This window comes from Nelumbo lutea, chromosome 1 (genome assembly GCF_056320005.1).
Source record: "Nelumbo lutea isolate HS-2025 chromosome 1, American lotus-T2T, whole genome shotgun sequence".
Lineage (NCBI taxonomy): Eukaryota > Viridiplantae > Streptophyta > Magnoliopsida > Proteales > Nelumbonaceae > Nelumbo > Nelumbo lutea.
The window spans coordinates 219,291,999-219,364,087 of record NC_142684.1 but is presented as its reverse complement, the minus strand read 5'-3'; the positions used below and the strand labels follow the sequence as shown (position 1 = coordinate 219,364,087).

The following is a 72,089-nucleotide window of genomic DNA, read 5'->3' as shown; positions in this document are numbered from 1 at the left end:
CAATATGTCACACTCACAAGGCCTGATATAGCATTCTCCATCAACCAAGCATGCCAATTCCTTCAATTTCCCACCGAGTTCTTTTTTTTTTTTTTTTTTGCAGTTTAAGCGAACATTGAGATATTTGAAGGGTACCACCTCTGTTGGGCTTCATTTGTGCCCAGGCCCACTCCAACTGACTACCCACTGCGATGCCAACTGGGCTGGCTGCTCAATGGGTCACCCTTCCACCAATGACTACTGTATATTTCTTGGCTCCAACCCCATTTCCTGGTGTGCCAAAAAGCAACCCATTGTTTCTTGTTCATCCACAGAATTTGAATACAAGTGTCTCGCTCATACCACGGCTGAACTGGCCTGGCTATGTTCTTTAGTCAAGGAACTCTGCATTCCAATTCTTTCAGCTCCTCAAGTAAGGTGTGATAACATCTCTTCCATGGCCCTCACCCTCAACCCTGTCTTCCATGGGCGCACCAAGCACGTCGATGTCGAATACCATTATGTACGTGAACAGGTGTTAAAACATCTCTATCCTCCCAGCATCTCCGAACCCTGCTTACCAAGCTGAACGTTGGTTCCCCACCGTCCAACTTGAGGGGGGTGATAGTGACACCATTAAGCCCATAATGCATGTGAGCCCATGCAATCCTCTATTACGTAATGCTCACCACCGCACAATCCAGAATAGATACAACTCTTGTATTCTATCCACCCCTGACTCTCCGAACATGATAACTCTCATCCAATCTGTAACTAACTCAGTCTTTTATAAATAGCATTACATGATAAACCCAAATTAAGGTTGATCCTTTTCTAAATTTGTTATTACCAGTTACACTTTCACTATAAACGGATCGGATTTAGATCAAATACAGTAAAATCTGAATCTGATCGAATTCGACCATGGTTACACCTGTTTGAAAATTAGTAGGGTATTTTAAGTGGTTTTTCAAACAATAAGGTAGGTTGAAGTCTATTTGCTAAAACATAGGGATAATTCAAATATTTTAGGAAGAATTACGGTTTAGCCCAGGGTCAGAATTCATAGGCACAAAGTACTGTTGGGGTAGGTGCCAGTTCGGAATTGATGCCAACCTTTTGAATGTTTATAAATTTGCAGTGGAAATCAGAAATCTTCATTAGGCCAGTCCATACTTTTCCGAATATTTTACCCTAATGATTAAAAAAGAAGGAATTGACTAAAGGTCCATTTGATTCACAACCAAAATTGAAATCCCTTGTAATCAAAATTAGAACAGCCTACTCCCCGAGCTTTTATCATTCAGACAGGAATAGAAATAGGAATTAAAATCAGCTAAAATGGGATATCATTCCCAAGGGAGGGGGAGGGAATGTCCACTTCCTCAAATAAGGAAATGACAGCCCATTAAGAATGAGAATAGGATTCCAATTCCTCCCAACCAAACAATTCATCTTGGAATGGCCCATTCCAATTCCAATTTCCAAACCCTAATCCTCCAAAATGATATTTGATTTGATTTCTTAATTCAAACTAATATTATATTGCCGCTTGTAAAAAATGGCAAACAATTACCAATCACCAAAAACATGTGACATTCCCTGAAGTGAATATATGTCTTAGTTGTGTCCTTGAGACTGCGTTTGATCTTGGTGGAAAAAATAATCGATATAAAAGTCAATCAATTGGTTTAAACTTTTAATGGACAATAAGAGTTTTTTTCTATGAGAATCAATTATTGATGGAAAAGTCGGCTGATTGGTGGATGTGGATATCCCATGGAATTTTGGGTTCCATTTCCATGGCAGCATGAGAATATGTAGGAGCCGCCACCCATCATGAATTGGGACAAGGGAGTGATGGACCTCCTCTTGTACTATGAATGCCAGAAGAAGAAGAAAAATAAAATAATAACAATAATAGCAACAATAACAACAACACTAACAACAACAACAACAGCAACAACAACAACAACAACAACAATTATAATAATAATAATAATAATAATAATAATAATAATAATAATAATAGAAATTCTTAGAGGAGAAAATGAGCGGTTGAATACATGACCACCCCTCATTTATCCAAAGTCTTCCATGCTCTTATTCATGTAGAGGAGGAAGATTGACTTCTCATGAAATCTATCCCATGATCATCCCTTTAACATGGATTGAAGTGGGTGGTCAAGCATTACAAAGACTAAATAAACAAGTAATTAATGAGAAGTCGCAACGAGGAGATCAGGGAGTTATTCAAGCAAGTCCATATTAACATCCCTCTCCTCGACGTGATACAACATGTCCTGGCCTATGCCAAGTTCTTGAAAGAGTTGTGTACTCAAAAAAGGGAGCCACGATCAGCCCCTCTCCTCTCGGTAGATGTTAGTGTGGTTTTTCTAAACCAACTCCCCCAGAAAATGAAAGACCCTGGTGCTCCTCTAATAAGTTGTGTAATCTCTGGAATCATTTTCGGCCGGACCCTATTAGATCTTGGGGCCAATGTAAATCTGCTTCCTTTATTATTTATAAAAGGTTTAGGATCGACGAGTTAAAACCTACCCTGGTAATTCTAAAACTTGGTGATCGGTCAGTCAAGACTCCTCAAGGTGTTATTGAGGACGTCATTGTCAGATTAGAAGATTATTACTTCCCAGTGGATTTTATCATCCTAGACATGACCCCAACTGAGGAACTGAACCATAACCCGATAATCTTAGGACATCCATTTCTAGCAACTTTCAATGCAAACATCAATTGTAAATCGAGAGAAATGGACATTTCATTTTGGGAGCAGAAAGTCTGATTAAATGTATTTAGTGCCACTAAGTATCTAAACCCAGGGGAAGATGAGTTCAAGGTAGATGTAGTGGACAACCTTGTAATTTCCTTGTCTACCCTTTGGTTAGCCCAATCTGAGCCATGTCTGTGTAAAGAAGAAAGCAAGTTTGGAAGTATAGATGTGAGAAGTGAATGAATGCATCTAGCTAAAGACATAAAACTTAGCGTTGGTTGGAAGGCAACCCAACGTAGTTTTCAATTGTTTTTGTTTTTAGGATTAGAGTTTTCGTTTCTTTACTTGTTTCAAGACCAGTTAGCAGACCTTAAACCCCTTAGGAAAACCCTCTTGATTGTTCCCTTTGGCCCAAGTCCCTTTGCAACATTCTAGTCATGCCATTAGGGACAACGACACTTAAGCTTGGGGGTAAGGAAAGAAAATAATAATAATAATAATAATAATAATAATAACAACAACAACAACAACAACAACAACAACAACAACAACAACAATAATAATAATAAGAAGAATAAGAATACCTATCAGAAATGGTAAGAAGAATACCTTGTCCAATTTTGAAATAAATCTCAGATTTTCTTAACAAACTACAAATGGAAAAGTATACAAGATTTTTAAGCTAACTTTCTGAAATATTTAAAGCAATATAGTTTTACCCCTTAAGTCCAATACTAATCTATATGAAGTTTGAGAATTCTAGAATCAGGATACTTTGCTGATTTTGTCAAGGATGATATTGCTATGGGAATCACTTCTTTTTATACTCAGTAGGATTTTAAGGCTGCATTGCCAAGGGACTAGCAATGGTTAAGTTGGGGGTGGGATAACTCTGTATTTTGATGCCCTATGGGCATCATTTTAGAGGTATTTTAGACCTTACACTGACTAATCTGTACCCTTTTTCTGGTTAAATTCAATGTTGTGACCTCTGAGGGTCCCTTGGATTTTTCCCCCAGGTAAGACGAAATGTTGTTCTTGAAAAGTTCAAGGGTAGAGGAAGAGGAGAACGCCTAGGCAAGAGGATTTATACTCAGTAGGATTTTAAGGCTGCATTGCCAAGGGACTAGCAATGGTTAAGTTGGGGGTGGGATAACTCTGTATTTTGATGCCCTATGGGCATCATTTTAGAGGTATTTTAGACCTTACACTGACTAATCTGTACCCTTTTTCTGGTTAAATTCAATGTTGTGACCTCTGAGGGTCCCTTGGATTTTTCCCCCAGGTAAGACGAAATGTTGTTCTTGAAAAGTTCAAGGGTAGAGGAAGAGGAGAACGCCTAGGCAAGAGGAGGGGTTCCTACTTGCAGTGCGCCTAGCCACTACTGCCACCTCTGGATTCGGATCTCGACCAGTTTCCCATAGTTTTAGATTTACTTTTTACGCATATTTTTATTTTTTGTTCTTTAATTTCTAGTTTTTATTTTATTTTTGCAATCTATTCTTATCAAATTTAATTTTTGTCTTCTTTTTTGCAGATCTGAAATTCAGCCAAGTAAGACGGAAGGCCCAGCTTGAGGAGTTCGAGGGTAAAAGGATAGATCCAGAGACTACTACCTCTGGCCGAGTTGTAGATTTTTTATTTAGTTTTTTATTTCTTTTATTTATTTATTTATCTACAATTTTTACTTTCATCATTGTTAGAATTTTATTTTAATGGATTCCAATTCAGTTAATTAAATTTTGTGTTTCTACAATCTCATATCTTGTTATTTTGTCCAGATTAAAGTACATAACAATTTTTCCCTCGCTTCCTTGTGGATACGACCCCTTTCTCACCACTAATTGCGTTTTGTAGTTATTTTGAAAATCAAAAAAATTATAAATATTGAAATTGGTGTTTCAAAGTGGTTAATGACACACTTTCAGACACATTAGGAGGCCTCCTCACCCCTATGCTCTTAGCAGGGCATTCCTTATGCGCCAACTTCTTTGGTAAAGGCCCGTGTTCCATGTCGGCCGCCCTCCTCCTTCCATCCTCCTCAGCTGGCCTCTTCCCTCGATCCACTCGGGCAGCAGGGACTTGTTGTGGGTTTACCTCCCCGGTGGGGATAGGCACCCGCTCACCCCTCGCAGGTGCTCCCTAGGCAGGCCTCTTCAGCGTCCACCCCCCGGGTGTACTACCGTCTTGGCCCTTCTTTCACGCACGGACACTCTCCAGTAGCATCCTTTTGGCATCCACGGGAACCTTTGCAAGCAAACAAAAAGATGTTAGAAAGCCAAAGACAAAGCAAACATGTTAAAAGACTACAGGACCTCTCCTATCGGGGGCAGGGCTAAGCCCCATGAACACCAAAGGGAGCTCCACCTCCACCAAGGGCTTGGGCCAAACTCTCCCCAACATGAATAGGTGTGCAATGGCAGAAACCTCCTAGTCCCAAAGTGGGGGAGAAAACCTCTCGACCATCGTACAGGCCTCCCCGCACCTCAACCTGAACAACCAACCTTTGGGGCAAGAATCGTAGAAAAAATTTCCCTTCCAATTATGGACGGACTAGGCGTTGTCAATAGGTTTACCCCTCCAAGGATGAAGGTAGTACATGCCAGCCTTGAAGGAGTGCTTCCTCGGCACGAACATGGCACAGAAAAGCTTTGGCGTCAACTTTATGTCCCAAAGTCGGGACACTACCAACATGGCGATTATGGTTCTGAGGGCATTGGGGACAAACTGGCTGATGGTGATCCCATACCACTTTAGCAACTCAAAAATCAAGGGATGAAGGAGAAACCTAAGGCCAAACTCTAAGAAGTGTTGATAAAAACAAATCTCTCCTTCCTCGGGAGTCCATGGTTGGTCACAACGTCAAATACCCTAAGTGTATAAGGCCGTGGTATGTGGTACTGCTTGGCCAGAGATTTAACCTGGTCCACGTCCAAAGGGCTATCAAACTCCGAATGTGGCAGACGACCCATGGTCACCCCTTGGGCAGCGTATTTGGCTACTGCCCCAAGACTGGGTTCTAAGACCGGCTCCCCCTCATTTTGGGGGGACCCCCCAGGCTCCCTCGGTGTCATGGATGCAGCACTTTCACAGGGAGGGTCATCGCCTCTATGGCTGGCCTTGGCACCCCCGAAGGCTACCCTCTCCCTCAACACCATCACCCCTCGCTGAGGAAAGACCTCGGCTGCCAACAATCCCAAGTTGGAACTAAGTGAAGTAGGAGTCCAAGGGGAGCTTCCTTCTAAATAAGACATTGGAGCGAAGTGTTACCTAAGACGAACAAAGGCTGAAGGTAACTAGGAGAAGTGAACTAGCCGAAAGCTCTGGGAGTGGAAGTCACTCGTCAACAAGGGAGCCTAGAGACAAATGACAAAGAAAAATATGACTAAGGCCCCTATTTATAGAAGAACGGACGGCCCAGATCCCGTCGGATCCAACGGCCATAAGGCCTCAACCTTTGTAAACCCATCCATGAAGACCCGGCTCCTACCCTCGGGGAGACAAAATGACACCAGGCAAACCAGCAGTTCCATTCACTGCAGTCCATTGGTTTGGGCGTGTCAACCCAATGAACACGCAGTCCGATCCACCTAGAGTCTCGTCCCTCTATGGAAGACTCTCCTTGTGCTCAACCTGTATCGGGCACGGTCCCGACATATTAACCCATAGGAATCGTACCGTGCACGACTTCAAGTCATCACTATGAGGGATAAGACGTAGGCTCGGCCTCCCTAGCCGGAGCCAAGTCCCCTATAGCTTCACCCTTCTCCCACAAACAAAGATCAGACGAAAGCATGAGCGAAACAGATGTAATGCCACTGCAGGATACCCTTCACCAAATGAGCCTGATGGTGCCTACCAGCATCCAGTGGCACTCCCATCAGTCAAAGCTGAAGCCCCATCTAGACCTCCACCTCGACCTCAAGTGGGGGGGGGGGGGGCAAATGATGTAGGCACATTTGGTTGGGCCAATACCGGGCCAACACGTGTCCAACCAACAGGCACCAACCGGGACCAATTGCAGAGCATATAGGGCTACTCTAAGTAGACCTCGCCGGCCCAATCGAGGGATGTCATGTGGCATCATCGGATGACTGCGTCCCGTCCTCATATGGCTCAAATCTGAGCAATCTGAGTTCAACTACCTCCAAGCGGCCCCAAGTATAAATACGAGGCAACTCCCACAAGGTAAAGGATCTGGAACAAAAAAAAATACTCTTAATATTCTCATTACTGGGGACCTAGTGGCCTCGTCCGAGCTCTCCCGCATTGGACTTCCTTCTACCTACCCCTTGTGTATGGATACTAACTTGACCGTCGGAGTCTCCACCTCAGGTCCCCACCCAAGACCTCTGACATCTTCTCCCGTGTAGAGAATTTACACCAGGCTCTCTTGGATGCCTCGTATGCCCCAGAAGGGAGCCTCGCCTCGGCATAAGTTCCTCAAAGCCTACCCACCTCGGCCACAGGTAGGTTTATGATCTGTCAAATAGACTATGAAGAAGGAGAATAACTAGCTTATCTATGAACATCTCTACCATTCAAATAATTGTGCATTGGAAACAACTACCTGAATTATCTAATCTATATGTCTATTCATTTTTAATATCTAGCATTGTCACTATCATTTTTATAATCACCTATGTATAGTACATTTCAAGAAGCAAAACGATTTGAAGTCCTAATGACAACAAAGATTGCAAAACTTTTCTAAATCCAAGGAAAGAATGGGTTAAAATTTTCTTAGTTTTTTAACTAATATATATTGAGAAATAATATAAACTTAACAAAAAGTGGGGTTCATTGTAGGTTTTTCATGGTAGGGTGAAAGAGGCGAGACAGAGAGAGCACGCACGAGAATAAGAAATTCGATGGAGGGGGGAATTTTTGCACTAAGCCTATGGGTGACAATGGACTGGGCCCGGCCGGATTTTGCACCTATAATAAGGGCTATGGCTTAAGGCCAAAACAAGTTCTAGGCTTGAAACCAATCAATATATATATATATATATATATATATATATATATATATATATATATTGATAATTGCCCATTAAACTAATAAGGAAACAATATAGGCTAAACTATCTCTAAAAACCAATAGATAAAGAAAGAGGGATTTGATTTTCTAATGTTTAACCAAGTGGCACCACTATCCCCCACTTTCTCCAAAATTATTTCTAATTCTTAATTTTCCTCTCCCCCACTTTTAACAAATTATTAATTCATTGCTAATGAATAACAATAATAACTAAAGATTGGTACTTAATAATACTTAAACTAGCAAATACATTACTAATAATTTCAAAGTACATTAAAAAATATAATAGCTTTCTAAAATATAAATAAATAAATATTAACTATTATTTAATTAATTAAAACTACTAAATCAAAAATAAATTTAACTATTCGAATAAATTAATAAATTAATCAAAAATAAATTTAACTACTAGTGAAAACTGGCCAACTCAGATTGTATTGGTTTGGGTTGATTTTCGATTTAGTCGATCAGTTCAAAAGAAAAAATTTAAATTTAAATTTAAAAACATGTCAGCTTACAAATGGTCAAATCGAAATTGACCCAACTTGGTCGGGTTAAGAAATTGCTGAAACAAAGCCAATGGGGAAATACCATAAAATCAACCAACTTGATTCGAGTTAGGTCAGTTTCACTGGTTTGATGAAAAAACCTAGATGAAATATGTAAAAATTATTAAAAGTAGTATATAAACTATAAATATTTATTAATTATTTAAAAATTTAAAATATTACATTTTTCTCAACGAGCATCGGGGTCAAATATAGGGATTAATTTAAAACTCTAGGTCGGGGACGGGGAGTATGTTCCTTGCCCCCGAACCTGCCCATTGCCATTCCTACCTGGGGGGTCATCCACCAAACCCATAAATATATTTCCAATAATTATGGCAATTATAAATGTAGTATACAATAATTATGGAAATTATTAAAATTTTCCAATTATTTATTTGAATAAGTGGAAGTTTTATAATTTAACTTTCACTAAGTTAAATTACCAAATCAGTAATTATTAGTAATTAAATTATCAAAATCACTAATTATTGCTCAAAATTATAGTAAACATCAAAATTATTGAAAATGTAAATAAATAAACTTATATTTATTGTAATTAATTTTCTATTGAAAAAATTAATTATTATCCGATAATATCATTATATTGTTACTAAAAATATCAATAACTAATTATTGCTAAAAACTACTAATGATATCAAAATTAGTAAAAGTGTAAAACAAAATAAATTTAAATTTATTCAAATAAAATTTCCAATGAAAATTTACTAATATTTTTTAATTATTAAATTTGTATCTATTAATATTTTAATTAATTATTCATTTTTTGGTAATTATTGATTTTAATAATTAATTTTCAAAAAATTATCGAATTAAATTACCAAAATCAGTCATTTTTAGTAACTAAGCTTTCTAAATTACCAAAATTATGGAAAATTATAGTTTATATATTGATATTTCTTGAATAATATTCAATAATATTAGTAATTAATAAAAATATCAAAAATATTTCATAAATTAATTTAACTACCCAAATTAATTTAACCACATTTTTTTATTTCTAGATAGTTTACTGGGCATGTAAGATAGATTAAGAGGTTTTTTTACATGAATTTTAGGTGGAACAAATAGTTTAGGAGAAATTTAGGAGGGGATTGGCTAAATGATTAGGAACATGAGAGAGAGAGAGAGGGGGTTGGAGTGGGACTGTGAGACTCCAGTGAAGAGAATAGGGTTTCCACATGACTGTTGATGGAGGAAGATTTGGCTCGACCTCTTGGCCACCCAACACGTGGAAGCAACCGAGGGTGACCTGGCAGGAGCAACAATTAGACACAGCAGTGCGCTCAAGACGCGAGCTCCGAGAGGAGGAACCAGCGGTCTGAGCTCCCCAAAAGGAGCCCGAACTCTCCCTTTGACCCCGAGCCTTACGAGGAGCGCAAAGGGAAACAAGCCGAATTGGCCCACCCCAGGGCATTTTGGGCCACACTTCTATCTGAACTCAAGACTTCACCTTGCACACCACTCCGACATTTCATCTCCAGGCTGCCGAACTGAACAGTCGTACCCGACACCAAAGGAGTCTGTATCCTGAGGTTATGCGCCTGACTGACTTTGGATCTGACGCTTGATAGTCGCACTTCAACGACCACCTGCCACCGCCACCGCCACCTCCAGTTACAGAGACGGCTCCAGCAAAGAGAGCAGTGGTGGTTGTCTGCCCCAACAGAGGTGATGGCACCCAAACTAGCAGAAGTGCAAAGGTAATGATACCCGACCTGACAGGAGCTTGGGAGTGAGTGCACGAATTGGTTATAAAAGGCCCTCTTCCCCCCAAGAATGGAGGTACGTGATAACTTTGTGCATCTGGTTTTTATCTTGCCTTTGAGAAAATACTAACTTGAGCTTCGGAGCACTCTCATTGGTTTCCTCCCCGGAGACTACTCGCTTTCTTCCCCATTTCAGGCACCTTTTGCTCCAATCAGAGGCAAGATCGTTGACAGCTAGGAACGACCAGATTGCACTCCATCAATCAGTGTCGTCTGTGGGATCACTTATAAAAGCCTCCCCCTAAAACTTTCTAAAAGCCTCGTTTCAGGCACCCATGGCTTCTTCCAGCAATGTTGGACGTAGCATGGAGATGAACGCCATCGGGGAACAACTTCAAGTTGATGTGTGGCTCATTGTGACACTAGCAAGTGCACTAGCCGTTCAAGTAATAAAGTAGTGAGTGAAGTATCGTTCCCACGAGGATTTAGGAAACAATTACCAATACTAAATTGAACATTTCTTATCTGATCAACAAATAAATCAAAACTCTAATGAAAGCTAAGAAATCCTAAATTAAAATCTATCTAAATCATTGGTCCAATTGCCTTCAATTCAGGTTAGAAGAGTAAGCAGTAAATGTCAATCTCAGAATTCAGCAATCTATCACTTTGGATCATTCGAATGAATCATGATTGAGCCTTGGTTTGGTGAAACCCCAAGGTCATGAACAGCCTCTCTCAAGCGCATGTTCATCCTATGCATGAGTGACGGTTCTTCTATCTCTAGCAAGAATCTAATCCCCATGCATGCATTTCTTCAAACACTTCTAAGGCATCAATTCAAATCTGAATTGATCACCAACTGAATTGTGCAAGTTATCTCTAACCTTGCACTCAATTCAGTTCTTGAATAGTAGATCTGAATTCCTAGAGTCTCTCTCAAGCACTCTAGGAATTCCAAGCTGTAGATTAATTCGCCCAATCTGAAATTTGCAGATCTGAATTCTCTTTCAAGCAATTCAGATCTTGCAATCTCAGATCTGAGAATTCAGATCTGAGTTTTGAAGGTTAGTTGGCCGAATTGATCTGCAATCACACCCTTATTCAAGAAACTTCAAGTACAATGCATGATCATTTGAATGAATCAAAAAGAATTAGATTGCTGAACTGAAATTTTACAAGCTGAAATACATCAAGGAAGAATGGAAACAAGGAGAAAGAAGAAAGAACATATAACTAAGAAACTGAATTCAAATCAAAAGAGAATGAAACTACAAATGATTTATTACAAAAAATCTTTGAATCACAATCCCTCAATTCGAACTCACCTTCTTCTTCTAGCTTGCTTGTCTTGAACTTCCTTCAGCCCTTCTTCTTCTTCTTCCTTGCGCCTAGCCTTCTTCTCTTCTCTTCTCTCAAGGTGGCTGAACCTCTAAGAGTGGGAGAGCCTTTCTCTCAAGCAATTGAACAACTTTCTCCCCTCCTAGAGGCCTCCTTATATAGTTTTTCAAGGGGGCTCTTGCCCCTTCTTGAAGCCTCTAGAATGGGGTGTATTACACCCCTCATGAACCTTCTAGAGTGCTCCCTCCTTCTCTTCAAGAAACTCCTAGAAGTTGCCGCCCCTAGCTCCCTTTGGGCTGCTATTTGGGCTACAACTTAGCTTGCTTTTGAGCTCATGTGGGCTACACTCTAGGCTGTTATTTGGGCTAAAAATGGGCCTTCCTTGCTGGGCCGAATTCTCCTCATAGCTAGGCTTTATTTTCTGGGGTTTTCTCAAGGAATTCACTTGCTCTTTTTGGGCCGAATGAAATTCTCTTGCTCTCATGGCTGGGCCGGGCTGAACTTGATAAATTTTTGGGTTTTCTTTTCTTGCTTTTGCCTTTTTTTTGTTGATTTGGCTCCCCCTGAAATCTTTCTTGCAATCAAGCTAAAATACGGCAAAAATTTAATTAAACCATTATAAAATTTCATGCAAAAACCTCATAAAATATAGATAAATTGTAAGTTCATCACAAGTTCCCATGGTGTGCATCAGACAGTTTACCATCCCCCTTTCGGTGGATGGGATCCCCAGCCTGAATGTGCCATGAACAGTGGCGCCCATGAATCTTCCCGCCATGAACATCCCTTCCTCCCTCTATTGGAACCACCTTTGTTGAACCAACCATTGTTCCATCGGCAACTAGCCAGAACCAGCTTGATGATCTGGTGCATGGCATACGGGCCATCCAAGCCCAAATGTAGCAGCTTCAACAACATCAAATCTACCAGTAGCAGATGTTGCACCTTGTATTCCAATACCACTACCAGTAGTAGTTCCCTCAATTGCCTCAAAGTCAACCGTAGCTCCCACCTCGGCACCCCGCCGTTAGGTGAGCCAAGCCCTCCCCTCAAGGCGGGCGCTCCCACCAGGAGGCTTCCCAAGCTCGGAGTCCCTCTAGAAGTCATGCCTCATCCCCTGGTAGGAGAGAGAGAGTGGCTGCCTCCGCCTCGCCATGCACTGGTAGACTAGGAACCCGATCCATCAAGTCAACATCACCTCGGTGCTCTCAGACGGGTCCCTGCACACCGAAAATCTGTTCAGCGCCTTAGCCGCGGACAACCTCCAATAGTCCAAGCCCATCGAGCTCGGGACCACCGAGGCAAGCAATGCCAACGCCGGGCCTTCCAAGCAGCAGAGGCACCGCCGACGAAGCTGCCAAATTGCAACCCGCATCCAGCCCGAGCTCCGAGGTAAAGAAGCGAGCTCGGGCGAGGTAAAGGCTGCCCCTATCCTCTCAGTCCCTTCTCCCCTGTCATCAGAACTCCTTGCAGTTCCTATGCCCAGAGACTTCAAACTCCCCCCACTCGACAAGTATGATGGGACCTTTGACCCCAGTGACCATGTCGATGCCTTCCAGTCCCAGATGCACCTAGCTAGGGCCAACGAGTCCTGTATGTGTGTAGCCTTCACTACCACCTTCAGAGGAGTGGCTCGCACCTGGTACAGGAACCTGGCCCCCGGGTCAATAAGGAGTTGGGCCTAGTTCGTGCAGGTCTTCACTGTGCACTTTGTCACCAGCAAGTGGTGCCCCCGAACCGAGGAGAGCCTCCTCGGCATGGTCTAGAAGGAAGGGGAGCCCATCCGCAGCTACATCAAGAGGTTTAACGACGCATGCCTACAGATCCCATGTCTGGACCCCGCAGTTCAGCTTGCGGCAGCCAAGATGGGGGTGACACACAAGGAGTTCAAGTGGCACATAGTGGCCAACCAGCCCATGACCATTACTGAGTTCCTTAAGCTCGCGGACAAGTTCACGCGAATGGAGGAGGAGATCAACCAAAGGACTGGGGCTGGGTTTGAAAAAAGAAAGAGAGAAGAACTCCCCAATCAAGGAGATAGCCGAAAGGATCCAACTCGAGCGCCGAAACCAAGCCAATCGTTCCGAGCTCCCATGGCAGTTCGGACAGGCTACACTCCCTTGAACACGAAGAGGGCTAAGATCTTGATGACGATCAAAGATGCCCCGTATATAAAGTGGCCACCTCGCCTAAAATGGAACCCAGTCGAGAGGAACAAAAACTTGTACTGCAGTTTCCATAGAGACCACGGTCATAGTACCGAACATTGTAATAATCTCCGCGATGAGATAGAGGAACTCATCCGTCGTGGGTACTTAAGAAATTTTGTATAGCATAATAATAATAATAAGACAGGTCGGCAAGGGGAGCACGGTAAGGATGCTCCCGAGTCCAGCAGCAGGCCCGCCGAACAGTCGCAAATACAGCCTCAAGAAGAGAGGCCAGTTCGGGGAACCATCCACGTGATAGTGGGAGGTTCGGTAGTAGCGTGTTGTACTTTGGGAGCGGCCTGGGTGTTAGTTCGTGAAGCTGCCCGAGAAGAGCAGAACCCTCCGAAGAGACCAAAGACGGAAGAACTTATTTTCTTCACAGATGACAATGCGCGAGGGGTCCACTACCCCCATGATGATGTGCTTGTCATAAAACTAAGGATCAACGACTTCGAAGTCAGGTGTGTGCTTGTTGATTCAGGCAGCTCGGCGGACATTCTCTTCAAGTCGGCGTTTGACTAGCTTCAGTTGCGGAGAAGCGAGTTGAAGCCCGCAAACACTCCTCTAGTGGGCTTCAGCAGAGAGGAAGTCAGGCCCCTCGGGAAAGTGACAATACCTGTGGAAGTCGGCACATGGCCCTGTGCAGTCAAACTCAACCCCGATTTCCTGGTGGTCGCGACCCCCTCCCCATACAATGCCATAATAGGGCGGCCAACCACTCATGTCCTATGGGTAGTGGTCTCCACCTACTACTTGGCAATGAAGTTTCCTACAGACTTCGGTGTGGGAGTAGCATGGGGTGACCAGCTCGAGTCCTACAAGTGCAATGTTGTCGCCCTGAAGGGAAAAACCAAGGTAGCCAATGACCTCGAACTGGAGCGGCCTACGAAGCAAGGCGAAGAATGGGCTGCACCTACAGAAGAAATGGTCATGATCCCAACTTCAGTTGCGGACCTAGATCAGATGCTACAGATCAGTGCTTCCATCTAGGAACCTCTACAATCCAAAGTGGTAAGTTTCTTACTTCAAAATTTAGATATTATTGCATGGTCCGCAGCCGATATGCCCGGTATTGACCCAACCTTATAACTCACAAACTTAATACCGATCCTGAAGTTAAGCCCATTAGACAAAAGAAATGCAACCTAACCCCGAAGTGATGAAAAGCAGTCGACGAGGACGTCACTTCGTAAGAGAAGTCCATTACCCGAGTTGGGTAGCCAACCCCTTTTAGTAAAGAAAGCCAATGAAAGTGGCGCATGTGTGTCGACTACACCGACCTGAACCAGGCCTGCCCAAAAGATTGCTTCCCACAGCCCAGAATCGACCGCTTGGTAGATGCGACCTCGGGGCACGAGTTGCTGAGCTTCTTAGATGCCTATTAAGGCTACAACCAAATCAGAATGGATTCGGCTAACGAGGAAAAAACCTCGTTCATCACAGAGTTTGGCCTATACTATTACACGGTTATGCCCTTCGGATTAAAAAATGCTGGGGCAACCTTTCAAAGGCTTGTGAATAAGTTGTTTCAACCCTTAATTGGCACGAAGATAGAGTGCTATGTAGACCACATGGTCATCAAGACACAGTTCTCGTATGAATTAATACATGATTTGTGTTATGTATTTCAAATCCTGAGACAATTCAACATGAGACTAAATCCGAACAAATGTATCTTCGGTGTCACCTCGGCCAAGTCGGCAGACCGCTGCATGCCCTTCTTTAAGGCAATTAAAGGAAAAGGGTTCGAATGGACCCGAGACTGCCAGCTCACGTTCAACAAGCTAAAGGAATACCTCGCTAGTGCGCTGGTCTTAACCAGGTCCGAGGAGGGCGATGTCTAATAACTGTACCTCTCAGCAAGTGACGAGGTGGTCAGTTCGGTATTAATAAAAGAAGTAGATCGGGTCCAACGACCCATCTATTATGTTAGTAAAATTTTGCAGGGAGCAGAGACGAGATACCCGTAGATAGAAAAGTTGGCATACGCACTGATAATTGCAGCTCGGAAACTCCGCCCATATTTCCAAGCTCACACTGTCATCGTCTTGACTAACAAACCTCTAAGGCAAATCTTACTCAAGCCCGAGGTTTCTGGTCGACTGACAAAGTGGGCCATTGAGCTCAGCGAGTACGACCTCCAATATAAGCCATGAACTCCTATTAAGGCCCAAGCCTTAGCAAATTTCATCATCGAGTGCACATTCAGCTCTGAAGTCCCCAAGCTGGTTGAGCACGAGATCCCTAGTTCGGGTGAGCCCGAAGCTCCCAGGCCAATAGAGTCCAAACCCCGGGAGGTAGCAGCCAGGGTCGCATCTCTCCTAGTTAGGCCAAACACGAACTGGGATGAGGAGCCCTAGATCCTTCACGTAGATGGCTCCTCGAACCAATAGGGCAGCAGGGTGGCACGAAATTGGAATATGCGCTACACTTTGAGTTTGCAGTATCCAACAACGAGGCAGAGTACGAGGCATTGATAGCTGGCCTAGCCCCAGCGCAAGAGGTAAGAGCGAAACAAATAGTTATCTACAGCGATTCCCAGCTTGTGGTCAACCAAGTTAGGGGCGAATATGAAGCACGTGAGCTAACTATGATCGCCTACTTGGCAAAGGTAAAGGAGGCTCTGCTCAACTTCCAGTCACACTTCATCAAACAAATCCCGAGGTCAGAGAACATTGAGACCAACACCCTGTCCCGGTTAGCCAGCACCAGTCACAATGCCATGAGAACCATGTACATAGAGGACTTATCTAGGCCTAGCATTCTCGTGGGGGCAGAGGAGGTCCCTCCCGTCCTTGAAGCAGAGCCGAGATGGATCGACCCACTCGCGAGCTTCTTGCTAGACGGGACCCTCCCTGCAGATCGCAATGTAGCCAAAAGGGTGCAGCACCAAGCAGCCAAATATGTCATAATAAACGAACGGTTGTAACGATGATCCTACATGCTCCCCTACCTGCATTGCTTGTGACTTGCCGAAGTCGAGCTCGTACTCTGTAACACTCATGAAGGACTATGCGACGGACACTTGGGGGGCAGGGCCCTCGCCCAGAAGGCACTTCGACAAGGGTACTACTGGCCAATAATGAAGGCAGAGGCTATCGAGCTCGTCAGAAAATGCAACAAGTGCCAGAGGCACGCCAATATCCATCATTAGCCTATCGCCAACCTCAGAACTTCTTTTGGAAGAACATAGTATGCCACTTCAGGTTACCTCAGGTACTGATCTCCGACAATGGCAAGCAGTTTGAGGACATAAATTTCAGGAATGGTGCTAAGGTATGGGGATTCGACAAAATTTCACATCGCTCACGCACCCGCAAGCAAATGGGCAAGCAGAAGTCATGAACAGAGCTATCCTCCATGGGCTGAAAGCGTGACTAGACTGAGCTAAAGGGTTATGGGCGGATGAGCTATGATGAACCTACAATTTATCTATATTTTATGAGGTTTTTGCATGAAATTTTATGATAGTTTAATTAAATTTTGCCCTATTTTAGCTTGATTGCAAGAAAGATTTCAGGGGAGCCAAATCAACAAAAAGAAGGCAAAAGCAAGAAAAGAAAACCCAAAATTTATCAAGATCAGCCCGGCCAAGCCATGAGAGCAAGAGAATTTCATTCGGCCCAAGAAGAGCAAGTGAAACTCTTTGGAAAATCCAAAGGAAGAAGCCTAGCAAGAAGGAAATTTCGGCCCAGCCCATTTTTAGCCCAAATAACAGCCTAGAGTGTAGCCCACATGAGCTCAAAAGCAAGCTAAGTTGTAGCCCAAATAGCAGCCCAAAGGGAGCTAGGGGCGGCAACTTCTAGGAGTTTCTTGAAGAGAAGGAGGGAGCACTCTAGAAGGTTCATGAGGGGTGTAATACACCCCATTCTAGAGGCTTCAAGAAGGGGCAAGAGCCCCCTTGAAAAACTATATAAGGAGGCCTCTAGGAGGGGAGAAAGTTGTTCAATTGCTTGAGAGAAAGGCTCTCCCACTCTTAGAGGTTCAGCCACCTTGAGAGAAGAGAAGAGAAGAAGGCTAGGCGCAAGGAAGAAGAAGAAGAAGGGCTGAAGGAAGTTCAAGACAAGCAAGCTAGAAGAAGAAGGTGAGTTCGAATTGAGGGATTGTGATTCAAAGATTTTTTGTAATAAATCATTTGTAGTTTCATTCTCTTTTGATTTGAATTCAGTTTCTTAGTTATATGTTCTTTCTTCTTTCTCCTTGTTTCCATTCTTCCTTGATGTATTTCAGCTTGTAAAATTTCAGTTCAGCAATCTAATTCTTTTTGATTCATTCAAATGATCATGCATTGTACTTGAAGTTTCTTGAATAAGGGTGTGATTGCAGATCAATTCGGCCAACTAACCTTCAAAACTCAGATCTGAATTCTCAGATCTGAGATTGCAAGATCTGAGATTGCAAGATCTGAATTGCTTGAAAGAGAATTCAGATCTGCAAATTTCAGATTGGGCGAATTAATCTACAGCTTGGAATTCCTAGAGTGCTTGAGAGAGACTCTAGGAATTCAGATCTACTATTCAAGAACTGAATTGAGTGCAAGGTTAGAGATAACTTGCACAATTCAGTTGGTGATCAATTCAGATTTGAATTGATGCCTTAGAAGTGTTTGAAGAAATGCATGCATGGGGATTAGATTCTTGCTAGAGATAGAAGAACCGTCACTCATGCATAGGATGAACATGCGCTTGAGAGAGGCTGTTCATGACCTTGGGGTTTCACCAAACCAAGGCTCAATCATGATTCATTCGAATGATCCAAAGTGATAGATTGCTGAATTCTGAGATTGACATTTACTGCTTACTCTTCTAACCTGAATTGAAGGCAATTGGACCAATGATTTAGATAGATTTTAATTTAGGATTTCTTAGCTTTCATTAGAGTTTTGATTTATTTGTTGATCAGATAAGAAATGTTCAATTTAGTATTGGTAATTGTTTCCTAAATCCTCGTGGGAACGATACTTCACTCACTACTTTATTACTTGAACGGCTAGTGCACTTGCTAGTGTCACAATGAGCCACACATCAAGTTTTTGGCGCCGTTGCCGGGGACTTAGAGAAACAATATTAGGAAACATTGAGCATTCTTAATCTGATCTCATTCAGCATTGCATTCATAGTTGGGTTAATTTGCTAACTTTTTCATTTCATCTTGGACTGCAACTGCTGTACTACTGTAGTTATGTTTCTTCTTTCTTAAGTAGATTACTTTCTTTTTCTGGTTTCAGTTTCATTTTAATAAAGGCATATTTGATTTCTATTCAATCTTGATGTTGTTCCCTTCAAAAAAAAAAAGAAAAAATTCACATAAACATGAGTGTTGCAGATCTGAGTTGCATTCGGCACTCAGATCAGCAGATTTCAGATCTGCAGCACTCAGCCGAAAAGAGTTGCTTGTGTTTCAGACTTTATTATTATTTTTTTTCTCTTCTTTCATTACAAAAAGAAAAAAAAATGAAAAAAAAGGGGGGAGATCTTTTGAACAACAAGAGGAGCAATTGAGAATTCGGATCAGAATTCAGATTTGAATTCAGATCTGAATTCTGCTATTTCAGATCTGCAACAGTTCAGATCTGAGTTCCTCTGAACTCAGACCTGAACTGATGAAATTTTGAGGGGAATTGGGTGTCATCACCACCCCAATTCACCCTAGGGCACTTCTGCTATTCCCCAAAAACAATTTGGTAGCAATAACTGAAGGTAAGGCAATTGAGATTTCAGATCCAAACTCAGACTTGAGTTCAGACCTGAACTCTGCTATAGCAGAACTGCAATACTTAGAAAAAAAAAAAATCTGTTCTCAGCCCTTTATTATTCTTTTCTTTCATTACAAAAAAAAAATATATATATATATATATATATTTAGATAGTGAAAAAAAAAGAGAGAGAAAGAACCATGGAAACCATGGATTCGGATCAGAACTCAGATCTGAGTTCAGGTCTGAGTTCTGCTGTAGTAGATCTGCAACAGTTCAGATCTGAGTTCTCTTGAACTCAGACCTGAACTGATGTAAATTCAAAGGGTAATTGGGGGTTATCTTCACCCCAATACACCCTACAAAAAATCTGCTATCTCCCAAAAACAATTGGATAGTCATGGTTAAAAAAATTCGAATCTGCAATCACCTAGATCTGAACTGGGGTTGTGAACAGAGCAGGATACAGGGCATACTTTGCTGTATTAAATAACTTGTACTCCAACCTATCTGAGCTGATTTGGTTGAAGAAAAGTATATTTAATCTGAGAATTTTTTATGCCTCAATAGTTTTAATGCGATGCAGCACCTCCACACAATTCTCTATTTCAGACTTCTCTTCTGATATTGCAGATCTGCAACATTTCAGATCTGAGTTCATCAGAATTCAGACCTGAACTGATGCAATCATGAGGTGAATTGGGAGCCATACCCCAATTCACCCTATTATACATCTTCCAGCCCCCAAAAATAGTTGGATAGCAAAGAAGGGCAATTGAGATCAGAACTCAGATCTGAATTCAGTTATTAACAGTACCAAAAATTGCAATATGTCACATTGCAATCTGATGCATCAGATCTGATTTATGATTGCAGTATATTTCATTGATGCTTCATTGATGTGGACTTGTAGCAGTATACCAAAAATGTGTAAAAATCAGATCTGCATCATTGATGAAATAGTAGCAATGTGTGATGATATCAGAGTACACTTGATTTCTACTGTGGACTGACTAATGACATGAGGCAATATGTGGACTGATGTTTTTATCCTTTAAATTACTTTCATCCGATCTGATTGATTGTTTGTCTGTGGACTGATGTTTGTGTTATATATGTGGGCTGATAATCATATATGTGGACTGATTTTACTAGCTTTAAACCACTTGCACCAGATCTGAACTGGATGAGTGTAATATACTGGCATTCAGGGCTGCTTACAGTATATAGTTAGCAGACTTGATTTCAGGTTTCTACAACTACTTAATTTGAGCCATCATGATTTCAGGTTTCTGCTTTGAACCTCTTGCACATAGTCTTGGATGTCCATTAGTAAAATCAAAGTTTTAGATGACCAACTCTGATTGCTTTGAGATCTGATCTGAAATTGGACTCAGTTTTGTTCTGCAACACTGCTAAATTGCAGTGCGCTCAAGACGCGAGCTTCGAGAGGAGGAACCAGCGGTCCAAGCTCCCCAAAAGGAGCCTGAACTCTCCCTTTGGCCCCGAGTCTTACGAGGAGCGCAAAGGGCAACAACCCGAACTGGCCCACCCAGGGCAGTTCGGGCCACACTTCTATCCAAACTCAAGACTTCACCTCGCACACCACTCTGGCACTTTGTCTCCAGGCCGCCGAACTGAACAACCGTACCTGACACCAAAGGAGTTTGTATCCTGAGGCGACGCGCCTGACTGACTTAGGATCTGACGCTTGACAATCGCACTTCAACGGCCACTTGCCACAGCCATCTCTAGTTATAGAGACGAGTCCAACAAAGAAAGTAGTGGCAGTTGTCTACCCTAGCAGAGGTGATGACACCCGAACTGGCAGAAATGCAGAGGTAATGATACCTGACCTGACAGGAGCTTGGGAGTGAGTGCGCGAAGTGGTTATAAAAGGCCCTCTTCCCCCCAAGAATGGAGGTATGTGATAACTTTGCACCATCTGGTATTTTATCTTGCCTTTGAGAAAATACTAACTTGAGCTTCAGAGCACTCTCACCGGGTTCCTCCCCGGAGACTACTCGCTTTCTTCCCCATTTCAGGCACCTTTTGCTCCAGTCAGAGGCAAGATCATTGACAGCTAGGACCAACCGGATTGCACTCCATCAACTATATAAGGGTTGGAAAGGGGGAATGGAGGAAAAAGAGAAAGAAAGAGAGGGAATAAAGGAGAATAAAAAATATATATTTATTGACAAAAGAGGTATGCTAAGGTGCAAGTCAGGTGGGTTGGGTCGGGTTTATGGTCAACCTAGTCCTAGCCCTAAAATTTGGGCTTAAGGCCCAAGCCCGAGGTCAAGCCCGATTTTCCCAACCCGATCCTAGCTCGCCTTGTAATTTGATGCACTTAGATTGGGCTCAAGCCCAGGCCAAGCTCGAGTTGGTCAATGAACCCACCTTAAAATTATAGATATATAAATGTATTTATACAAATATGTATACATATATTTATGTATGTATGTAAATATGTATGCAAAATATTTATACAAATGTTATATATACAAATATGTATGTATATATATGTAAATGTGTATGCAACATTTACATATATACACATATATATGTATAAATGTGTATAAATGTGAAAAATAAAAAAGCCCAACTTCTTGGGCCCGAGCCCACCCCGAGGACTAAATATCAAGCCTAGCCCATGTAAAATTCCAGGTTGGGCCAGTTCAAGCTCGGGCTAGGCACGCCCAAGTTTCACCCCTATTATTTGGTACCACGTGATCATTTCTTGAAGAAACATTGCCAATCAATGCTATGTAGGCCTTTTGACTTGTCTTAAAACCTAAATCTTATTTGGTTGAAATGATTCAAGTAGAACCATTAGGATACATGAAATTGATTTTTAATAGAAGGGAAATTGTCTAAAACTCACCATGAGTTTTCAGCATTTCACTTTCACCACAACTTTCAAAATGTCTAAAACTCACCATGTCAATAACTTTTTATTTTCGAAAACTCACCTTCCGTTAGTGCACCATTATTGTTTCTTAACATAGGTGTCCACATCAACATAAATAACAATTTTTATGAACAAATCACCTTGAATGGCAAGTCATAGGAAAAGGGTCTTTTCATTTTTCAATTTTCTTTTTCATTTACATTTTAGTATTTTGTTATAATTTCTAATGTTTTTTATAATTATTGTTTTTTTACATTTTTCTATTTTCTATAGTCCATAAATTTTCTTGTATTTTTTGTTATTTATTTGCAATTTCTATGTTTTTCTATAATTTTTGTCTTTTTTTACAATTTTTATTTTCTTATTCTTTTTCAATTTCTATAGTTTGTATAATTTGAAAATAATTTTTATTTTGTGTGCAATTTCTATAATTTTTTATATTTTTTGCAATTTTTGTGCTTTTATGTATTTTATATTTGAAAATATTTTTTGAACTTTTCCTTTTTTCATATCTAAATATTAAAATATATGTATATATTTTATATTTTTCTATGAAGGTTAAAATAGTAATATGTTAACAGTCGTTAGTCTCTTTAACGTCAAATTAGTGACATGGTGAGTTTTAAACATTTTGAAAAGTTGTGGTGAGTTTAAGAGAAATGGTAAAAACTCATGGTGAGTTTTTGACAATTTCCCTTAATTGAAACAACTTTTCTAACATCTTATTACTCCAAGGTGACTTTACCAATGGTGACCATGGTTTAAACAATTTCCCTTAATTGAAACAACTTTTCTAACATCTTATTACTCCAAGGTGACTTTACCAATGGTGACCATGGTTTAAAGTATTGATACGCTACTGCATACCAGCAGTTTCATATCAGTACTTAGAAACAGTGTTTGTGCCTTTTTTTTAGTTTTTTTTTTCAAATTTTGATTTTTAGGAAGCTAAAAATAGGTTTTTTTTAAAATGTGAGGTTCCGAAACAGGTGTTTCAGGGCATATCTTTTGCATATCTTTTTCAAAAAATACGATACAATGCTCTCAAAACCTTGATAGTGACTAAAAAAACTTAATGGCGCTTTTATGCGTTAGATAACATTATAACAATAATTAAACAAACGTACGTGCGAGTACATGAAAAACGTTTCTACTTTCTATTTTGAATTAAGATTAGACTTTAATTGACCAAGATACCAAAGGCAAGCTTCAAATTAAAATCGACAATATATCCTGATGCGGCACGATCCGGGCACTCCTAGCTGACTGCGGACTGGCTCCTGGCTGGTAACGGATGACACCTGAGAAGAAGATGAGGGATTCCCAGGGGATTTTCCCGACAAGAATACTCCGAAGCTTAAGTTAGAATGCTGGGGGAGAAAGTAAAGAGTGTAAAGAAGCTAAGAGTGTAGGTCGCGCTAGATCACTGAGTTCTCAAGATTAGCTCAAGAGCAAGTAAGATGACTCAAAATCATATTAGATCAGAGATCCCTCTCCTCTATGACTAAGGGGCTTTTATAGGGGCATTCTTATCAAATCAGGCGTGACCGCCACTGGGCTTCTGTCACAGTCATTACCAACCAGGGCTGCACAAGTGACCGTTGCAGGGTACTACCCAATTGAATGGGTGACACATCCCGGGAGGACAGGCACGCCACCATCTGTCGAGAGACATGGGTACAATCTATCGAATGGGCAAGGACTGCACCATCAGTCAAGAGACGTGGCGTAGTCTGGTCTTGTCAGATAGAAGCTTCCTGAGAGCATCGCGTTGCTTAGTCGCAAGCTACCCTGTCACGCAGCGAGCTATCTTGTCGTGAGCTACTTTATAGCGAGCTCCCAGGGGTACTTCGAGGTGACCCACATCAAGATTGTCTTTGGGGCAGTCTTTCTGCCTAAGTGTTGTAGCGAGCTAGTTACCCTAGCTCGCGAGTTGGAATAGTCTTGGAGTATTCCCTTTCAGTAGCTCGGGGGACCTCGAGCTCGCACTGTAGCGAGCTCCCCCTATAGCGAGTTATGACGTAGCAAGCTGTCCTGCAAGCTCATTACTTAGTCGCAGTCAAGCTGTGGTGCTGAGTTGTTACTCGTGCTAAGTCAAGTCCACGTGTCATTGCCTAAAGAGGTCGGGTCAAATCATCCTCCATCAATTTCCCCCCATTCCTCGGGCTAAGAGTGCTACCTTAGTGTGAGGAGTTCATGAAGTGTGATGGGTGGATTTGACCAAAGTTCAAACTTGATTGACTACTCATACTAAATGCACACGGGAATCAGGAGATTTTTGACTTCTCGAATGCCAAAAAATGTGCCGAAGTGGCTCTTAACTCCGGAAGTCATGCAGCCGTCATTACCTCAATCATGGGAGACGTGCAGCCAGTCACGTTTTGGTTTCAGGAGGCGTGCGGACAGCTTGACTGCGAACCGTCAAATCTGTCTCAATCTAGGTCATTGATCTGGGGGCACAGTGGCTATAAATAGGAGGGCCCCCTAGGCCTCATTTTCTTTCATGCTAACATGGTATCTTCGGATTCTAAGGCCGCGCATTCATCTAGTCTGCCCGAACTCTTTTGTTCACACCATTTCATCTTTCCGATGAATCTTATTCATTCTGTCAATCATGTCTCGGCATCCGTACCACATTTATCTCCGGGATGGTAACCAGGACGATGACACCCCCTCGAGCTCAGGGAGATCTTGGGAGCAGGCTCTGAAGGCTCAAGAAGCCTCTGGCGATGTGGCTTCTACTTCTCGGGGCAGAGAGCTCAACACCTTCGGTCCCTCCTCTATGACGATGGAGAGACTCAGATCTCTAGTCCGCTACTTTCACCTTCCTGGGGACCTCGCCTACAATCTCACCACCGGTAACTTTCCAGGGGAGCATGGTCCCAATGACATAGCAATTTTCCAAGAACAGCTCGAGGCTAGACTGCGTCTTTTCCTGCACCCCTAATAGTGGAGGTGTTGAATCATTTTAACGTCACCATTGACCAGCTCCATCCCAACGTCATCCGGAATGTAGTTGGGACCATTTCCCTATGCTATGAGTATTGTCTTCCCCTTGATCTTGATATCTTTTCTTCCATTCTCTACATTAAGAATGCCACTCCCGGAGCGCCTCCGGAAAGGTGTTCTTATTACTTTTCTCCCCACCCGGATTTAAGCTCTTGCACGACCTGCCGAACAGGGTTCCCACCTAGAAGCGGGACTATTTTGTGGTTCATAACCCCGAGGGGTGGCCCTTCCCAAACTCTTGGAGGGGCGCCATCCAGGATCCCAGGGTTGAGTTGGACCCTGAAACTTGGAAAACGTTGCTGTCCTGGGCAGCTATAGGCCTTCTCTATTCAAATTACTTGGTCAAGGAGAAGCTCGCGCAGGCTGGCCTGAGTCCAGGTAGGTTGCCTTTTAGGTCGCATAGTGCCTTGTAAAAATATATCAAATGTGTATACATATATTTTCTTTTTTACTGGACTAATACCTTGTGGTTTTTTGGCAACCATCAAGTCTAGTGTTGACGCGCACCGCCTTCTTTCCAACAACCAGAAGCGTAAGGCGAAGATGTCGCGTCCTGACCGAACTTCCACTTCTAGGGGCACTGAGTTCGAGCCTGCTGAGCCAGACTTTGTTTCTCCACCGCATGAAGTTCCACCGGCCCCATCTAAAGGAGGTGTCGGAGAGGGTGGCCTCGAGGAGGGTGAGCTCCCGAGGCAAGGGGTGATTCCTCCTGGTCCTTCCCGCCCATTCCCATACCCACAGTTCCTGGTGGGGGACTGGAAGGGTGTCAATGACTACCTCATGGCTGGGCAGAAGAGCCGAAGAGCGATCTGCCACGAAGAGGTCGCTAAGTGGGGGGAGATGGAGCCCAGGTAGCTCGCCATGCTCGCCGCTTCTCATTGTATGGTGGTAAGTGGTCTTTCCTCTTTTCTTCTCATTCTTTCCTTTCTTTTGTTGTTTTCTGACCTTAGTCCCTTGTTTGGTAGGTGAACTCCACCATCCACGCCATGGCCCTCTAGACCAACATCCACTCCAACGACGCTCGTAATCAAAGGGTCCTCGTCCAAAAGCTCCAGGGCGAGCTCAACCAGGCCCGAGTGGGCTCCTTCAGACTCGCAAGGGGAGCGAGGCCCAGGAGCTGCTCGTCTATGACTAGGAGGCGCTGATCGCCAGGCTTTCTTAGGAGAGCGCGCGCTACAGGGAGGAGTCGTCGAGGGTGGTAGCGGAGAGAGAGCTCCTTCGACAGTAGGTTCAGGACTTGGAGTCTACACTTCTGAACCAAACTCGGAGCTTCAACACCATGGTGGTGGTAGAGCGGGCTAAGGCAGTCTGGGACTTCATGGACTCCCAGGAGTATCACGACCTCCAAGTGGAGTATTGCTCAAGCTCATACCACTCCAGATTCAAGCTCTGCTGCTGATTGGTCCGAAAGAAGTTCTCTAGGCTCAACCTCGATGTCATCACAATGAAGGGCTTGGCTCCCGAGACGGTGAACCAAGCGGAGGAGGAGGAGCTTGACTCCCCAAAGGACGAGGACGAGGTGAAGGAGGTGGACCCTTAAGGCTGGCGGCTCTGTTTTTTCATTTTTCTGATTGACTTCTGGTGGTTCCCGGGTGCCAGAACCCGATTTTCAAAAATCTTCTTCTTGGGTAGTTATGCCCTTTTTTACTTCTTGTTGAACTTTCCCGAGCTGTTTAGCTCAGTTTTTTATTTATGAAATAGTAATGAAATTTTTCTTTTTCTTCTAAGTAATGTGTGCTCTTTTTTCTTTTTTTTCCAAAGCGATCTCAACACTCGAGCTATTAGAGCTGCATACCCAAAGTAGGATTTTTCGGTAATCGTTATCCCAAGCTATTCCTTAGTGTTTGAGGCGTCTTTATAGTATTAACACAAAGTAATTACAATGTATGCATGAACTATATGTTTGTAGGTTGTTCCTTACTTGGTCCAACCGATGTACTGAGACGAGCTATGCTTCGTAGGGTTCAGACCCAAGCTGCTTACGCCTCTGATATTTAACACCTTGCCTTTATCAATGAATTGGTTGTCTTTCACAATGCCGAGGTCTTAGTTAGCTTGGTGTTTTAGCCCTTAGGATGAGAGGGTGACTTATGGTCTTCCCTTGGAGTCCGCCCATGCCATGGATGCGACTGGGTCTTACTGCACCAAGGTCGTGTTAGCTCGGCATTTTGGCCCTTAGGCTTTGAGAGTGACTCATGGTTTGCTTAGTAGTTTGCCCATGCCATTGAGGTGAATGGGTCTTATTACACCGAGGTCGTGTTAGCTTAGCATTTTGGCCCTTAGGCTTTGAAAATGACTAATGGTCTATCAGTAGTTCGCCCATGTCATAGAGGTGACTGGGTCTTATTGCGTCGAGGTCGTGTTAGCTCGGCATTTTGGCCCTTAGGCTTTGAGAGTGACTCATGGCCTACTCAGTAGTTATAGGTAATACTACCATAAGTTGACAATATTCCATGCCTAAGGTACTTGTTTCCCTTCAAGGGTCTCGAGCTCGTACGTTCCTTCCCCGAGCACCTGTTTCACCCGGTAAGGTCTTTCCCAATTCAGTCTGAGCTTGCCAACGCTGGGCTCAGGTACCATAACTTTGCGAAGGACCAGGTCACCGACGCGGAGGTTCCGCTTCTTGACCATGGCGTTATAGTATCAAGCTACTCTTTGCTGGTAAGCTGTGGTCTTGATATATGCGATGTCCCTTACTTCGTCGAGTAGGTCAAGGTTGGTACGTAGCTCGTCTTCATTTATCTTGTCGTCATATGCTTCCAGTCATAGCGAGGGAACCTCGATCTCAGATGGGATGATTGCTTCGATGCCATAGGTGAGGTTGAAGGGAGTCTCTCCTGTGGCAGTCTTCTCTATGGTTTGGTAAGCCCATAAAACACTGGGTAGCTCATCTGCCCATAGTCCTTTAGCTCGGTCTAACTGTGCCTTCAGTCCCTGGAAGATAGCTCTGTCCGTGACTTCTACTTGACCGTTTGCTTGAGGGTGTGTGACTGAAGTGAAGTTCTATCGGATCCCCATATCTTGCCACCAGTTCTGGAATTTAATGTCCTTGAACTGCTTACCATTGTCAGAAATTAGTACCCAAGGTAACCCGAAGTGGCACACTATGTTCTTCCAAAAGAAGTTCTGGATGTTTTGGGTTGTATCGTTACGAGAGGTTCAGCTTCTACCCACTTGGTGAAATAATCCACTGCTACCACCAGGAACTTCCTCTAGCCTGTCGCTGGTGGAAACGGTCCGAGTATATCGATGCCCCATTATGCGAAAGGTCACGGGATGGTGAGATTCTTGAGGTCGGTAGTGGGCTGATGGTGGATATTGGCATGCTTCTGGCACTTGTCACACTTTCATTGTTGGCCAGTAGTACCAATATCGTAGTGCTTTTTGGGCGAGGGCTTTGCCCCCCAAGGCTTCACCGCATAGGCCCTCATGAGTGTCGCAGAGTACGAGCTCGGCTTTGGAAGGTCGCAAGCAGCGCAGGTAGGGGAGTGTGTAAGATCTTTGGTACAGTCGTTCGTCTATCATGACATATTTGGCCGCCTGACGCTCTACCCTTCTGGCGGCATTGCGATCTACAGGGAGGGTCCCATATAGCAGGAAGCTCGCGAGCAGGTCAATCCAGCTAAGCTCTGCTTGAATGATAGGAGCGACCTCCTCTGCCCCCCCCCCCCGAGAATGCTAGGCCGAGGTAGGTTCTCTATGTACACGGTTCTCATGGTGTTATCACTAGTGCTAGCTAACCGGGACAGGGTGTCGGCTTAGCGTTCTCCAACCTCGGGACTTGCCTGATAAAGTGTGACTGGAAGTTGAGCATAACCTCTCTTACTTTGGCAAAGTAGGCAATCATAGTCGGTTCGTGAGTTTCGTATTCGCCTGTGACCTGATTAACCACGAGTTGGGAATCGCTGCAAATAATGATATGCTTGGCTTCCACTTCTTTGGCAAGAGCTAGCCCGGCTATCAACACTTCGTACTCTGCTTCATTGTTGGATACTGCAAACTTGAAGCGTAGTGCGTACTCCAGTTTTGTGCCACTTGGGTCATGCAGAACTATTCCAGCCCTGCTGGTTTGAGGAGCCGTCTACGTGAAGGATCCAGGGCTCCTCATCCCAGTTCGTGCTTGGCCTAACTAGGAGAGATGCCGCACTAGATGCTACCTCATGATGCTTGGACTCAACCAGTCTGTGAGCTTCGGGCTCGCCCGAACTGGGAGCCTCGTGCACAACCGGCCTGGGGACTTTGAAGCTGAAAGTGCACTCCACGATGAAGTCTACTAAGGCTTGGGCCTTAATAGCAGTTTGTGGCTTGTATTGGAGTTTTTACTCGCTGAGCTCAATGGCCCACTTCGTCATTCGACCAGAGACCTCGAGCTTGAGTAGGACTTTTCTCAAAGGTTTGTTGGTGAGGACAATAGCAGTATGAGCTTGAAAGTACGGACAGTGCATACGACAATTTTTCTATCTTCGGATATCTTGTCTATGCTCCCTGCAACACTTTATTAACATAGTAGATAGGTCGTTGGACCCGATCTACTTCTTTTAATAGTACCAAGCTGACCACTTCATCACTTGTCGAGAGGTACAGCTTTAAAATATCGCCCTCTTCGGGTTGGGTTAAGATCGGTATGTTGGCGAGGTACTTTTTGAGCTCGTCAAATGCGAGTTGACAATCTTGGGTCCATTCAAACCCTTTGCTTTTAATTGCTTTACGGAAAGGTAGGCAGTGATCTGTCGACTTGGACATGAAGCGGCTTAGAGTGGCTATTCGGCCATTCAACCTCTGAACCTCCTTCACTTTTCGGGGTGGTCTCATATCTAGGATGGCCATTATTTTGTCCGAGTTGGCTTCAATGACGCACCAGTTTACAATGTATCCCAGGAATTTACCCGAGGTGACACCAAAGGCACACTTATTCGGGTTTAGCTTCATACTAAATCTATGCAGGATTTCAAAAACTAAATTCAAGTCTTGTATTAAGTCGCATGAGAACTGGGTTTTGACGACCATGTCATCTACATAACATTCTACTTTTTGGCCAATCAATGGCTCAAACAGTTTATTTACAAGTTTTTGAAAGGTCGCCTCAGCATTTTTTAGCCCGAAGGGCATGACCTTGTAACAGTACAGGCCGAGCTCAGTTATGAAGGCAATCTTTTCTTCATCTGTCAGGTCCATCTTGATCTGGTTGTAGCCCGAGTAGGCATCCAGAAAGCTCATCAACTCATGCCCCGAGGTCGCGTCCACCAGATGGTCGATCCTAGAAAATGGGAAGCAGTCCTTTGGGCAAGCTCAGTTCAGGTCGGTGTAGTCGACGCACATGCATCATTTACCATTAGCCTTTTTCACCAGAATGGTGTTTGCCACCCAGCTCGGGTAATGGACTTCCTTGATAAAATCGGCTACAAGGAGCTTCCCAACCTCCTCGTCGACTGCCCTCCACCATTATGGGGCTACGTTGCATTTCTTTTGTCTAGTGGGCCAAACTACAAGGTCAATATTAAGCTTATGAGTTATGATGCTAGGGTCTATGCCGGGCATTTCTGCCACGGACCAAGCAAAAATATCTAAATTCTCAAGTAAAAAGCGTACCAGTTTAGATCGTAGAGGCTCCTCAATTGAAGCACCGATCTGAACCATCCGAGCAAGGTCCTCCATCGAGGTTGGGATGGAGATGGTCTCTTCTGTGGGCGCAGCTCGCTCCTCGCTCTACTCCGTAGGTCGCTCCAACTCGAGGTCATCGGTCACCTTGGCTTTTCCCTTGAGGGTGGAAACATAGAATTTGTGAGACTCAAGCTGGTCACCTCGCGCTATCCCGATTCCAAAGTCCGTGGGGAACTTCATGGCCAAGTAGTAGGTAGACACCACAGCCCGTAAGGCATGGGTAATCGGCTATCCTACTATGGCGTTATACAGGGAGGGGGTTGCGACTACTAAGAAATCATGGTTGAGCCTCACTATGCTAGGCCAAGTGCCAACCTCCACGGGTACTGTAATCCTTCCAAGGGGCCTAATTTCCTCTCCGTTGAAGCCTACCAGGGGAGTGTTCGCGGGCTTTAGGTCGCTCTCATGGAGCTGTCGTTGGTCGAAGGCTACTTTAAAGAGGATGTCCGCTGAGCTGCCTAAGTCGACGAGGACGCGCCTGACTTTGAAGTCGTTGGTCTTCACCTTTATGGCGAGCGTGTCACCATGGGGGTAGTGGACCCCATGCACATCATCTTCTGTGAAGAAGATGGGATGTTCCAACCTTGGTCGCTTTGGGGGTTCTTCTCTTCCCTGGCAGCTTTGCGAGCTGATGCATGAGCTGCAGCTGAGGTACAACCCGCCACAATCGAGCCTCCAACTATGACATGGATGGTCCCCCGAACTGGTCTTTCTATGAGGGGCTACTTCTATGACTGTTCCGCTTGCCTACTAGACTCGAGAGCATCTCTACTCTGTTCCCCTTGCCGACCTACTTTATTATTATTATTATTATTATTATTATTATTATTATTATTATTATTATTATTATTATTATTATTTTGTACAAAATTTCTCAAATATCTGCAACGGATGAGTTCTTCTATCTGATCACGGAGCTTTTTACAACATTCGGTGCTATGACCGTGATCTTTATAAAAACTACAATACATGTTTTTATTTCTGACACTAGGGTCGGCCTCCAGCCGAGGTGGCCACTTCACGTACGGAGCATCCTTGATCGCCATGAGGATCTCGGCCCGCTTTGTGTTGAGGGGTGTGTAGTCCCTTTCTACTGCTGGAGCTCGGGAAGGCTAGTTTGGCCTTGCCCCCGGAGCTTGGTCCTTCTTCTTCCTGCTGTCACCCTGAGCTGGGGGCTCTGTTTCCTTCTTCCTTTTCTTAAGAGCCTACTCGCCCTTCTGGTTGATTTCCTCCTTCGTCCCTATGAACCGATCTGCGAGCTTGAGGAACTCGATCACGATCTTGGGTTGATTGACAACTACATGCCACTTGAACTCCTTGTGAGTGATACCTCACTTGGCTGCGGTGAGGCGAACTGCGGGATCCAAGTCGGGTATCTGCAAACAAACGTCGTTGAACCGCTTGATGTAACTCCGAATGGACTCCCCTTCCTTTTGAACTATGCTGAGGAGCTTTTCCTGAGTACTCGGGCACCTTTTACTGGTGACGAAGTGGGAGGTGAAAACTTGCACGAGCAATGCCCAGCTTCTTATCGAACCATGCGTGAGGTTACGGTACCATATGCGGGCTACCCCTTTGAAGGTGGTGGAAAAGGCCACGCACATGCATGATGTTAGACAGTTTTGTATGCCTTAGCTTCAATCAAGATGATGTACTTTATGAGTTTATTGTAAATGAATAAAAGTACATATTTGATTCATGTTCTCTTGGTATGTTTCTATGTGATACCCTTAAACTGGACAGTGGGTTGGTCTAGGGAGACCCATCCTGACAAGGCTGACACTGTGGTGCCACCAAGTTGGATGGGGTGGCTTGTCTCAACTACCGGGGTGAGACCCTAGGCACATACAGTGTAGGATTAATTGAATCTTTGAACTGGACCAGATTTCCAGTATTGCCCTGGACCTTGGAGATTGATGGGCAAAACTGGAAAGTTACACCCGACCCCTAGACTCGATTATGGTACTGCACTAGGTGTCGAATTGGGCTGTCTTTGATGTACCAATCAGTGAGATCCTTAGCGGGGGTCAAAACCTGGGTATGTTGGGACAGTCTAAGAATTCATCTGAGTGGGTAATCATAGTGACAGGATCAGCCCCTTTGTCGGACAATGGTAATGATCGGGGATGCACTCTCATTGATGGAAACCAAGACTGCCGGCAACTGATTTCAATCGTTGAGATTTGTTTTGTAAAATATATTTTATATGAGATATAAAAGTATATAAATTATGGTTTCAAAATGATTTGCAAAAGGTTTTAATTCCCGGGATCCATACAAGAGAGAATGCAACACTGTTCCTTGCAGCCCAGGGAGAGGTCCTCTCTTGTCGGGTAGTGTATGATCATTATGGGCTGAGAGGTTAAGTGTAAGACTATTGAGGATAATACCTGATGGGCTAATCTTGCATCTGCCCACAGTCCCTGGGTGTTACAAGGTGGCTTGGCCCAGGGACCACTTAGGGTAAGTGCTGGGCCCATAGATCCCATCTGATGGGTTTCAGGGGGTTCACTGTCCATAACAGTGTATTTGGCTAGGCCTTGTAACAAAGGCTGGGCTGAACCCATGTGGCTAATGTGTAGATCAATGTTTGGAACTCATACCATACAAGGAAGCCCAACTGGGCAGCAGTTTGGAAGGCTAATTGAATAGATAACCTTAAATGGGCCTTAAGCCCATTTCGAACTGGGCTAATTTGATTAGTCACTTAAGGGGCGAATTCTGAGATGGATTAGCTGATAGGATTGGGCCCACACCCTATCCACTTAGAGAGTCCAAGATCTATATAAGATTTAGATATGGAAACTTCCAAATTAGATTAGGAGATGGTTGATCTAATCTGCAGATCCCTTATCTTAAAGGGTCTCCTAATCCAAATATGATTTGGGTTAGCAACTCCTAATGGGATTAGGAGCTGATCCCTTTAAGTCTATAAAAGGAATAGGGGGCGGCAGCTTTTAGACAATCACAAGCAAGCAATACACATTCTTGTCTTCAGAGCTGAAATCACAAGAATAGAGAATCTGCACCCTGCAAATACTCTCTTGCCGCCTCCTTCCTGCAGTCACTGCCTACAGTAGTTCGATCTCCAATTCTTGGGAGAAATCAAGATTGGATCTTGATTCCAATCTTTTGGAGAAAAGATTGGTGGGGAGTTGTATTCACAAGCCGTCCAGGTGATTCTTGAGAAGGATCAAGTTCTTTTGGAAGAACACTGCTGATTCTGCTCCACCCTGCACTGCGCCATCTTCAGTGGGAGTAGATTTTGGATCCTTCCTTGAGCGTGAACACCTCCATTGGGAGATACTACTTCTCTGTATCAGGTATTATCTCTCCCTACACCTTTTGGTTCAGATCTGGTTCAGTTTATGGTTCAAGAATGATCCTTGAAAATATGATTTTCTACATAGGGAATTCGATTCCCAGTTGAAGGGAGAGAAAAATTTTTTGGGCGTTCATGTGATGGATTTCCTATCCTTTCAGTGGTATCAGAGTCATGGTTCAAATCTTGAACCATTCTGTTTCAGATCTGAACATGTGCAAATAGGGAGAAGGTGTTCTACCCAATTTGCGCAGATATGGGTTTTGGGAAATTTGTTCCCAAAATAGATGGGTAAATAATCTGAAATTAATTCTATATAAATCTGATTATTATTTAGAATAGTGCTATATGATTTTCTTGATTTATAAGCTATTCGTACAAGAGGAGATCGAATTCTTGGTTTGCGCAGGGAGAATTGCAAGATTTGCAGTTTCTTGAATTTATTTATTACATTTGGTCGGTAAATATTTTTTTTAGACTCAATATATAGGCATTCGATCTGATGTAATTATTAATAGAAATAGGATTTCTATTTAATTTTATTTTGGATCGAAGATGGCAGCGTAGAGAAAGAGATTTCGCAGATGGGAAACATAGAATCTGCGATTTGCAGTTTGTGAAACTGCAATCTGTGATCTAACCTCTATTTTGCAGGATGGATTGTGCGAACAGCCCTGATTAACTGATTCTTGATTTTTTTATTAGTTATTTAATTTCAGATTATTTTTTTGAATTAAGGATTTAATTAAAGATCAAACCTTAGACCCATTCGAACGAAAATTGGTTCAAAATGTTTGGACCAAATATAGGGTTTAATCAAGGCTGAAAGTCAGCCATAATTTTCCCACTATTGGGCCTAAGCATTGATATTTAAATAAATGGTTAATTCGGCCCAACCTATAAAGGCCCAGTTTTAAATAGTTAAAACTGCTAAAAGCCCACTTCAAAGGATAAAGCTATATGGGCCAAACTGGGTAACCCTAATTCAGCCCATATACCTAGATAATATTAATAGTTAATATTATGGATTTTTAACGGGCTTCCAATGGGCCTTATATATAATTAATTGATTGGATCAATTTATCCCTGCATGAGATGTTTGGATGTGTGATGTGCAGCGTGCATGGGCCATAAGTGCTTGGCCCATGCTCATTCGACAGTGGCTCTTGCGCACACCATGGCTGAATGCACATCATTGCTATGGTGTACCTTTTGGTCATTGGATGACTTCCCTCAGTGGTGGGCCCCATGCCTCATCAAGAGGTTACGTGTGGACCCCTATCTGATTTAAGGCCCACCGAAATCTAACTTTATGAAAGTCAGTGGGAGCCACTTTGGTTTGACCTAAATCAAACTATAGTGTAATTAATTGTTCCCTCCAGCTAATATGAGTGTACGTGATAGGGAGATTCATATGATGAACTCTCTAAAGGCCTTCCATCATTAGCATGAGGATGGGTCCTTCAGTAATGAGGAAACACACCAGAAAATGGACTATCCATTTGCTGTTGTGCTTGTCTAAGTGTTTCATACGATGATAGGGGCGTCATAGACCGATGTGGGAGGGGCTTCACCAAAAAATGGGAACTCTCTCATGGTACCTTGGCGTTCACGAATATGATGGGTAAGCACTCAATAGACAGAAAAGTTTACTTGAAAACGGCTATGAACCTTGTCTGGCAGAAGCCAAAGGGAAAACCCATATGATGAGTGGATATGATCCTTCACAAAAGGTGGTGGGGTTATGCAGCTGAAACAGTTGGCTCCATGCACCCTATGTAATTTCCCACATTTCCAGAGACAACCCGTATTCTCCGTCACTGAGAAAGGAGGAAAATCTCAGAGATGAATAAATGGAAATGGATCGTAGATTAAAATCCATATCTATGAAATGAACATAAATCAAATTAGGTTGTGGACTGATATTTGCTCTTTTATTAGAAAATGGCAAATGGATCATTTGCAAAGCTTCTTGACGACAACAAGCTTAAGGGCCCAAACTATGTTGACTGATACAGGAACCTTATGCTGGTCCTAGCTTCTGAAAAGTTGGACAAAGTGGCAAAGAATCCTACCCCGGAGCATCCGGGTGACAAGGCTTCTGAGGCTCGAAGGAGAGACTATCAGGAATGGGAGGAGAAAAACTCCCTTGCCCGGTGTTACATCATTGCCTCCTTGGACAACCCAATACAGAGGCAGTTTGATCAGATCGAACTTGCCAAGGACATATTGGATAGTCTCAGGATGATGTATGAAGAGCAGAATCGTTCTACTCGACAAAAGGTCTTGAAACAGTTCATGACCACACAAATGTCCAAGGGCCAACAAGTTCACGACCATTGTCTTCGGATGATGGGCTACATCAACGAACTGGAGGCTCTTGGATCTGGGCTGGACCTTGCGACCCAGATAGATGCTATCCTTAATTCTTTGCCTCCTTCCTTTAATCCGTTCATCATGAACTATAACGTGAACAAGCTGAATGTCAGCTTGCAAGAGCTCAGCAATATGTTGCAAAGAGCCAAAGAACTGATTAGAAAGGATGAGCCTGTAGCTATGCTTGTTGAAGCTAGCAAGACAGGCAAGAGAAAGAGGAAGGCAAAGAAGCCTCAGAAGAAAGCCTCTAAGGGTAAGAAGCAGAAGAAAGACAAAGCATCGGATGCCTGTCACTTCTTCAAGAAGACCGGCCACTGAAAAAGGAATTGTCTTGCCTACCTGGAATCCAAGAAAGGTAATTTTGAATCTTGTGTTATAGAAACCAATTTATTGGTAGCTTCTGCATCCTGGTGTATTGACTCTGGGGCTTCAACTCATGCGTGTAACTCACTACAGGGGTTCAAGGTAAGCAGAAAGCTGAGTGAAGGAGAAGTTACACTCTACTTGGGGACTACTGCAACTGTTGTAGCCGCGGCAATAGGAACCGTGGAGTTAATTTTTAGAAAAGGAAAAATTGTACTAAAAGATTGTCTTTATGTACAAAATTTAAGAAAAATTTGATTTCTGTTTCAAAACTGTGTGTAAATGGTTATTCTGTCTTCTTTAGTAATACGATTACTATTAAAATAAATAACAAATTCATCGCATATGGGGAACTGGAGAACGGTCTCTATGTTCTACATCCTTCTCTAGAAACTAACATAACCGAAACTACGTCGGCTGAAATCCCCAAGAAGAGAGCCCGTGATATAGTTAATCCCACGTGTCTGTGACATTACCGACTTGGCCACATCGGTGTTGACCGAATCACAAGGTTGGTAAAGGATGGTCCTTTGGATTTTCTAACTAGAGAAGATCTTCCCACCTGTGAGCCTTGCCTACAAGGCATGATGACGAAACGGCCATTTAATGGTAAGCCTGAAAGATGTACAGGCACACTTGACCTAATACATACAGATGTATGTAGTCCCCTGAGTGTTAGGACACAAAATCAACACGTGTATTTCATCACCTTCACAGATGATTTCTCACAATATGGTTACGTGTACCTAATGAGACACAAGTCTAAATCCTTTAAAAAGTTCAAAGAGTTTAGACAAGAGGTCAAGAAACAGTTGGGGAGAGAAATTAAAGCCCTTCGATCTGATCGAGGTGGCGAGTATCTCTCTGACGAATTCAGGGACTACTTAAAAGACAATGGGATAGTATCACAATTAGCTCCTCCTGCTACACCACAACTTAGCGGTGTTTCAAAGAGGAGGAATAGGACCTTCTTGGATATGGTCCGGTCACTTCTCATACACTCAGAGTCACCCACATCCTTTTAGGGTTACGCATTAGAGACTGCGATTTACTTGCTGAATCGGGTTCCAACCAAATCGGTTCTGAACACTCCATATGAACTTTGGACCGGAAAGAAACCAAGTGTCAGGCACTTGAAGATTTGGGGTTGTCCAACACACGTTAAAAGAACGAGTGCAGACAAGTTGGAATCCAATACCAGTCGTTGCCTATTTATAGGCTACCCAAAAGGCTCTGTAGGTTACCTATTCTATGACCCAAGTGAGCAGAAAGTGTTCTACAGTCAAAATGCCCAATTCTTGGAGACCGATTACATCATGGACACCCATCGTCAGGAAATTGTTCTTGATGATGAGAGCTCAGGAGCAGCGGGAGATGTCCCACAAGTTCCAGGTAGTAACCAACCTAGAAGATCCACTCGGGTATCCAGGCCACCAGTTTGTTATGGTTATGACTAGGATAGTTACCAGGTGGAAACCTTGACTAGTGAGGAGGATCCCATGACTTACGCGGAAGCTATGTTGGACATAGATTCCCAAAAGTGGGTGGAAGCCATGAGAGCAGAGATGGACTCAATGGAGACCAATGGAGTCTGGACTCTAGTAGATTCACCCTCCGGGGTAAAAGCAACCGATTGCAAATGGATTTACAAGAGGAAGAAGGGCCCTGATGGTAGGGTTGAGACCTTCAAAGATCGTCTGGTGGCGAAAGGGTACACTCAAAAAGAGGGCATCGATTATGAGGAAACCTTTTCACCTATGGCCATGCTTAAATCCATTAGGATCCTGCTAGCTGTAGCAGCATACCATGATTATGAGATTTGGCAAATGAATGTCAAAACTGCATTCCTGAATGGAGATCTTACTGAAGATATCTATATGTAGCAGCCGCAAGGCTTCATAGCTGTGGGTCAGGAAAACATGGTATGTAAACTCAATAGATCCATTTATGGACTTAAGCAAGCTTCTAGAAGTTGGAACATCCATTTTGACTCTGCTATCAAATCATTTGACTTCGAGCAGAATCCAGATGAAACCTGTGTTTACAGAAAGTATAGTGGAGATAAGGTTACCTTCTTGGTTCTATATGTAGATGACATTCTACTCATTGGGAATGATGTAGGAATGTTGACTATGGTGAAAGTATGGCTTTCACAGCAATTCTCCATGAAAGATCTTGGAGAAACCTCCTATATACTGAGTCTTCGACTCTATAAAGTAGATCGAAGCGGATAATAGGATTATTCCAATTTGCTTACATTGACAAAATAGTCAAAAGATACAGCATGGAAAACTCCAAGAAAGGACTACTATGAAAAACATAATTAAGTATTCGATGGTAGCTCACTACAGATCCAAGGGTATATAGATGCTGATTTTCAGTCGGATCCAGATGATAGAAAGTCTACATCTGCATATGTTTTCACGATAGGATCGTGTGTTGTTTCCTGAGTGTCAGCAAACAAGGGTCCTGAGTAGCAAATTAATAGTCCACAACCCAAGCCGAGCGCATTGCCATAAGTGAGGCTGCCTTAAGAATGAAGGTGTTCATTCTTGAATTCGGAATTCAGCACATCACCCATTCCACTGTTGTATGACAACACTGGACCTACGGGAGGATAATAAGAGGTAGCATCAGCGAAGAATGTGGTAGACCCAATGAATAAGCCACTGTCACAGAAAGTGTTTGAGAAACACGTGGAAAGTATAGGACTCCGGCTAGTACCTAATTGGACCTAAGTGCAAGTGGGAGCTGTTAGACAGTTTTATATGCCCTTAGCTTCAATCAAGATGATGTATTTTATGAGTTTATTGTAAATGAATAAAATTACATATTTGGTTCATGTTCCCTGGGTATGTTTCTGTACGATACCCTTAAACTGGACACTTAATGAGACTCGTGTCAGTTTAGAATGTTCACAGCCAGTGGGTCGGTCTAGGGAGACTCATCCTAACAAGGCTGACACTGTGGTGCCACCAAGTCGGTTGGGGTGGCTTGTCTCAACTACCGAGGTGAGACCCTAGGCACATACAGTGTAGGATTAATTGAATCTTTGAACTGGACCAAATTTCCAGTATTGCCCTGGACCTTGGAGATTGATGGGCAAAACTGGAAAGTTACACCCGACCCCTAGACTCGATTATGATACTGCACTAGGTGTCAAATTGGGTTGTCTTTGATGTACCAATCAGTGAGATCCTTAGCGGGGGTCAAAACCTGGGTATGTTGGGACAGTCTAAGAATTCATCTGAGTGGGTGATCATAGTGACAGGATCAGCCCCTTTGTCGGACAATGGTAATGATCGGGGATGCACTCTCACTGATGGAAACCAAGACTGCCGGCAGCCGATTTCAATCGTTGAGATTTGTTTTGCAAAATATATTTTATATGAGATATAAAAGTATATAAATTATGGTTTCAAAATGATTTGCAAAAGGTTTTAATTCCCAGGATCCATACAAGAGAGAGTGCAACACTGTTCCTTGCAGCCCAGGGAGAAGTCCTCTCTTGTCGGACAGTGTATGATCATTATGGGCTGAGAGGTTAGGTGTAAGACCATTAAGGATAATACCTGATGGGCTAATCTTGCATCTGCCCACAGTCCCTGGGTGTTACAAGGTGGCTTGGCCCAGGTACCACTTAGGGTAAGTGTTGGGCCCATAGATCCCATCTGATGGGTTTCAGGGGGTGCACTATCCATAACAGTGTATTTGGTCAGGCCTTGTTAAAAAGGCTGGGCTGAACCCATGTGGCTGATGTGTAGATCAATGTTTGGGTCCCACGCCATACAAGGAAGCCCAACTGGGCAGCAGTTTGGAAGGCTAAATGAATACATAACCTTAAATGGGTCTTAAGCCCATTTCGAATTGGGCTAATTTGATTAGTCACTTTAGGGGCAAATTCTGAGATGGATCAGCTGATAGGATTGGGCCCACACCCTATTCACTTAGAGAGTCCAAGATCTAAATAAGATTTAGATATAGAAACTTTTTAATTAGATTAGGAGATGGCTAATCTAATCTGTAGATAAGATAAGGGTTATTCATTATCTTAAAGGGACTTCTAATCCAGATATGATTTGGGTTAGCAACTCCTAATGGGATTAGGAGCTGATCCCTTTAAGTCTATAAAAGGAAGAGGGGGCGACAGCCTTTAGACAATCACAAGCAAGCAATACACATTCTTGTCTTTAAAGCTGAAATCACAAGAAGAGATAATCTGCACCCTGCAAATACTCTCTTGTCGCCTCCTTCCCGCAGCCGCCGCCTACAACAGTTCAATCTCCAATTCTTGGGAGAAATCAAGATTGGATCTTGATTCCAATCTTTTGGAGAAAATATTGGTGGGAGTTGTATTCACAAGCCGTCCAGGTGATTCTTGAGAAGGATCAAGTTCTTTTGGAAGAACACTGTTGATTCTGCTCCACCCTACACTGCGCCATCTTCAGTGGGAGCAGATTTTGGATCCTTCCTTAGGCGTGAACACCTCCATTGGGAGATACTACTTCTCTATATCAGGTATTATCTCTCCCTACTCCTTTTGGTTCAGATCTGGTTCAGTTTATGGTTCATGAATGATCCTTGAAAATATGATTTTCTAAATTGGGAATTCGATTCCTAGTTGAAGGGAGAGAAAAAGTTTTGGGCATCCATGTGATGGATTTCCTATCCCTTCACATGATTCACTGGCCCTTGCCAGGTGCATCTTGAACTGGAAGGCATCTACGTGACCATTTGGATCGAATGATCCGTCATACTTGTATAGTAGAGGAAGCCATGAATGCTGAGTTTTCAGAAAAAAAAAAAAAAAAAAAAAAAAAAAAAACTGTAAAAGCTTAGAGGAAGGCTTCTTGAAGCGTTTCCCACAAATTGCGTCAAATGATGCGGCACGATCCGGGCACTCCTAGCTAGCTGCTGACTGGCTCTTAGTTGGCAACGGACGGAACTTGAAAAGAAGAATGTGAGGGATTCTCGGGGGATTTGCTTGGCGGGAATACTCCGAAGCTTAAGTTAGAATGTTGGGGGAGAAAGTAAAGAGTGTAAAGAGGCTAAGATTGTAGGTCGCGCTAGATCCCTGAGTTCTCAAGATTAGCTTGAGAGCAAGTAAGATGACTCAAAATCATATTCGATCAGAGATCCCTCTCATCTTCGACTAAGGGGATTTTATAAGGGCGTTCTTGTCAAATCGGGCGTAACCGCCATTGGGCTTCTATCGCAGCCATTACCTGTTAGGGCTCCACAGGTGACCGTTGCAGGGTACTACCCAATTGGATGGATGACACGTCCCATTTGTCAAGAGACATGGGTACAGTCTTTGAATGGGCAGGGACTGCGCCGTCAGTCAAGAGATGTGGCGTAGTCTGATAGGTGTGGTCTTGTCGATAGAAGCTTCCTAAGAGCATCGAGTTGCTTAGTCGCGAGTTACCTTGTAGCGAGCTACCCTATCGTGCAACAAGCTATCTTGTCGCGAGCTACTTCGTAGCAAGCTCCCAGGGGTACTTCGAGGTGACCCTCATTGAGATTGTCTTTGGGGCAGTCTTTCTGCCTAAGTGTTGTAGTGAGCTGGTTACCCTAGCTCGCGAGTTGGGATAGTCTTGGAGTATTCTCTTTCAGTAGCTTGGAGAACCTCGAACTCGCGTTGTAGTGAGTTCCCCCTTTAGTGAGCTACGACGTAGCGAGCTGTCCTGCAGGCTCATTACTTAGTCACAGTCAGGCTGTGGTGCTGAGCTGTTGCTCGTATTGAGCCAAGTCCACGTGTCATTTTCTCAAGGGATCGGGTCAAATCATCCTCCATCATATCCCATCCTTTGCAACACCTACGTATGTCATGGTTAGTGAGGATTGTTGGGTGTTAGGTCCTGCAGGTCCCCATCTTCAAATTAAGTGCATCTAATATTTTGAGTTCGGATCTCATGCCTACAAGAATCCTACCCATATAACAGTATAGCTATTACATTGGGAACATTGATCTTCGGTATTTATATGTTATCATTCATGGGGGATATCGGGAGTCCATTATCTTGCCAACAAAAAATCTTTTCGAACATGATATGTATCCACACATAACATGCATCATAGAATTTATTGGAGTGGATTTTATGTTAGAAGGAGATCAGGAATGAATCCATCACCCTGTTTATATGTTTCCATTCATAGAGAGATGTTCCTAGTATGACAGATTGACCGGAGATCTCAGCTGTAATGTCTTTTCATATTTAACGGTCCAGACTGAAGTTGAACCCGGTATCCAATTGATTGGTTCCTGGGTCGAACGGTCCAACGTACCATCCAGTTCATTATGGTTTTCAAAACCATGATATAAAGCTCTCTACAACTGGATTGCTTTATTGCTTGATTTTTATTTTTCATCTTGCTTCATTGCTAATGATGATTACTTCATTACCATAAATACATATATGGTTTGCATTACCCGTTAACATTACAATCCTTTTCTCTCTCTGTCTGTCTCAAAACTTTCAACAATGCCTCGATTGGGAACGGAAACGGCTCTTCTCAGGCATGTATTCCGGTCACAATGTGTGTTTTTAATACTATGTATGGTGTGGTGCAGCCCCCCGGACGATCCCATCAAGTGTTCAGCTCAGACCAGTAATTGCACTATCACCAATTCCTATGGTGCTTTCCCTGACCAAAGCGTATGTCAAGCGGCGGAGACGGTGTACCCAACCTCGGAGAAAGAGCTGGTGGCCGTAGTGGCAAAGGCCACGATGAACAAGAGAAAGATGAAGGTAGCAACTCGTTATTCTCACAGCATACCCAAACTGGTTTGTCCTGACGGTGAGGAGGGTTTGCTCATAACCACCAAATATCTCAACCATACGTTGGAGGTGGATGCAGCGAAGATGACGATGAAGGTGGAAAGTGGTGTTTCCCTTCGGGAGTTGATTAACCAAGCAGCCAAGGCCGAGTTGGCTCTGCCTTATGCGCCTTACTGGTGGGGTTTGACGGTTGGTGGCCTTCTTGGCACCGGTGCGCATGGTAGCTCTTTATGGGGGAAAGGAAGTTCTGTTCATGACCACGTAATCGGACTTCGGATCGTCACTCCTGCCGGACCTGAGGATGGCTACGCAAAGGTCCGAGTTCTCAATAACAGTCACCCAGACATGGATGCAGCCAAGGTCTCGCTTGGAGTCCTTGGAGTTATTTCACAGGTAAATAGTAACTTATTATATATACTCATTTAGTTCGTACACTGAAACAACAATTTCCAAAAAAAACCTAAAAAACGAAATTCAAGGAAACATAAAAGGGTAATGAAAGAATTAAATATAACATTTTTCTTAAATTTATTTAAAACTTATTCAGCATTTGTCAAAGAGACTTAAAATCATTTTGTGATTTTTTTATCTTTATTTTCTTTTAAAATTTCAAAGTTTATTCTGAAAATTTCAAATTCATGCTAGTGGTGGGTTCTCTCTCTAGGATGGCAATTTCCCCCTAAAAATCGGGGCAGGTTTTCCCCGACTTTAAAAGGGGATGGGAAAAATAATTTTTCCCCAAACAAGAGATGGGTTTTGTATATAATTCCTCGAATCCAAAGATAAAATATCTTTAGGGGTGCCTCACTCCAAATCCTTACAGTAGTCTTCAATAATGATTATCATGGTTTTTAAAACTGAACCGGTCAGGGGTCCGGTTATCAGTTTGAACCGTCCGATCGTTCGACCCGAACAGTCGGCCCGTTCTGACAAAAAATTAAAGAAATAAAAAAATTTGAAAAACGGTCAAAAGTGTTTAAACGGTTAACCGGCCAGTTCAGCGATTTACTGACCAAAATCAATGGTTTTGAGGAAAAAAACTGATTTAGAGAAAAATGGAACCAGTCAAATGATCGGTTCCCGGTTTTTCTAATCCGACCGTCTGATCCAGTCCGATTTTAAAAACCATGATGATTACCGTTTCTCCACATTCCACATGCCCAATTAAAGCTTGATTTTCTACCAAGTTTTTGCAAGGTTTTCTTCTTCTTCCATTCTAAATTCTAAAAGTTATAAATGAGTTGCTTAGTGACGAAGGTACGTTGAGTGGAATAACCCCGCAAGGCATATTTAAGTCTTTTATCCAAAAATAAATGATTAATATAATTGATGGTTTTGGAGTATATAGCATATGATCGTATGCCCCACGCAGCTTCACTGCAGCAAACTGAGGGGTTCCTACCCTTAAACGTTAAGTGGGATTAATTTCTATCCTTGCTTGCGATTCCTATGAATAAAGTAATCATGAATTCTCGATTCCTATGTCTAATAATAAAAAACACATACTTTATAGTACTAGTAAATTAGTAAGTGTGCACGTACTTTGCATGTGACAGTCCTAGATGATGATAATGATAGAAATAATGTATTCAAAAATTTCTATAAATATGTATTTTTTATTTTTATATTCTTTGGTTTTATTATTAATCAGATGCAGAGTGCAAAATCCAAATCTGATTATATAAATACCTCAACCAAATATGTAATAAATAGATCAAGTTGTGAAGTTTCAAGTATCATTGATAAGGCCTACCTACTTGGCTAGACTCTTCCTTTTGTAATGTTTTATCTTTTTTATGTATCTTTTGTTTTATTCATTTATCAAAGAAATGTAAGATTTAAATAGAGAGAATTGAAATAGGTGAAAAGTAGTAGTTCAATTTATAATTTAAATTTAAACGTCATAATTAAATAGGGACTAAATTCAAAATTGAGTATTTTAGTCAAAACAAAGTTCCACAATATTATTCATATTTTTAATAGTAGTGTAAACATAGAATTATAAATGTGTTCAAATTTTCCTATAATTTTTTTTTTGTATTTCTATGTGTAAAAAAATTTTGATATGTGTTTAATTTTTCTATAGTTTTTAAATTTTTCTATAATTTTTTTGCTTTTCTATAATTATAGATGTGTTTAATTTTTATTATTTATTTATTTATTTATGACGTTAAATGTTAACACATTTGACCCAAAAGTTGAACTATTGACCTTTGTCAAACAGTAAAATAATTCCACTTTTTTTAATTCTAAATTATGTATTTAATTTTCATTATCAATAAATAATTCTTGTTTATTACACTTATTTTTTTAATTTTATTAATAAAAAATATCATAAATGTATCTAAGTTTTCTATATTGTTGTAAATTTTATATTTATTTTTATTTAAAAATTTTTGTTACCTAACTATGACTTCATAGGTTGATCAGTTAATTCAGATGGTTGAATTAATTGCTTAGCCACCACTTTGATAAAGAATGGTTTTGTTTTTGAGTCAATGCTAAAATATATGGGTTTATATTATTAAAAATATTGACATGGATCTAATTAGTAGCATTCATTAGTGAAAATTAACTTAATATAGAATTTAATAAGAGAAAATGGGAGTTAATACCTTAAGTTATAAGACTTAATGAGAGAGAATTAAATGAGGAGGAAAGTAATAATTTAAGTCACATTTTCAACCCTTAGAATTTAGAAATGGACTAAATAGACAAATATGGGCATTTTAGTAGCCATTAAAGCTGCAATAAAATGACTTTTATACCATTTCTCAAACAATGAAATGGAGGGTAATTTTAGTCCAAAAAAACTTCCACTCTGCATTCACACTTTTATATATAGTATAGATATTTCTAAGAGTTAATATTAGACCCATGACCCATTAATAAATTATTAAATTTTAGAAAACATATTCCTAAAATAACTTAACTAAAAATAATTAACAAATCAATTAAAATAAATAATTAATAGAAATATTAATATTTAAACAAATAAAAATTCAATATTACTTAATATTTCATTATAAGTTATTAAAATTATTAGTTAAATGATAAGTATTAATAAAATAAAATATTAATAATAAAATATAAACTAATAAAAATTGTATTATTATAATTAATAATTAATGTAAGTTCAAAATTAATAATAAAATACTAATTCATAAAAATTAACATTAAATAATTAATAATTAAAAACAAAATAGTTAATAATTAAATAATTAAAAAATTAAAAACTAATGAAATATGTATATTATTTCTAATAACAATTTATTTAAAAATATTTATAAATTAGTTCAAATAAATAATTATTAAAATATTATAATTCTTAATCAAGGCATAGTTATTAACAAAGTGAAATATTAATAATTAAATATTGACTAATAAATATTTAAATATAAATTCATGATAATAAGTAAATAATAAAAATGTTAAATAATTAAAAATAATTAATAATTCCAATAAAAATTTTAGTTAATTAATAATAAATATTAATAAAATAAAAATAAAAATAATAAAAATGTTAAATAATTAAAAATAATTAATAATTCCAATAAAAATTTTAGTTAATTAATAATAAATATTAATAAAATAAAAATAAAAATATTATTAATAATTAATTAACTAATTCACATTATTAATTAATTTTGAAATTAATTAATAAAATATTAAAAATTAATTAATAGCAAAACACAAAATAATAAAGTATTACTAATTAAATAATTAATTAATAATCTTTATTAAGGTTGATTTTCCCACTTTGCAACCAAACATTGGGGCATCTGAATTAGACGCCATTCTCAAGCTTTAGCATGTACTCAATCAATGGTACATTAGTTCTAGGTACAATGATCGTCCTTAAACCATTAGGATCAAACACACTATTTATGGAGCTTGCACAAGTGAGTTTGATTAGGTCATAACCAGCGGGGACCCGTGCAATGCAGGGGCTTTGTTGCTTCATGGGGCTACCCAACTGGGGGGGATCCTCCCCAAAACCCATAAAGCCTCCCAACCCTAGTGCAAAATGGATTTGATCCCAAGTCTTCACCACAACCAACAGGGTACCTTATCAACCAACTAATTAACACTTTGGCATGGAAAATAGAAAGAAAAACTTGAATATCTTACAAATTTCTTAATACAAATATTGATATGCATAAAATACTTTTCAAAAATTTATTCATAAATTTTTGAATTGATATGAATAAATTTTTCAAAATTTATTGATATGTATAAATTAATTTTCAAAATTTCTGAATTTATGAATAATTAATTACTGAAAATATAAAAAGTTTTAGTAAATTAAAATTTTTTAAAAATTAAATTTCACTAAATTAAATTAACAAAAACATGAACATTAGTTTACTAAGTTAAAATTTCTCAATAAATACCAAAAACCAATGTAAATTACCAATTACTATGGAAATTATTAATAATTATCAATATTAAAATTCCCCAATAATTTTAATTATCCTATACGTTTAATGTTTTGGAAGGTCTTGCCTTTGCTACAACAGTGAAATGGGAGGTAGATGATGTAACTAGAGGTCAAGAACATGATGATGTAGCAAAATGAGGCGCCTAGGTAGGGTGAAGACAAACCCATACTGAACATGGCTTGTTGTGTTTATTTTTCATTATTTTGAAATGAGTTTAAATTAATAATTTTTACTTATTAAATTTTAATTTATTTAGTAAATTGTTATTGATGCATAATTTAAGTTATGATGTGTAATAAATTAAGTATAATATTATTATAATTAATTTTAAATTGAAATTAAATTTTATTACTTTTATTATTATTATTATTATTATTATTATTATTATTATTATTATTATTATTATTATTATTATTATTATTATTATTTGTTTTATTGTATTGTTTATTTCTTCTCTTATTAGTATTTTAGATTTTTTACTTATCTCATTTCAATGTTTAAGTTTTAACTTAAACTGTTTAAAAAATGTTAACTTAAATGTTAATATTTTAATACATTAAAGAGATAGGGAGAGGGAGAGAATGAGATTTTAGGAAGATTTAAACTAATGTAGGAGACCCACGCTTGAAGGACTTGGGGCAGAGAAAATTACTTGGATAAAAGTAATAAGAATGATTTAAAGGCCTGTAATTTAATCATTGATATGTTATTAATCTCGAGTTCAGGTCTACTACCAACAATTACTCCCAACACTGTCCCAACAAAGTTATTAGAGTGGCATGGTAGAAACAACTCTCCATGAATGACAAGGGTCAAGGGAGATGTTATTAATGTGTGGCTGCAATGGGCTATAGGGACACTGGACAATGTGAATTCGGATCTCCTATTCACACAAATTCTGTTCACATTTATCGCAGCCACACCAGCTTCCACGTGTTACTTTCGTGTGGGGTTCGGATTAGGACAACTCAACAAATCATTTGCAACCATACATCGGTGAAGGAGCGGAAGTTTGCAAAAGAGGCATTAATACTGAACTTTCTTTTATTTGTTTTTTTCTTCACTTTAGAAGATAGATTTCTTCTGCTACGTGCTAAAATAATTCCTGAATTGAAAGTCTAAAACCAGTCACGTTAAGACTGAGGCCATGTTTGAGAGTGCTTAAAAATAAATGTTTATTTAAAATAAGTGCTCATTTGGGATTGGTATTTGGTAAATAATCTCAAAATCAATGCTTATTTTAAAAATGATGGCTTATTTTTTAAGCCCAAATTTCCAGCTTTTCTTAAGTGCTTATATAATAAGCATTTATTCAATTTTTTCTTTCAAAATTATCCCTAGTCGAATTTTAAAATACCACTTATAAAATTATTCCTAGTTGAATTTTATAAAAGTATTTTTATGAAATAACTTTTACGAAAGCACTTTTGTAAAAGTAATTTTATGAAAGCACTTTTACAAAAACACTTTTAAAAAAATATGTTTATAAAAGCACTTTTAAGAAAGTACTTTTATGAAAGCATTTTTACAAAAGCACTTTTTCGAAAGTGCTTTTATGAAAACACTTTTATAAAGTACTTTTATTAAAGTACTTTTATGAAAATACTTTGACAAAACACTTTTATGAAAGCATTTTTATAAAAGTACATTTTAGGAAAATACTTTTACAAAAGAACTTTTATGAAAGCACTTTTAAAAAAGTACTTTAATGAAAGCACTTTTACGAAAGTACTTTTGTAAAAATGATTTCACAAAAATGCTTTTATAAAAATACTTTCTTAAAAATGCTTTCGAAGGGTATATTTTGAAAATTTGAAAGAAAATGAATAACAAAATAGCCACAAATGCTTATTTAAGTGCTTATTAGAGAAAAAGGCTACCAAACAACCAATATAAAATAAGTGCTTATTAAAAAATAAAAACTTAAAAAAGTTGAGTGCCAAATGAAAATAAATATTTATTTGAATAAACACTTATTTTACTCTCAAACATGGCCTTAGTCTATGTTGTCCGACGATGATTTTTCTTTAGTTTAAAACTAAACAGTAGTTGACACTGAAAGAATGGTAGGATCTATCTAATGGACGCCAAAAAGATTGCGGAATGGGTGGGCGAATTTCAAAAATTTTTTACATTCTCTCAACTAGGAATCATATTCCCTAAATTTAGAATACAATATTCAATGATCCTACTTGAACCATAATCGAACCAGATCTGAACCAAAAGGAAAATGGAGGATTGTACCTGATCCGGAGAAGCAGTATCTCCCAAAGTTGGTGTTCACACCCAAAGAGGACACCAAGATCCGCTCCTGCTGAAGATGACACAACTGTAGGTGGAACGGAACCAATAGATTGCGTCCTACACACTGGATCCTTCTCAAGAACCCTCCGGAAACTCTAAGCACCAAATCTTTTACAGTCTTTTCTGCAAGACTGATGTCAATAATTGATTTCTTGATTTCTTTCTTCTGCAAAGATCAAATCTTGCAAGAGGGAATGGCGGCGGCTAGAGGAGAACTCCTAGGATGAAGATGGCTAAATTGCTTCTCTTCTCTCTGGAATGTGTATGAGATCTAATCTTAGTTCGCATGATGCTTTCTTGCTTGAACCCTTGGTTCGAAATTTGATATTTTTTTTCTCTCTGGGTTTTTCCTCTTTTCTTCTTGATTAAGAAACCTCCTAATTAGGAGTTATCCCAATCCAAATCAATATTTGGATAGGGAATTATCTTAATCCTATCTGCAGATTAAGTTAACTTACTCCTGATTTTATTAGGAGGTTATCAGATTCAAATCTGATTTGAATTTGGTCTCCCTGAGTGGATAAGGTTAAAGGCCCAATCCTTTTACTAACATTAATCTTAGATTCCCCCCATAGATGGGTGATCATATCAGCCCAGCTCGAAATGGGCTTTTGGCCCATTAAGTGTTCAGTGCTTAACTAGTTTCCAATATGCTGCCCAGTTGAGCTTCTTTGTATGGCATGGGACTCAAGCATTGATCTACACACCAGCCACATGGGTTCGGCCCAGCTTTTATTACAAACCCAGCTGAATTCACTGAAAAGCTCAGTGAACCCCTGAGCCCATCACATGGACCCTATGGGCCCAACACTTACATTAAGTGATCCCTAGGCCAAACCATCTTATAAAAACCCAGGGACTGTGGGCAGGTGCAAGATTAGCCTATCAAGTATTATCCTAAATGGTCTTACACTTAACCTCTCAGCCCTTAATGATCAAGCACTGCCCGACAAGAGAAGACCTCTCCCTCGGCTGCAAAGAACAGTGTCGCACTCTCCACTCACATGGATCCCGGGAATTAAAACCATTTGCAAACATTTTGAAACCGTATATATATATATATATATAGATATATTAATTTTGCAAAACAAAATTTCAATGATTGAAATCAATTGTCGGCAATTTGGTTTCCACTAGAAATAGTGCATTTTCAATCATTACCTTTGTCCGACAAAGGGGATGATCATGTCACTATGATCACCCATTCAGATGAATTCTCAAATTGTCCCAACATACCCAAGTCTTGATCCCTGCTAAGGATCTCACTGATTGGCATATCAAAGACAACCTGATCCGACACCCAGTGAAGTATCATAATCGAGTCTAAGGGTCAGGTGTAACTTTCCAGTTTTGCCCATCTGTCTCCAATGTCCAAGGCAATACTAGAAATCTGGTCCGGTTCAAGGATTCGAATAATCCCATACTGCATGTGCCTTGGGTCTTACCCTGGTGGCCGAGACAAACCATCCTAACACTTTGTGGCACACCAGTATTAGCCTTGGTAGGATAAATCTCCCCAGACTTATCAAAAATACATGAATCTCTATAAGTATCCAGTTTTAGGGTCTTACATAGAATTATACCAAACAACATGACTCAAACATGCATTTTATTTATTTACACTAAATATAAAAAATACATCAAATCAGATTGAAACTAAGGACATACAAAACTGTCTAATAGTTGAACACATGTGTATGTGGATGTGGGTGTAGATAACTTTCCAATTACAACCTATATTCAAACGGTCCATCACGAATTTGGTGAAGAACGACTCGGACTTGGCAGATGAAGCTGTTAGGTTTGGCAATCAACACGAGTTTGCAGACATGACATGGTATCCCAATCAAGGTAGGGTGATCTACCGAATCGATGACAGGGTCTCCACCAATCTCTCTGGTAACGGACTGAACGATTTCATCGGCTTTCGCTCCACACTCTCTCTTTCTTTGGCACTCATAAGATCTTCAGGTATTAATTTGTTTAAATTAATTAATTAAATTTGTTTGCATTTGCATGTTGAAATTGACATGGGTTGTCTACACAAATTAAAATTAACACGTACATGCAGTATTTATATGAAGGTAGCTTATATAGCTTGTACTATATTTCTACTTCTCTCTAGCTATATTTCTACTTTGAAGTTGAGGGTTTTAATATATTAATTAATTGGTGCCTAATGCCTAACAGAGGAGATACAAGAATCAACAAAGAATGCAGATGGCAAGTGTATCAGTTCGAAGATAACAACTTCCACATTGATAGGTGGTGGTTTCGGGCTAACAAATGACGGAGTGTCGTTTAAGGGGTATCCAGTGATCGGATATCACAACCGGCTGCAAGCATCGGGGAGCTGCCTTGATAGCCCACGGGATTCTCACATCACAGCTTGTCCATGGGATCCCAAAGTGAAGAGTCAATTCTTTCATCAAACAACCGTGAGCATTGGCTTGTCCAATGTAAAGAATTTCATACAAGACGTGCAAGAGCTAATTGCTCTAGAGCCCAAGGCCATGTGTGGATTGGAGCTGTACGATGGCATCTTAATGCGATATGTGAAGGCATCAAGCGCCTATCTGGGTAAACAAGAGGATGCAATTGACTTTGACATGACATATTATCGAAGCAAAAACCCATTGACTCCAAGGCTTTTCGAGGATATATACGAAGAAGTGGAGCAGATGGCATTGTTCAAGTATGGAGGATTGCCGCACTGGGGGAAGAATCGGAATGTAGCATTCGATGGTGCAATTAAAAAGTATCACAACTCCCGAGAATTCTTGAGGGTGAAAGAGGCGTATGATCCCTTGGGACTCTTCTCTAGTCAATGGACGGATCAAGTTCTTGGATTACAAACCGGGGTTACCATAATCAAGGAGGGCTGTGCTCTGGAAGGCTTGTGTATATGCTCTCAGGATATCCACTGCGCCCCAGATAAGGGCTACTTCTGTCGACCAGGCAGGGTGTATAAGGACGCACGGGTCTGCACACGTTTGACGTCTCACAACAACATGCCATTGCAGTAACAATAATATTTAATGTGGCATTATATATATATATATATATATATATATATTAGATATATTATTAACAATATATTGTATAGAATATGATTAAATAAATACATGCATGCATCATGCATGGAATGTGTTTGAAAATTTAATATGCATTATATGGAGTACGCCGTTCCATTCCCCATTAAACATAATATGCCACAAAGCCCCATGGATTAGAACACAACTTTCTGGGGTCTTGTGCATTACTGTTCCACATTTGGTTAAGATTATTGATAAATAAGAGGGATTTGAACAAAATTGGGGGGCCTAGCTCTCTTATGAGCAGTTCGTTGCCATTACTTGTAAAAGAGTGGTCAGAACTCAGAACTCGCTTACCCCTTGAAGCCTTTCCATGTCGATGAGCGCTCAAATAAGTCGAAATTCCTGGTTAACTAAGTTGAGGTGAGTGAGCCTCACCGATGGAGAATTCGAGAATATTGTCAAGGGGCGTGGGGTAGCGCATGCCAGGGTGTGTACAGCTGAAGAACTCCTTTTTAAAGACTATTTTTTCTTTTATTTGTTGCATTTGACATTAGCAGTGGGACTAACAATTCCTGAACAAAATAGAATAACCATCCTTGCACAATTTTGAAACAGGAAGTAAATTTCTTCTCAAAATAGGTACATAAAGACAATCTTTAAGCCTAACAATTCCTTATCTGAAAATTAAATCTACAGTTCCTATAGTTGTAGCTACAACTGCTGCAGAAGTCCCTAAGTAAAGTGTCACTTCATCGTCACTTAGCCTTCTGCTTTCCTTGAACCCTTGCAATGTGTTACATGCATGAGTAGAAGCCCCAGAGTCAATACACCAGGATGCAGAAGTGACCAACATAATGGTCTTTATGACAAGAGGTTCGAAATTACCTTCTTTCTTCTTAGTCTCCAGGTACTAAGGACAGTTCCTCTTCTAGTGTCTGGTTTGCTTGCAGAAGTGACACATATTCAATGCCTTGTCCTTCTTATGCTTTTTAGGCTTGCCTGCTTTCTTTTGAAGTTTCTTCTTGGCCTTCCTCTTTTTCTTGCCAGACTTGCCACCTTCAACAACTTGGCGAATTGTCCGTTTGCCATTTCTGATGAAAGGCAACACAAATTAGTCTATAACCTAAAATTGATTCATGTTAATTGCATAGAAAGGTCTTTTATCTATGTTCCATTTCCATTTATTCATCTATGAGATTTCCCTCCTATCTTAGTAACGGAGATGCGATTATGTCTCTGGAAATGTGGGAAATCACATATGTGCATGGAGCCAACCTTTTCAGCTGCAAAACTTCACCACTTTTTGTGAATGATCATATCCACTCATCTTATGAGCTTTCCCTTTGCCCTCTATCAGACAAGCTTCTGCCATTTTAGGTTAAACCTTTCTGTTCAGTAAGTGCTGACCTGTCATATTATGGACCCCAAGGTACTGTGAGAGAATCTTCCATTTTAGGATAATCCCCTCCCACATCAGTCCATTACACCCCTATCATCTTATGAAGCAACCCAACAAACTGGACCAACAAATGGATAGCCCAATTTTATAGTGCATCTCCTCATTGCCAATTCAACCCATCTTCATGCTAATGACGAAAGGCCTTTAGAGAATTCATCATATGAAATTCACTATCACTTGCACTTATATTAATTGGAAGGAACTAATTAAATCTTCCCTAGATCTGATTTAGGTCAAACCAATGTGGCTCCCACTGGCTTTCATAAAGTCATATTCAAATGGGTCCAAAATGGGCTAGGGTTCCGCACAGTTCCTCTTAGGGAGGAAGATGATCTGAGGCCCATTGAAAAGGGAGATCATCCAATGATCTTTAGGGCACCAAGGCAATTATGTGAATTCATCCATGGTGTTCGAAGAGAGCCACTAACAATTAAACATGGGCCAAGTACTTATGGCCCATGTGCGAATCACATTCAGCACATCACAAGCAATCACTTGCATAATTTGATCCAATCAATCAAATAACTTGAAAAATCATAATTAATCAAAGTTAACACATTATCATCCCATTAAGGCCCATGCATTATCAAATAATATCATCTAGGTATATGGGCTGAACTGCAAAAAATAGTTCGGCCCATATAGTTGTTATGCTGAAAATGGGTTGATGCTGCTTTAACTTAGCAAAACAGGGTTTTTCAGGGTTGGGCAGAATTGCATCATGTGATGGGCCACCAAACCCTTGGCCCATAACCAAATTTGGGGTTACCTAAAACTTGACCCATGGGGTTGAGAACAGACCCCATCGAGCCATGGGTTTGGTCCAACCAGTTTGGTGTCCAAAACATGTTACAATTTTCAAGATTATGATCTGAAATTAATTACAGCTAATTATTGACAATTAATCACAGCAAGAAACACAAGAACTAAGGCTGCAAGTGTGATGGTCTGAATCTGACCCGGACAAACTGCAAACCTATAAGAAAAGGGTTAATCGCAGATTGCAAATTTCTTTTCTACAAAAATCTTCTTCTCCTCCGTGCATCCAGAAAATCTTCCAATGTAAAAAAAAAAAAAAGACAAACCTACATCAGATCGAGTCCTATACATTTTGTCTAAAGAAAAAATTATTTACATACCGAAATTGAATAGAATGAAATTGCAGGGTGCGCAAATCTTGGCGCCATAAAAGAATTCGATCTCCATCAAACAAACAACCCAAAAATTCAAGAAATAATCATAGAACCATTCTAAAATTATTGCAGAATAATAAAGAATTAATTTCAGATCAAACGCCCAATTCTAAGAACCAATTTCTCAGAAAAACTGCTAATTTGTGCAAATTGGGAAGAATCATTTTGCCAATTTGGTCTGCTTAAAATCTGATCTAAATTTGGTTCAAGACTTGAACCTGCCTCTGATACCACTGAAGGGAAGGGAGATCCATCATATGGATGGCCGAACCATCAAGGGTGGTTGGGCAAAATTTCAAAAATTTCTTTTCTCCCTTTCAAGAATCGTATTCCCAATTTTAGAAAAATTGAACTTTTCAAGGATCATTCTTGATCCAAACTGGACTAGATCTGAAACCAAAGAAAAGTGAGAGCAATACCTGATACAGAATCCACACATGTATCTCCCAAACTAGGTGTTTACGCCCAAAGAGGGTACAAAAACCCGCTTCCACTGAAGATGGTGATGCTTGAGATGAAGCAAGTTCAGCAATGCAGACCTTCACCAAGAACTGCAATCCAATGGCTTGGATTAGGCAAGGGAGGTGACAATGAATTCAGATCTGATTTTTCTTGCAAAATCAAAATCAAGAACTGATCTTTATTAGTTCAAGAATGGATATCGAACTGGGTATATGGCGGCAAGAGCAGTTCACCCTCTATTTAAATAGCTTAAAGAGCTGCACTCCTAATCCTTTAGCAATAATAGATTTTATTTTCTTATTTTTTGCAATTCTCGATTATATTCTCTTGTCCGGATCTAAGTATATATTGGTTTTTCCCTCACTTCCCTATGGATACAACCTATTCTCATCCCTTTAATGCGTTAATAGTTCTTGGAGAGTCGAAAAAATTATAAATGTTTAAACTGGTGTTCCAAAGTGTTTAACGACATGCTCCGAATGACACTAGGGTCTCACCCTGACAACTGAGACAAGCTACTCCAATCGGCTTAGCAGCACATTAGTGTCAGCCATGGCAGGATAAACCTTCTCAGGTCTATCCAATGGCTATGAACAACCTAAACTAACACAAGTCTCATAAGTTTCCAGTTTAAGGGTAATTACACAGAAACAAACCAAATATAGCATCAATCAATTATGTACTTTTATTCATTTACAATAAATGTTTAATGTACATTAATCTGATTGGAGCTAAGGGCATACACTGTTTAACAGAGGTGTAAATGGGGGTCGATGAGAGGCCATTGGAATAGTACCGGATGGGTCTAACTGTGAATTTTGGGACTTTTGGGTTGAAAGTTGGGATTTTTGTGTTTTTGGGTGTTTTGGAACAATTGGAAGGGCTTGATCGGGTGTTTGAGGTAACTTGGAGGTTCAGGCGGTGAACCGAGCAAAAATCGGGTGCTGACATATGTATTGTTCGTTAATGATTGTACTAGATACTTGTGGTTGTTTTCTATTTGTTTCAAACTTAAATTTAAGATGTTTTTCTTTCTTCAAGGCCAAAGTTGAAAATTTCTTAGATTCCAAAATTAAAATATTTCATAGTGATGGTGAATTTAGCAACACCCCCTTTTAGTCCTTCCTTGCATCTCATGACATTACTCACCAACTTTCTTTCCCCTACACACCTAAACAGGATGGTGTTGTGGTTGTGGAGCACAAGCATCACCATATTTTCGAAACTGGTTTGACACTCCACACTCATACATCACTCTCATCTGAATTCTAGTTAGAGGCATTTCATACAGCAATATACCTCATCAATCGTATGCCTTTTCTCACCTCCATTACGTCCTCCCAACTACACTCTACCAAATGCATCTTTCTGGGAGACAGTTAACAACACAAAGGTTTTTACTAATGAATTTAGTTACAGGACGGGCCTATATTTTGCACCATATTTCCTTTGATGAATGCACATGCCCCTATCCCACCTATACCGACTCCACTCACTCGTTGGTTGATGGTGTTAGCGGAAGTGTGTTGTTAACCACTTCGAAACACCAATTTAGATATTTGTAAAATTTTCCAATCCTCATGAAAACCTTAAACAACGTAGTTCATGGTGAGGAAGGGGTCGAACCCACAGGGAAGAAAGAATAAAAATTATTATTTTTTGTTCTGGGCAAATAAAAGGAACATTGGTCTAGGATTTGCAAAAAATAAGAAAATAAAATTTATTAATGTTGAAATTAAAGGTTCGGAATTAGAAAAGACAATAATTAATGTTCAAAAATTAAGGAACATGAAAATCAACAAAAGAAACAAATAAAAGTGATCCAAAATTCTGATCTAGTGGCAGTAGCTGTCTGGGAAGACAAAATACAAGCTTTCTCTTTCCCTTCAGCCCTCGAACCCCTCGAGACACCTTAGCCTTGAACCGGACAAATTCAGATCTGCAAAACACACAAACAAACAGAATTTCAATCTAAAAGATTTCTGGAATAAAAATAACATAATAGAAAATAAAGAAAATGAAAAAGATGGTTGATCAAATCCAATGGCGGTAGTTGCAGATTGGCTGGACTGCTTGTAGGAACCCCTCCTGACAAGGTATGGGCGTCCTTCCCTTCTACAACCCTTGAACTCATCAAGAAACCTTAGCCTTATGAACTAGGTGAATTGACAAACCCCTTCTCCAAGGCCCCTGGGGTCCTTTTTATAGAAAAGGGCGAACAAAACTAGGATTAGAGAGAAAGAGAGGGGCAGTAGCTGAGTTTTTGCTAAGGTGATCCTAAGGCTAAGAAGAGAAGGAGAGGGCACCCAATATTATGTATGGCTGAGATTTGGGCTCCTAAGATTGGATGGTGGAGATTTAGGCACCCAGGGCTGAAAGGTAGAGATTAAAAGGAGTGGGTGGCACCCTAGAGTTAATGTCTGAGAAAGAGACTGAAATAGAGGGCTGAGATCTAGTGGCTAAAGGCTGAATGGTGGGGATTAGAAGTTAGGTGGCGCCCTAGGTTTAGAATGCTAAAGAGGGGGTGCCCTAAAATGGAGGGTGGAGATTAAAAGAAATGGAAGGTGAGGATTTAGCAGTTAGAGGTGGCTAGGGTTTGTTAGAGATGAAAAGAATGAGTGGGGAGGTGCCCTAGGGTTTACTAAGGAGAGGGGAGTATGCTAATACAGTAGGAGGGACGCCATTCTGGGTTTAAAAGATAGGAGACGTCATCCTGTGCTCAGGTTTTCATAAAAACACCCCTCTCTCAACTAGAATTCACACCAGCTTCCCAAAAATTGCATTCCAGCCTTGAAACTTCCCCAGTCTTCACAGGATTTGCACAGGGACCCTCACACGTCACAATATTGAATTTAACTGGAAAAATGACACATTTTGTCTATTCTAAGGCCTAGGTAACCCTAAAATGATGCCCGTTAAGGCATCATAATATAGAGTTATCACACCCCCAACTTGATCATTACTAATCCCTTAGCAATGCAGCCTTAAAATTACACTGAGTAAAAAAATATCATTCCCATTGCAAAATCATCCTTGACAAAATCAACCAAGTATCTTGATTCCAGAATTCTCAAACTTTGTATAGATCAGTATTGGGTTTAAAGGGTAAAATCATCCTGCTTTGAGCATTACAGAAACTTGGCTTAAAAATCTTATATACCCTTCCATTCACAAACCATGTCAATAAGTTGAGATTGATTTTTAAAATCAGGCGGGTATTCTTCTTATCATTTATGACAGTGGATTTCTACCCCTAAACTTGATATGCACACACATTTTTATTGCTACCTTCTACCATTTGACACGAACCTCGACACTTAAGTGAATAGACTCGGTTACTAAGTATTAGGTAGGTGTCTCTGGCCTTCCCTTTCCCGTTTGATGCGAATCTCGACACTTAACTTAGGTGAAGAGACCAAGTTACTAAGTCTAGGGTGTCCATTGACCTTTTATTCTCTCTCTCTCTCTCTCTCTCTCTCTCTCTCTCTCTCTCCCTCTCTCTCTTTGAAACACTGTTTAGGGTAGTCCACCGTCTCTAACAATTTGAAGAATTTCTGTCTAATTTCTCATTCTTTCAATTCTTATCTTTAGAGGAGCAAGCTTGAGAGTATTTTCAATTTCTAAACAGTTTCGACAATATTAAAATAAGACCAATTTAACTCCTATCACTTGCTACCAAATTCTACAAAATTCAATATTCTTTTATCAGTTTCCTCAATTTTTTTTTTGTTCGGTAATCTCTTCTAATGAATTAAATTTTATAGTGAAATTTTAATTCTACATATTTAAAGGCTTAGCTTCTCAAAATTTTTCACTTAATTTTTTTTCAAAATTTTCTCTCTTTCCTCACTCCCAACTTAAATGCCATTGCCCCCAATGGCATAACAAGACTGATGCAAAAGGATCTTGGGCCATAGGGAACAATCAAAAGGGTTTTTCCCAAGTGGTTCAAGGTACGCCAACTGGTATCAAATCAAGAAAACAAAATCTCTAATCCTAATAGTAAAAGCAACTGAACTACATTGAGTTTCCTCTCAACCAGCGCAAAGTTTAACGTCTTCAACCTGACGCAATCACTCACTTTTCTCATCTACACTCACAGACTCACTTTCTTCTTTACGCAAGCAAGGCTTAGATTGGGCTAACTAGAGGGAAGATAGGGCGTTTACAAGTTCATCCACTACATCTACCTTGAACCTATATTCCCCTAGGTTTGGATACTTAGTGGCACTGCTCCTTGTAGCTGAGAGAGGTCCTCTCTTGTCGGGCAGTGTTTGGTCATTATGGGTTGAGAGGTTAAGTGTAAGATCATTGAGGGTAATACTTGATAGGCTAATCTTGCATCTGCCCACAGTCCTTGGGTTTTCATAAGGTGGCTGGACCCATGGACCATTTAGTGTAAATGTTGGACCCATTGAGAGCCCATGGTGATGGACTCAAGGGTTCACTGTCTCCTACAATGAATTTGGCAAGGCCTTGTAACAAAGGTTGGGTTGAACACATGTGGCTGATGTGTAGACCAATGTTTGGGTCCCACACCATACAAAGAGAGCCAATTGGGCAGTAGGTTAAGGAGAAAGAGAGCACATAAGCTTAATGGGCCTAAAGCCCAATTCGAATTGGGCTTAGATTAGTTAATTAAAAGGAGCTAAGATCTGATTAAGATTAGCTGAAAGGATAAGATAAGTCTTATCCAGTTAAGAGTCCAGATCCAAATATCAAATTTGGATCAAGAAACTCTCTCCTAATTAGATTAGGAGGCTAATCCAAAGAAGACTATAGATAGGGGGTGGATTCCTCAGTTTTAACACACAACAACCTACAGAATTCTCTCCTATTCTTGCCATCCCTACCCAGTTCGATCTCCTCTTGTGGAATAGATCAAGAAAGTTTCTTGATATTATTTCTTGATTGAAGAAACAATGAAAAGTCATGCTCACCAGCCCATATTCGATTCTTGCTGAAGAATCCTGGTTCTTGCTGAAGAGCCATCCTGCTGTTCATGCTTCTTCACACATTGTGTCATTTTCAGTGGAAGCGGGTTTTGATCCTCTCCTTGGGTGAGAACACCTTCATTGGGAATCACTACTACTTTGTATCAGGTATATCTCTTTCCTCCCTTTTGGTTTCAGATCTGGTCCGGTTTTGGGTTCAAGATTGATTCTTGAAAATGCAATTTTCTAAAATAGGGAATGCGATTCCTAGATGGGAGAGAGAGAAATATTTTTTTGAAATTTTGCCTAACCTTCCTACAGGGTTCGGCCATCCATATGATGGATCTCTCATCCCTTCAGTGGTATCAAAGCCAGGTTCAAGTCTTGAACCGAATTAAATCAGATTTGGATCTGTGCAAATGGGTAGAATGCATTCTACCCGATTTGCGCAATTAGTGATTTTTTCTTGAGAAACCAGTTCCCAATTTTGGGCGAATGATTTGGAAATAAATCTTTATTATTTTGTTATATATTTAGAATTGCTCTATTTATATTTCTTGAATTTTGGGCTGTTCGTATGGAGGTGATTGAAATCTTTTTGTGATGTAAGAAATCTACGCATCTGCGTTTTTTTTTCTATTCATTCTTGGTCTATAATTAATTTTTATTTTTTTATTTTTTTAGATGGAATGTATAGAAATTCGATTCTGATGTAATATTAATAGAAAAATTAGGTTTTCTATTTTATTTTGTTGAAGACGTAGCTGGAAGCACAGAGGAGAAAATTTTGCAGATTTGGGTTTGGTAATCTGTGATTTGCAGTTTTGGAAATTGCAAACTGCGAACTAACTTTTGTTTTGCAGGTTGCAGCCTTACGAACAGCCCTATTGCTATTGTTTACTGATTCTTGATTGTCATGTATCGGTTTCTTTATTTTCAGATCACGTTTCTTGAATTGGATCTTGAATTAAACATCAAACCCTATATCGATTTGAATCAAATTGAATCAAACTGGTTGGACCGAATCTGTGGTTCGATGGGGCTGTTCTCAGCCCTAAAATTTCCTTCATGGGCCGAGGGATTGATGGTTAATTGGAAGATGCAATTTGGCCCACATCTGTAAAACCTAGTTTTGATTTGTTAAAACTGCTTTAGCCCAATTCAGCATAAATGCTATATAGGCCGATCTACTCTTTGTAGTTCCGCCCATATACCTAGATAATATTATTTGATAATATTATGGGCTTTAAATGGGCCATAAATGCTATATGTGATGTATGTGATGTGATGTGTTGCATACATGGGCCATAAGTGCTTGTCCCATGTTAATTCGATAGTGGCTCTTTCAAACACCATGGTTGAATGCACATCATTGCCATGTTGCCCTCAAGATCATTGGATCCCATGGCTCTTTCAAACAGTTGGCTCCATGCATCCCATTTCCCACATTTTCAGAGACACAACTGTCTCTGTCACTGAGATTGGAGGAAATTTCAGAGATGCCCAAAATGGAAATGGAACATAGATGAAAAGCCCTTTTCTATGGAATGACATAAATCAATTAGGTTGTGGACTTATAAATCAGCTTTTACAAGAAATGGCAAATGAAAACTTCACCAAGTTGTTAGATGATAACAAACTCAAGGGCCCTAATTATGCTGACTGGTTCTGAAATCGTATGTTGGTTCTGATGTCTGAGAAATTGGACAAAATTGCTAAGAACCCAGCTCCGGATTGTCTAGGTGATAGGGCTTCTGAGGCCCAAAGGAGAGAGTACCAAGAATGGGAAGAGAAAATTTCTCTTGCCCGGTGTTATATTATAGCCTCTTTAGACAATCCGATACAGTGACAATTCAATAAGATCAAAGTGTCCAAGGATATATTAGATAATCTAAAGACTATGTATGAAGAGCAGAACTGTTCTACTCGACAAAAGGTCTTAAAATTGTTTATGACCACTCAACTGACTGTGAACCAACGGGTTCATGACCATTGTCTAAAGGTGATGAGTTATATTAATGAACTAGAGGCTCTTGGGTCAGGGATAGATCAAAATTGATGTTATTCTCAATTCCTTGCTTTCGTCCTTCAATCAGTTTATCATGAATTACAACATGAATAAGCTAAACGTTAGCCTTCAGGAACTCAATAATATGTTGCAGAGTACTGAAGAACTGATTAAGATGGATAAACTGATAGCCATGTTTGTTGAAAGTGGCAAATCGGGCAAGAAAAAGTGGAAGGCTAAAAGGAAGGCTCAGAGGAAGGGTAGCAAAACCAAAAACCAGAAGAAAGACAAGGCATTAGATGCCTGTCACTAATGCAAGCAGACCGACCACTGGAAGAGGAATTTTCCTCAATACATAGAGACTAAGAAACAAGGAATATTCGATTCTTTCATCATAGAGACTAATATGTTGGTTACTTTTGCTTCCTAGGTTATTGACTCCAGGGCTTCGACTCATGTGTGTAATTCACTACAAGGGTTCAAGATAAGCAGAAGACTGAGTGATGGAGAAGCAACACTTCACTTGAGGACTTCTGCAATTGTTGTAACTACAGCCACAGGCATTGTAGAATTAGTTTTCAGAGAAGGGATTATTGTACTGAAAGATTGTCTTTTCGTGCCTAATTTAAGAAAAAATTTAATTTCTGTCCCAAAATTGTGCATGGATGGTTATTCTATTTTGTTTACTAATGTGATTACTAAAAATAGAACAACAAATTCCTAACATATGGGGAACAAGAGAATGGTCTCTATGTTCTTCATCCCTCTCTAGAAACCAACATTACCGAAACTATGTCGAAAATAATCCCTAAGAAAAGAATCTATGATACAGTTAGTCCCATGTACCTGTGGCATTACCGACTTGGCCACATTAACATAGATTGTATCATAAGGTTGGTAAATGATGGTCCTTTGGATTTTCTAACCATAGAAGATCTTCCAACCTGTGAACCATGCCTTCAAGGTAAGATGACGAAGTGGCCATTTAACTGTAAGCCTGAAAGATCTACAAGCACACTTGACCTGATGCATACCGATGTATGTGGTTCCCTAAATGTTAGGACACATAATCAGCATGTTTATTTCATAACCTTTACCGATGATTATTCTCTGTATGATTATGTGTACCTAATGAGACATAAGTTCGAATCCTTTGAAAAGTTCAAGGAGTTTAGACAAGAAGTTGAGAAATAGTTAGGGAGAGAAATTAAAGCCCTTCGATCAGATCGAGGTGGTGAGTATCTCTCTAACAAATTCAGGGACTACTTAAAGGACAATGGGATAGTATCACAATTATCCCCTCCCGCTACACCACAATTAAACGGTGTGTCGGAGAGGAGGAATCAGACCCTATGGGATATGGTCCGATCACTTCTCGCCCACCCAAAATTACCTACATCCTTTTGGGGATATGCATTGGAGACTATGATTTACGTGCTGAACCGGTTTCCAACCAAATCCATTCTGAAGACTCCCTATGAGCTTTGGACCGGTAAGAAACTTAGTGTGACACACTTGAAAATTGAGGGTTGTTCGGCACATGTTAAAAGAACTAGTGCTGACAAATTGGAATCTAAGACCAGTCATTGCATATTTGTATGTTACCCCAAAGGCTCTGTAGGTTACCTATTCTATGATCCGAAAGAACAAAAGGTGTTTTGTAGTTGAAATACCTGTTTCTTAGAAGAAGATTACATCCTAGAGAATCTTCAGCAAGAAGTTATTCTTGATGAGGAAAGCCTAGGAGTAGTGGGAGATGTCCCACAAGCTTCAGATACTCAATAGAAGGTCTACCCAGGTATCCAGAACTCTAGTTGGTTACGGCTTTGACCAAGAAAGTTACTTGGTGGAAGCCACGACGAGTGAGGAGAATCCCATGACTTATGTGGAAGCTGTGTTGGACATAAATTCTCTAAAGTGGGTAGATGCCATGAAATCCGAGATGGACTCAATGGAGACTAACAAGGTCTGGACTCTTGTGAACCCACCCTCTAGAGTGAAAGCAATTGGTTGCAAGTGGATTTACAAGAGGAAGAAGGGCCTAGATGGTAACATTGAGACCTATAAAGTTCATCTTGTGGCGAAAGGGTACACTTAGAAAAAGGGAATCAACTATGAGGAGACCTTTTCACCGGTGGCTATGTTGATATCTATTAGGATCTTTCTCGCTGTAGCCGCATACCATAACTACAAAATTTGGCAAATGGATGTCAAAACCGTGTTCCTGAATGGAGATCTTATTGAAGATATCTGTATATAGCAACAACAAGGATTCATTGCTACAGGTCAGGAACACATGGTATGCAAACTTAACCGATCCATATATGGACTGAAGCAGGCTTCTAGGAGTTGGAACATCTAGTTTGACTCTTTTGTCAAACAGTTTGAATTTGAGCAAAATCTGGATGAACCCTGTGTTTACAGGAAAACTATTGGGGATAAGGTTTCGTTCTTGGTTCTGTATGTAGATGACATTCTGCTCATTGGGAATGATGTAGGAATATTAACTTCAGTTAAAGTGTGGCTTTCACAAAATCCATGAAAGATCTTGGAGAAGCCACTTATATCTTGGGACTTCAACTCTATAGAGATAGGTCGAAGAGGATAATTGGATTGTCCTAGTCTACTTACATTGACAAGATTGTCAAGGGATACAGTATGGAGAACTTCAAGAAAGAAAATATTCCTTTCAAGCACGGAGTCACTCTCTCCATGGGTATGTCTCCCAAGACTCCCGAGGAGATTGAGGGCATGAAGGAGATTCCCTATGCCTTAGCCGTAGGGAGAATCATGTATGCCATGCTGTGCATTCATCCTAACATTGCTTAGACAATGATTATGGTAAGTAGATACCAGTCTAACCTAGGACAGGAATACTAAATAGCTATGAAGAACATACAAAAATACCTTCGAAGGACAAAAGAGTTTTGTTTGGTATTTGATGGTAGTTCACTACAGATCCGAGGGTATACTGATGCTGACTTCCAGTCAGACCCAGATGATAGAATGTCTATATTTGGTTACATCTTTATGATGGGGTCCTATGTAGTAAAAATAGCAGATTCCACAACCCAAGCTGAACACATTGTCATAAGTGAGGTTGCTTAATGAATGAAGGTGTTCATTCTGGAATTTGGAATTTAGCACATCACCCATTCTACTGTTGTGTGACAACACTGGATCTATGGAAGATTGATGTTAAAAGGTAGCATTAGCGGAGAATGTGGCAGACCCATTGACTAAGCCATTGACACAAAAAGTGTTTGAGAAACACGTGGAAAGTTTGGGACTCCGGCTTGTACCCGATTAGACGTAAGTGAAAGTGGGAGCTGTTAGATAGTTATGCCTTAGCTTCGATCAGATTGATGTATCTTTTGACATTGATTATAAATGAATAAAGTACATAATTGATTCATGTCATTGTGGTGTGTTTCTGTGTAATATCCTTAAACTGGACACTTATGAGACTCGTTTTAGTTTAGAATCTTCACAGCCATTGGACAGATCTGGGGAGATTTATCCTACCAAGGTTGACACTGATGTGCCGCCAAGTGGGTTGGGTTGGATTGTCTCAGCTACTAGGATGAGACTTGAGGCACATGTAGTGTGGGTTTTCTTCAAACCCTAAATTGGACCAAATTCCAATATTGCCCTAGACCTTGGAAATAGATGGGCAAAACTATAATGTTACACCTAACCCCTAGACTCGATTATGGTATTGCACTAGGTGTTAGATTGGGTTGTCTTTGATATGCCAATCAATGAGATCCTTAGAGGGGGTCAAAACCTAGGTATGTTGTGGTAGTCCGAGAATTCACTAGGTGTCGGATTGGGCTGTATTTAATATACCAATCAATGAGATCCTTAGAGGGAGTCAAAACCTGGGTATGTTGGGACAGTCTGAGAATTCACTTGAATGGGTGATCATAGTGACAGGATCAGCCCCTTTGTCAGATAAAAGGAATGATAGGGGAATGCACTCTCTCTGATGGAAACCTAAACGGCAGTTGATTTCGAATGTTGAGATTTGTTTTGAAAAATACATTTATATAGAGATATACATATATATATTATGGTTTCAAAATATTTGCAAAAGGTTTTAATTCCCAGGATCCATGTGAGTAGAGAGTGCAACACTGTTCCTTGTAGCCGAGGGAGAGGTTCTCTCTTGTCGAGCAGTGTTTGATCATTATGGGCTGAGAGATTAAGTGTAAGACCATTAAGGGTAATACCTGATGGGCTAATCTTGCATCTGCCCACAGTCCTTGGGTTTTCATAAGGTGGCTAGACCCAAGGACCATTTAGTGTAAATGTTGGGCCCATTAAGAGCCCATGGTGATTGACTCAAGGGTTCACTGTCTCGTACAGTGAATTTGGCCAAGCCTTATAACAAAGGTTGGGCTGAACCTATGTGGCTAATGTATAGATCAATGTTTAGGTCCCACGCCAGACAAAGAGAGCCAATTGGGCAGCAGGTTAATGGAAAAGTGAGCACATAAGCTTAATGGGCCTAAAGTCCAATTTGAACTAGGCTTAAATTAGTTAATTAAAAGGAGGCAAGATCTTATTTATAATCTGATTAGGATTAATTAAAAGGATAAGATAAGTCTTATCCATTTAATAGTCTAGATCCAAATATCATATTTGAATCAAGAAACTCTCTCCTAATTAGATTATGAGGCTGATCCAAAGAAGACTATAAATAGGGGGCGGATTCCTCAGTTTTAACACACAACAACCTGCAGAATTCTCTCATATTCTTGCCATCCCTACCCAGTTCGATCTCCTCTTGTGGAATAGATCAAGAACGGTTCTTGATATTGTTTCTTGATTGAAGAAACAATGTAAAGACATGCTCACCAGCCCCTGTTCGATTCTTACTGAAGAATCCTGGTTCTTACTGAAGAGCCATCTTGTTGATCCTTCTTCTTCACACATTGTGTCATCTTTAGTGGAAGCGGGTTTTGGTCTTCTCCTTGGGCATGAACACCTTCATTGGGAGTTACTGCTACTCTGTATCAGGTATATCCCACTCCTCCCTTTTGGTTTCAGATCTGGTCTGGTTTTGGTTCAAGATTGATCCTTGAAAAAGCAGTTTTCTAAAATAGGGAATGCAATTCCCAGATGGGAGAGAGAGAGATTTTTTTTTTTTGAAATTTTGCCCAACTTTCCTGTAGGATTCGACCATCCATATAATAGATCTCTCATCCCTTTAGACTAGCTGACATGGGCCCACTGCAGGGCACCGACTAACATGATAGTCAGGCTTGCACAAATGGAAGATGTTGGATAGGATGACAAGGTTGGGTATGGGCCAATTTGTTGACGAAATGCAAGGACTTGATCAAGTCTTTGGGCCATCCCATTAATCTTATCCAATTGTTGAAACACATGGTTACAATCTATTCGTGGCTCAGGTTGTAAGTAATTTCTCATTCCACAAACTCCAACCATTGAATTCATTTTATCTTATTTTGTTTTAACCCCCTTTTCTTATTCTTTTTTTTTTAATTTGAAATTTAAATTTTGAATTTTAATTTCAAATTTAGATTTTGAAATTTAAATTCTAAAATTTAAACTCAATTTTGAATTTTTAAATTTTTTATTTCCTCTCTTACTTTTCAAATTTGAAATTTAAATTCAAATTTTGATTTTGAAATTTTAATTCTTGAAATTTAAATTCAAATTTAAATTTTTAATATTTAAAAAAAAAGCAAGTAATTCAAACACACGACCTACGAGTTGACTTAAGGTTTCCTAAACTAGTGGTTCAACCAATGTGAATCCTCTTAGGTTCACTTGGAATAGCGCCACTTCCTTTGGTTAGCCGGGTAAGAGGTGGGGATGTGGGAAGCCCCCCTTGCTCTCGTAAGTACCTAATTAAGTAACCACAAATCTCGCTTATGCTTTGTCGTTTAACCTCTTTCCCTAGACACCAACCGCCGGTTATAGAAAGTAATCACATGTGTGGGGCCCCTTGCTTTCTCGTAAGTACCTAATTCAGCACACTTTTGAACCAAATGTGTGGGCCCCCCCAAAGGATCTTACTATCCAAATTTTAAATTAAGGTTTAGGGTGAACCGCACGTGAAAGGATGATGGTTTTTTGGCCAAGGAAGGGCGATGAAATCCCCACCTTATCTTATTTAAGTTGAATTGCCCTTAAACTGATTAGCGGAAAAACATAATAAACAAAATAAATGCAACTAATTACAATGCATGAACAATTATCTCTAATATGCAATTCAGCAATTTAACAGAAAATAATAAAATTAATTATTTCAAATTTGAAATTTAAATTCAAATTCAAAATTTTGAATAATTTCCTATTAATAATTAATTATTTCAATTAAATAACTAATTAATTAAAGGGGCAATTAAGTAAAGCAACAAATAATTATAGTAAACAGAAAATAAAAGGATTAATTATGCTAAAAAAAATAACAACTACAAAAATAAATACTAACAAGGAAAATCACTACTCTAAGCATTAAACAGAAAATAACAAAAAAGAATATGCGACAATAAATAAAAAAAATAAAATAAAATGAAGTGAGTTTTTAATCTGAAAATAAAGAAAAAAAATAGAACCTAACAATCCTAAACAAAAATCTATTTTGCTCAAGAAATTAAAACAAAGAAAAAAATTGATCTAAGAACAAAACAAAAAAAAATATTACTAAAAATAATAAACCGGATCTACCAAAAAATATTTAACTAAGAATTTGAAAACACTATTTTACCAAAAAAATCCAAAATAAAAACAAAAAAAAAACTAGAATAAATTGGGATGACTACACCTGAATCACAACCCCAATTTCTCTTCTCTTTTCTTTTCTTCAGCAGTCCGACAATGCTCTAATACCCCACCTTTTGCTATTACGTCCTGCAAAATCAAGGAGAAACAAGAATTAAAATGAGATTACAAATCAATTAATCAAATGAAAAAAAATAATTAAACAAATCCGGACAAAGCAAATAAAAAACTTTCTCCCTTGCTTCCCCGACAACGACACCAAAAACTTGGTGTACCCAAGAAAGAGGTAGGGGGTGGTTAGAGATTAGGTCAATTTTAGTCTAATATACCTCGATCCCTCATTTGGAAACTATGTGACCTAAGACAATACCATCTTGGACCATGAAGTGACTCTTCTCCAAACTGAGTACCAAATTTGTCTCGACTTATCATTGAAGAACTTTTTGTAAGTATTCGAGACAAGTTTCAGAGGAATCCTCAAAGACAGAGAAATCATCCATAAATATTTCTAGAAACTCACCTACCATTTTCGAGAAAATTTCCATCATACACCTCTAGAAGGTTGCTGGTGCATTACATAATCCAAACGACATTCTTCAGAAGGCAAATGTGCCATATGGACAGGTGAAACTAGTTTTCTCTTGGTCTTCAGGGTAAATGGCTACTTGGTTATACCCAGAATACCCATCTAAGATGCAAAAATATTTTTGCCCTGCAAGTTTTTCTAGAATCTGGTCCATAAAGGGCAAAGGGAAGTGATCTTTTTTCGTGACTACATTGAGTTTCCTGAAGTTGATGCATACTCACCATCCTGTGGTATGCCAGGTGGGGATCACTTCACCTTGATCACTGGTGACCACAGTGATCAAGGTGAAGGAAAATGTGCCATATGGACAGGTGAAACTAGTTTTCTCTTTGTCTTCAAGGTAAATGGCTACTTGGTTATACCCAGAATACCCATCTAAGATGCAAAAATATTTTTGCCCTATAAGTTTTTCTAGAATCTAGTCCATAAAGGGCAGAGGGAAGTGATCTTTTTTCGTGACTACATTGAGTTTCCTGAAGTTGATACGTACTCACCATCCCGTGGTATGCCGGGTGGGGATCACTTCACCTTGATCACTGGTGACCACAGTAATCAAGGTGAAGGAAAATGTGCCATATGGACAAGTGAAACTAGTTTTCTCTTGGTCTTCAGGGTAAATGGCTACTTGGTTATACCCAGAATACCCATCTAAGATGCAAAAATATTTTTGTCCTGCAAGTTTTTCTAGAATCTGGTCCATAAAGGGCAAAGGGAAGTGATCTTTTTTCGTGACTACATTGAGTTTCCTAAAGTTGATGCATACTCACCATCCCGTGGTATGCCGAGTGGGGATCACTTCACCTTGATCACTGGTGACCACAGTGAGTCCACCCTTCTTAGGCATTACTTGCATAGGACTTACCCAATTGTTATTTGAAGTTGAGTAGCTAATACCATCATCCAATCACTTGACTACTTCTTTCTTGACAACTTCTCTCATATTTTGGTTCAACCGCCTTTGCATTTCCCTACTCGGTTTGGTGCCCTTCTCCGTATAAATATGGTGCATACAAATGGATGAACTAATCCCTTTCAAGTTAGACACCAACCAACCAATAGCACCCCTATACTCTTTTAAGACATCAATCAGTTTATCTTCTTGTATAGGGGTTAAATTGGCTGCTATAATTACTAGTAGTGTTTGGTCAGGTCCTAGAAACACATACTTAAGGGAGTCTAGCAAGGGTTTTAATTCTAGTTGTGGAGGAGAT

The 72,089-nt window shown here is 40.4% G+C and overlaps 1 protein-coding gene across 1 annotated transcript; it reads left to right on the top strand.

Annotated features, from left to right (window-relative positions):
- Positions 1 to 43,338: 43,338 nt before the first annotated feature.
- On the top strand, positions 43,339 to 53,514 carry LOC148881108 (putative L-gulonolactone oxidase 6). Its single transcript, XM_088963382.1, has 3 exons — positions 43,339 to 44,089; positions 52,158 to 52,413; positions 52,633 to 53,514. Exons 1-3 carry the CDS (start codon positions 43,400 to 43,402, stop codon positions 53,466 to 53,468), a joined length of 1,782 nt encoding a protein of 593 aa, XP_088819508.1. The 5' UTR covers positions 43,339 to 43,399; the 3' UTR covers positions 53,469 to 53,514.
- Positions 53,515 to 72,089: the final 18,575 nt, after the last annotated feature.

What these genes read in the sequence shown, in the direction of transcription:
- LOC148881108 (XM_088963382.1), top strand. Translation starts at nt 43,400, where the DNA reads ATGCCTCGATTGGGAACGGAAACGGCTCTTCTCAGGCATGTATTCCGG. An exon ending in TCCTTGGAGTTATTTCACAG is followed by an intron (nt 44,090 to 52,157) that starts GTAAATAGTAAC and finishes ATGTGGGTGTAG; the next exon opens with ATAACTTTCCAATTACAACC. An exon ending in GGCACTCATAAGATCTTCAG is followed by an intron (nt 52,414 to 52,632) that starts GTATTAATTTGT and finishes AATGCCTAACAG; the next exon opens with AGGAGATACAAGAATCAACA.